The 72,089-nt window shown below is 35.8% G+C and overlaps 3 protein-coding genes across 6 annotated transcripts in view; 1 reads left to right on the forward strand and 2 right to left on the reverse strand.

Annotated features, from left to right (window-relative positions):
- Nucleotides 1-5,643: 5,643 nt before the first annotated feature.
- On the reverse strand, nucleotides 5,644-9,037 carry LOC18447015 (U-box domain-containing protein 45). Its single transcript, XM_011629772.3, has 2 exons — nucleotides 8,209-9,037; nucleotides 5,644-6,933 (listed from the first exon to the last, which is right to left on the reverse strand). Exons 1-2 carry the CDS (start codon nucleotides 8,739-8,741, stop codon nucleotides 6,057-6,059), a joined length of 1,410 nt encoding a protein of 469 aa, XP_011628074.2. The 5' UTR covers nucleotides 8,742-9,037; the 3' UTR covers nucleotides 5,644-6,056.
- A 10,536-nt stretch (nucleotides 9,038-19,573) lies between these two features.
- CLPB4 (casein lytic proteinase B4) lies at nucleotides 19,574-38,442 on the reverse strand. Its single transcript, XM_006857118.4, has 10 exons — nucleotides 37,936-38,442; nucleotides 28,611-28,829; nucleotides 28,057-28,294; nucleotides 26,347-26,542; nucleotides 26,039-26,093; nucleotides 25,151-25,301; nucleotides 23,066-23,374; nucleotides 22,216-22,481; nucleotides 20,668-21,597; nucleotides 19,574-20,283 (listed from the first exon to the last, which is right to left on the reverse strand). The coding sequence occupies exons 1-10, from the start codon at nucleotides 38,221-38,223 to the stop codon at nucleotides 20,002-20,004; spliced, it is 2,934 nt and encodes a 977-aa protein (XP_006857180.1). The 5' UTR covers nucleotides 38,224-38,442; the 3' UTR covers nucleotides 19,574-20,001.
- Nucleotides 38,443-68,446: 30,004 nt separating this feature from the next.
- The window catches only part of LOC18447019 (RTF2 RING-finger protein), a 6,860-nt gene continuing 3,217 nt past the window's right edge, over nucleotides 68,447-72,089 (forward strand). For all 4 annotated transcript variants that reach the window (XM_020675258.2, XM_006857121.4, XM_020675257.2 and 1 more), the window contains exon 1: nucleotides 68,447-69,799. In XM_020675258.2, the coding sequence (XP_020530917.1) occupies nucleotides 68,620-69,786 (1,167 nt within the window). In that variant the 5' untranslated portion in view covers nucleotides 68,447-68,619 and the 3' untranslated portion in view covers nucleotides 69,787-69,799. The remainder of the gene's footprint in view (nucleotides 69,800-72,089) is intronic.

Genomic DNA, 72,089 nt, shown 5'->3' on the forward strand with positions numbered 1-72,089 from the left:
ACTACTATTTGAAACCTATTTCAAATGTTTAGTCACCACGCCCTCAACAATGGTGGGCTAAGGACCATATGCTTCTTCTCTCTAGCCGTCTCCTCTCTCTCTCTCTCTTCATTGCACTTTAGCCCTCTCTCTCTCTTCATTGCTCTTTAGCTCTCTGTCCTCTCTCTCTCTTCATTTCTCTCTCTCCATTGTGTCTCCAACCCCAACTACTACTCGAAAAGAGTTAACATGGGTTGGGCCCATGCATGTCTCCACTAGGTTCTTGAACATGGGAATCTATCTCACCCAAAACCCTGAAAAGTCCATCTCCAACCCAAAAGCTTAGATGGAATCTGTTCTTTTTTTTTTTTTTATTGTGTATATCTTTTCTTGGTTTGGAGAAGGAATTGGAATGACAAAAACAACGGGTCCACTGTCATTTAATTTCAGCAAACTTGGGATGGGCTCAAGGCTAAGTGGTCAAGGTAATGGGTCACCACGTCATGGCGCATTGGGTTCCATTCCTGCCAAAAGGACCCGATCCCTTCTGAGCTGCCCAATAAAGGGCAAAAGGGCTTATTAGGAGGATTTTCGTTGAACCCCACTTCTAGTTACTTGAATTACAGGATGAATACTTTTAAAAAACAACATTTGAATTTTAAGTTTGTAAACACCTAAATCCAACCATCCGAAATTTAGATATTGCTTTTTTTTTTCATACACATTAGAGACCTATATAGAATTTTAGGGGAGTGACCGAGGGGAGAATATGATAATGAGCATATAATCTTCCTGAAAAGTTTACGACATGACCTCTCTCTCACTACGTAGAATATGCATTTCGGTATCTAGTTCCAATTTCCAACCAAGAGATATGCAACGCATAGAAGAAATTACAAATTAGAATGACCCAAGCAATAAGTAATTAGAGTGGTGGCTACCACAACATGATATTTTCAGTTTTTTTTCTATAATGAGTAACACATTCCATGACCTACTTTGGAGGGTTTTTACGATCCGAAATTTCGGTAATCACTTTAGAGTCACTAGATGATAATTTTAAAAAAAGAAGTTCTATTCCTACCATGAGTAACACACCCCATGACCTATTTGGGAGGAGGATTTTTACTATCCGAAATTTCGATAATCACCTTAGAGTCACTAGATGATAATTCTAAAAAAAATGGTTTGAAATTTGAGTTTTCTCAGGCTTAGATGTGAACCCTCTAAAAATTAGATGGTTTCTATTCAGATATTTTTTTAACTGCTTAGAGGGATGCAATTAAGAATGTTTTTTTATTGAGTTAATCTATTTGTTAAAAATGCTATATCTCCTAATTTTGATGTCCTAAGGCTAATCTGAGGTGGGATTTTACACGAGGAAGTAGATAGCACATTTGGTTGGCATGAAAGTATTTTCTAGAGAACATTTTCATATGAAAAAATTCTCTTATGCTGTCAAGTGTGAGAATACTTTCACATCAATTAGTTGCCAATTGGCATAAAAAGGTTAGCTATAATGTTATCCAATTCACTTTTTTCGGCCGAAGAGGTCAAAGCCTTAAGATTTTAAAAATAAACTGAAGCAAAGCGAAGCCTGGTGCTGCTGCTTCGGGCAGATTCGGTCTTCTTCGAGTCTTCTTTGGCTAGCAAAAAAATAGTAATATAAAAAGTACTTTTTTTATTGTTCATTTTTTTTCATTATTTTATATATTTTATATATAAATACCAAATTTATTTATATTAAATTTTAAAAAAAGTTCGACGTCTTTCCCCGGATTTGCTGAAGCACTGAATTGCTTCATTTTTCTAACCTAACCGAAGAAGATTCCGAAGTGAATTTGACAACTTTATTTCACTAAGACTTATTGGTATGAAAATATTCCTACACTTAACGGCGAAAATTTTTCATAGAAAACAATTTCACACGAACTAAATGTTGGATTTAGTGCTATCCAAAATCACCACCACCAACATAGTGAAATCCCATATTTTATGAGATTGATTAAGATTGATCCATATTATGTGGGATTGAGATATTCCTATATTTTTTGGGATTGAGATTGATGTTGATAAGTTTCCTAAGAGAAATAGAAATCCAAAAGGATTAGGACTCCTGGATATATCTCTTAATCTTTTGTGATATACGTAAGATCTATACAAAGTTTCCAATTTAGTATGAATTCTTAACTTTATATATATATATATATATATATATATATATATATATATATAATATAAGTGTAGAGAATTTGTGTGCTCTATTTGGATTACCATATGGGAATGATGGTTCCTCTAGAGAGAGGGAGATAGAGCCTCTTGTGCATAAGATACAATTTTCTTTTAGAGAGAATGGAACTTCCTATGAATGTGTATAAGATGCAATTTCTTTTTAAAGAGAATATAGCTTCATATGAAGAGAAACATTGATGATGCCTCCTGAAAACTCCTTCAGAGTGAGAAGTTGGTTCTTTATAGAGAGATTTTGAGTTATTTCTCCTTTAGTACGATAAAGTCTCATTTGTTCTTAAAGTTGTTTTCTTTCGAGACAGTGGTCTAGTTATAGAATAGAGATGAAAGAATAGGCATGGTGCCGCCGTTTGGGAGAGCAAATTTAATTCCTAGACAGTGGTCTAGTTATGGAATAGAGATGAGAGAATAGGCATGGTGCCATTTGGGAGAGCAGATTTAATTCCTAGACAGTGATCTAGTTATGGAATAGAGATGAGAGAATAGATATGATACCATTTGGGAGAGCACGTTTAAAAAGGATTTGCTCGATTGTGTTTTTATCGAGGTTTAGAGATGTAACTCTATCTTCCAAAATCTTTGATGTAACTTTCATTAGTATAGTGGATTTCTGTTTTTCGTGCCTATGAATGTAGCCCATGAACCATGAAAATATATGTGTTCTTGTGATGTGTATTCAATGTTTGAACCACGTAAATATATGTGTTCTTGTGATGTGTATTCCATGTTTTATTTCTCATGCTTCATTTGCCAAAAATCTCAACCCATCGAATTCAGAGCTTCCACGCACAACACCAAACATGCCGATATATTCCCGATGAAGTAGAATGTATTTTGGGATTAGAGAATAAGAGAAGGCGTATATGGAGATATAGAAAGAGAAAGGGGGAGTATTGGATTTTCCCTTATTTGGAAAAAGAAAAAAAGCTGAGAGAAAAGTAAAAGTATCCATGTTGATAATTGAGTTGCAGATGCAGCACATGCATAGAGAAAATGGTCAGCTTGTCCTTACAATGATTGACTATCATGTTCCTCCCTCTTTATTCAGACCACTACTTTCCTCCCCCTCTCTTTACACATATCCCCTAACATTCTTCCCCTCTATTTCCCTCTCTCTCCTGTCTATTTCCTTTCTTTCCTATATGTGTATATGCATCTTGTCATTCTTACAGTTAATATATACCTACTCTCTGCGTTTCTCAATTTACTTTTCTAATAAATATGACACACACTCTCTGCATTTCTCAATTTACTTTTCTGATAAATATGACACTGCTCAACCTCATTAATGGACTTATTTACAAGTTTGGGGAATTTATCCTATTGGCAGATTTAAAAAAGGACAATGTTTTGGTGAGTCCCCTGCCTCACCTATTTACATGTGTCCTCTTTCTAAAATCCAATTTAGAGATAGATTTTGGATTTAAAAGTTTAAAGGTTAACAATGTCCATGGTGGTTAATATGAATGAACATAAAAAAAAAAAAAAAAACTAATCTTTAAAATAGAAAATAAATTTTTTTGACATGTTTTTATCATCATCTATTTCAAATCTGGGTGGGACCATTATTAGATTTGGTGCTATCCAAAATCACCAAGAAATCTCATATTTTGTGGAATTTAAGATATTTATGGGATTGAGATATTCCCATATTTTGTGGGATTGAGATAATCTCATATTCTGTGGGATCGATTAAGATTGATCGATATTATGTAGAATTGAGATATTCTTATAATTTGTGGGATCAATATTGATATTGATAAAGTTCTTAAAAGAAATAGAAATTCAAAAAGATTAAGACTGTTTGATGGATATATATCTTGGTCTTTCGAGATATATGTTATATCAATAGAAAGTTTTCTATTTTGTGTGGATTCTTAATTATATATATGAGATGAAAGTGCAGAGAATTTGTATGTCCAATTTGGGTCACCATTGAAAATGGTGGTTCCTCTAAAGAGAGAGGGAGGTAAAGCCTTTTGTGCATAAGATGCGATTTCATTTTAGATAAAAGAGCTTCTTTGGGACAGAAACATTGTGATGATGTCTTTTTTGGATTCCCGAAGATAGAGAGGCTTATTTCTTATAGAGAAGTAGTCCCATTGAGATTTTGGATGGTTTCCATTTAGTGAGATAAAGTCTTGTTTGCTCTCAAGGTTGTTCTCTTCCTAGACAATGGTCTAGTTATGGAATAGAGATAAGAGATCGACAGTGCTCTCGTTTGGAAGAGCAGGTTTAAAAGAGTTTGTTCGACTTGGTTATTTTTATCGATGTTTGTTTTAAAATCTTTGATGTAACTTTTATTGGTATAGTGGATTTCTGTTTGTCGTGCTCATGAATGTAGTCATTTTGAATGAACCACGTAAATCTTTGTGTTCTTGTTGTATATGTTTTATGTTTTATTTCTCATATTTTATTTACCAAATATTAACCCATCGGATTTAAAGCTTACACGCATAACACATATCTTATATGTTGGATGCATCTGGGACTGTAGAATTGTGATACCCCGGCATATCCTACAATTTTCCATTAAACGATGTTCTCAATATGTTATATTTTATGTCGGAGTGTGGTTTGTATAAGGTTGCAACCTTATACGAACAAATTAAAGTGCACTTCTAAATTTTGTGGTGATTTTCCATTAAAAGATGTTCTCAATATGTTATATTATGTTGGGGTGTGGTTCTACTGTCAAATTAAAGTGCACTACTAAACTTTGTGAGGATATGCAATTTTGGTGTGATGCGAGAATCTATTGTTTTTTAATTATAAAATTTTAAAATTAAAAAATGGTTCAAATCAAGTAGGATCGTATGAAAATCTTAAAAATAGACAGTCTAAATAATATGTTGCAAGATACAATATTTTAGAACTTAAAATATCTTTTTTGGTCTATTTATGTACATCTCAATGTCTAGATGATCAATCAGATCTTTCCCCAACATCAAAGAACCCTTTTTGAAGGATTTAATGTGCGTCCTAATTCTATGTTTTAAGGTCTCAACCTCATATGAACTTTTTTTTTTAAGACAGTTTTTTGTTGTCGTTTTTCTTTTTTTCTTTTTTTTAAGAATACCTCAAAGGTCTCAACTTTTTGTTTTTTAAGAATGCCTCGAGGTCTCAACTGATTTAATTCACGAGTAAATATGGCAACCGGCCCGGCTTGAGCTGGCCCATCCTTGGGGCTGCACTTATCACTATAGGGCTAGGGCTAGGGCCGGGCCGAAATGGGCCAGCACTAGCCCTAGAGACCTGTCGTGGATCCGTGGGATGGTGGACAATCCACCCGGTGGATCTAGGTTTGAAACATTAGTTCGGATCCAAAAAGGAAAATTTCGGAAGGACATCGATGGAAAAATGAGAATAGAAAGCTGGATACAGCTAAGGTATTCAGAGCCGAGAAGAGAAATATGACAACTCAAAAAATCGGCAGATAAATTATTGCAGAAAAACCGGTGATTCCCCTTCCCACCCATTATTTCACTACTTATCTCCTGTACATAGAAGAAAAAAAATTAAAGAAAAGCAGCGAACGCACAAAACCAGTGAAAGCAACTCCATGTCTGCAACAATCCCACCCCCAGCACTCTCTCTCTCTCTGCTCCATTAAATTTAACTCTCTCTTTACTCGATTAAATAAAACAAAAAAAACCACTCACTTCAACCTCTTATCCACTCTCTTCACCCTCCATTAAATTTTTATAAAGGACCCAAAAGCACTCACCTCTCTCTTTCTCTCTCTGCAAACCAGGAGAACCCTTCCTCTTCAACCTCCATTGAAGTTCAATAAAGAAGACAAAAGAAAGCCCACCATCCTGAACCCGTCAGAAGGGCAAGCTCTTGGACGAAGAAGTCGCAGTCACAGTCTTGAAGTGCTCAGAGGGAGCAAACTCCTGAGGCAAATTCGCCCTCATAACAATCCTCCTCATATTGCTCTGCAAACTCAACTGAACCATCTCCTTCACCGCCATTCTCTCCTCACTCATATCCCCACCTCCCCATCCCTCTCCCCCACCTCCACATATCGGGGCAGACACTGGGGCCACAGCCGAGCCCCCGGCCTCTATTTGCTTCCCCTTCTCAACTCTCAAAAACTCGAGAATTCTAGATGCACGTTTCTGCGCAAGAACGCTCCCAATCAGAGTGAGCTCAAGCAATGCTGACACTGCACCAGCGCTCACAAGTGCTTGCCTGTCGGCCCAGCTCTTGTGCGCGAGCATCATGATAATGTAGCACGCACTCTCTTGGCAATTAGGAGAATCAGCCCAAGTTAACGCATCTACAAGCAACGTGAACGCGTTTGGGCCTTTTGAGATGGCACGACGACCATCCGGTGTGGAACTGAGGTTAGCGAGGATTGCTAATGAGCGCTCGCTCGTGGCCATGTCCCCCAATAGGCTTAGAAGTGTGGGTACGAGGGGGGTCTCGAGGAGGGGGGCAGCATTGGAAGCGCAGATGGAGAGGTTGTAGAGGGCACGGAGAGCATCTTGCTCTGCTTGCAGGGTTGTGTTCGGGTTCACGAGAACGGAGACCAGGAAGGGTACAGCACCTGAGGAGCCAATGATGGCCTTATTCGAGTCGAGAGCGGTGAGGCCAAGGAAATTGGCCACCATTGCGTCGGAAACTGCTTGGCTCGTCAGCGTTTTTAAGAGGGCGAGCATCTTATGCACTGCTCCAGTCTTTACAATTGCTGCTTTGTTGCTGTGTACCATAGCAAGGATGGTATTGCATCAATAACAAGGCCGGAGGCAAAATGAGAAGAAAAATATCACACATTTAAAAAAAAAAAATAGATTTTTTTGGGGGAAAAAATAGGGTTCGACTTAAATGTATAATTTTTTAAAAAATTAAAATTAAAATTAAAATAAATAATAGAAACAATTCAAAGTCTATTAAAGTCCAAAAAAAATAAAGAAATGAATTATGGAAAACTTTAATTTATATCCTAAAATATTTTAGAAAAATTAAAAAAAGAAAAAGGAGAACGCAATAATAAAAATTCCCAAATCATCAAAGAAATCTTGTACTTCTAAATAATACATGAAATTTTATACAAAAAAAATAATGACTTTTTGAAAGAAATTCAACAAGGAGTTGTACCGTGGAACTCGGCTGGGACCGAGTTACTCAGCCGAGTCCATTAACAGTATGCCATGTGCTTCGATTTTACGTAGGAATGGGTCTTCTCAGTTTTCTATTGTTGAAAAGAGAAAACACTGTTCTTTTTGAGGAAAAAGAGAGAACACTGTTAGTATGCTGTGCACTAGTAAAACGCCTAATTGAGATAGAAAAACAGTGAAGTTAGAAAGAAAGAAGAGTAAAGATGAATAAATGGAAAATGCTTTCAGAGTAGTATGAGAGACGGACGCGTAATGTTGTGAAGAAAGAGAGAGAGCAAATGTGGATTGCAGTATGCAAACTAAATGCTTTAGCTTCAGTACTTCAGATCTGAGCTAGAAAATCCAATGGAAAATGCTTTCAGAGCAGTATAAGATTAAGCTAGAATGATCTGTTAGCCAAAGTAAAGATTTTAGACAGAGAAATGGTTACTGGAACAAAGCAGAGGATATCAGATATCTGCGGAGGAATGCAGCTGGAATCTGAAAATTGGTCGAGAATGCGAGAGAAGGAAATTGAATAGAAAGGGGATTGGGGATCAGAGATCAACGAGGCAATGGAGGCCAAATCAGAAGCTTGAACTCATTGCAGAATACAATGCAATGCAGACACATTGCACAGATCCAGTGAGAGAGAAAGACAGAAGCAATTCACATAAACATCCCTGCTAGAGAGTCTCAGAGGGAAGCAATACAAAAACATATCCACTACCGTATGAGAGTGAGTGAGAGAGAGAGGGAATGGCCATGTATTTACAAATCCCCTGTTATATAATGAGAGAGAGAGAGAAACAATTCACATACATATCTACTGCTCTGTAATGAGAGAAAGGGGTAACTCTGGAGCAGAGAAACTTACACATCATTCCCAATGGCGAGATTCAACAAAGCATAGAGGGAAGCCACGTGAAACTCCTCATCTTCACAATCGATCATCGAAACCAGAGGAGGAATGGCTCCAAGCATAGCGAGCGCAACCCTAGCCTCTGCATCCTCTTTGGCCAATCTCCTCACATCAATGGCGGCCTCCTTCTTGGCCTTCCCCTCTCCGAACTGCAAAACCTTAACCACTCTCTGAAACGCACTGAAAACTTCCATTTTCTTCTTCACCTCTCCATCAACATCACCAAGCGATTCTACTTCCCATTTCAAGAGCTCTGATAACCTCTCTGATCCCTCATTCCTCTTCTTTAAATCGCTCATTTCCTTCTTTTCTTTCTTTTTCTTCGATCTCTGCAACTGCTCTTGTGAAGAGACGACCGATGTCCGGCCACATCGCATTGTGTCAATGAGCCTCAGACCAATGCAAGAGCTGCGGAGAGCAGGCCAAAGGCGAGAACCATGGCGGTTGAGGACGACCGATCCGCCAACACCTCTTTGTACCTTCGCCATTTTACTCTGTAAAAGCGAAGGTTGATAGCCCTACATTGTGAAGAGAGAAAGTAGAAGAAGAAGAAGATGAAGTTCCAGAGATTGAAGAAAATGCAGGTTAAAAGAAGGTGTCATAGTTGGAGAAGCAGACAAGGATGAGAACAGAGTGGATTAGTGTAGAGAGAGAAGGATTGCAAGATCTGTACAAAGTGGAAGGATTCAAGGATTTCAGAAAACACAAGTTTAAGAAGATGGGAGGACTCAGATTTTAGAGAGAGAAAGAGGATTGTTAAGGAAGTAGAAGTAGAGAGAGGGTTTGCAGAATGAAAGAATTTAGCGATTTAAATAAACAGAAGTTAGAGAGAGAAAGATGAGAGAGTTCCAAACCAGAAGAAACAACAGACAGGACTTTTTCAAAAAGTTAGGTTATACAAGAGAGAGTAGTGCATGTAGTAGAGAGAAAGAGAGAGAGAAAGAAGGAAGAGAGAAAGCTTGGAGAAAGGGAAACGAATGGAAGGTTGGCGGGGCCGGGGCCGGGGCCGGGGCCGGGGCGGAGCAGCAGAATAGAAGCAATGGGTCCAGCTGCTGCTATTTATATAGAAATCGCGAAACCCGAGGCAGATCATTGGAGACACTGCCCATACTCCCGCCCTTTCCTCTCTCTCTCTCTCTACTTTCTCTCTCTTACGCTCCGCTGTCTACAACTTTACATAGAGAGGGACGGGAGTGATATGCGGGCTTCTCTATGCCCCGACGACACGCGAACTAAATATCACTTACCCAAAATGTACCCCTGTTTATAAAACAATTGCGGTCTTGCTCCTACATTGAAATCTTACCCATCCTGCCCCTGCGCACGTGCGGCGGTTCGTACGGCTACAAGGAATGGTGGGCTAATGCGCCAACACTGAGGGCAAAGAAAGTCTTATTGTATGTGATCGAGGAAAAAGTTTATATAGAGCCTAAGCTCTGAACCGGTGTTTTAAAAATGGGCGAAGAAATCGGTACAGCCCGTGCCCATTTCATCATAAAATCGGAAATCGTTCGGTTTTAGAAAGAATTGTCGATTTATTTCATCATAAAATCGGAAATCGTTCGGTTTTAGAAAGAATCGTCGATTTTTATCTGGTTCACGCATGTGCTTTCGTTCGTCCGTGCGCGTTCACACGTGTAAGGTTGCCGATTTCATCATAAAATCGAAAATCGTTCGGTTTTAGAAATAATCGTCGATTTTTATCTGGTTCACGCACGTGCTTTCGTTCGTCCGTGCGCGTTCACACGTGCAAGGTTGCCGATTCACTGTATAGTATCGGATGGTGACGTCATGTCTCGGCATGTATGATGTTTTCAAAGGTAATTGGGATATTTACCTTAAAAATGAAGGTAATTTTTGATATTGTTGGATGGCAGTACCACATTCATATATAACCATGTGTTACCCCATGTACCGTTCGCTCGCACGCTGTTGAAGAGCTCATCCTCACATCTTTTATAAACTTGGAAGTCGCTTGATATTTCCGATGTGGGACAATTCCCACTTGCCTTCAACAGCGTGCAAGCCATCGTCACCCAAGCCATTAACTATTGCAAGCCATTATCCATATGTGTAGCGTTTTAATTTAGCGTGTCAAATTAATAGCACTAATAAACGGCTATATAAAATTAAAAAATAAATTAATAGCACTCATTAATTTAGTGTGTCAAATTAAAAAATAGCCATATAAATTTTTTTGATGTTTATTAGTAAAATAGTTTTTTCGATGGGTTTTATTACAATATTTTATTTTATTTTTTTATTTTTTTGTAGCTATTGTGCATATTGCCGATAGGATTTTTTTTTGAATTTTAGCATCTTTATTTTTCATTTTTTTGGGTAAAGTTATTTTGAATCTTTTAATATAATTACATTAGAATTTATTGGTGGTTTTATTTTTAATTTTAGTCATATGATATGGAAGCCTCTTCTAATAATTTTTTAATCACTTTTCAATTAGATAATATTCTAAAATATTTTTAATTTGTTATTATTTTTCTAATAAAATAATTATAAAATATAAACTAATAATTATAATTTCAGTATATAATATTATAATTAGTTAAGTTGTAATAATTTTGGATTATAGTTAGTTAGGTTGTAATAATTTAGGTTTTTATTAGGGTTTTTCGGCAAAACAAGATTTTAATGGCCATTCTTTCATTGATTAGTCTACACTTTATAATAGTCCATGTATAATTATATATTTTATCTATGATAATTCTATGATTTTTTTTTATGTGATGCAAATTTAATATTTAATTTAAGTTTATACTGGGAAAGAGCATCTCAATATATACAAATTGATGAGAAAAATGAAAGTTAATAATATAGTACCCTCATTTCTTATTGGATTCCTAAAAAACAACATTTATAATGAATTTTAATCATTTTTTCGGATTTTTTGGAAGCTTTAATCCGACCGATCCAGTCGATTCCCGATCCGGATCACCGATTCGTCGATCCGGATCGGTTTTTGAGATGCCCGATCCGGGTCACCGATCCGCTTTTTAAACCATTGCTCTGAACAATCAAATTACACGTTATTTTGACGCTCAAATATCGTCAAATTGATTAAATTGGCGTCACAGTTAAATTTTAAGTTTTAAAAATAGTACATCTTGTAATGTATTTTGAGACCATTAATTTTTCAAGTTTTCATAGATCTACTCGATCTATATTATATTTGAAGCTTTAAATTTTATAATTAGATATAAAAATATTTTTCAAGGCTATCACAAAAATTCAGCTTTATACAAATTGCACCCATTTATTTTAGTATGAATTTATATATAAGGTCTAGGCTTTATGAAAACAAAATAAAGCCTCACCTCAAACCCTCACCCGAATAGCACTTTTGGCAACAAAATTTTTCCTGATGGCTCTGAAATCAATTCCATCATCGACAATAAAATTTGAAACTCAAAATTATATGTAAATGCTTGTTTTTAGTGCGAAATGAATTATCTAAATAATTTGTTACAATATACATTATTTTGAGAGTTGAAATCCTTTTTTTTTCTCAATCATAATGTTCAAGTTGAGATGATCAATGTGATGGTTTCCCAATGTTTATATTACAATTTTGGATGAGTTGTCAGGTGAGACTCCACTTATTACAATTTTGGATGAGTTGTCAGGTGAGGCTTGACTTATTTTGATAGGGTTGCGGCCCTATCCAACTATTTTGAAAGTTTATTAAAATACAAGATAGGCTGCAACACTACTTGTATGTTTTGATTTAATTTCAAAATACTAATGAAAAGACATATGGTTATGAGTTAGAATAGGGGCATATGATAAAATTTTCAAAAATAAAAACTGCTAAAAAAAGAAAAATACTAAAAAATATATGAAAATTTGGCTCCTTAGCATTTCGATTATTTTTGATGCATTTAAGTCATTTTTATATGGAATAACTATCTTAATTATTTTCTAGAGGGGTTTACCAAAATACCTGTTTATTAATGGTGTTTAGGCCCAACTTTTTTGGCCTTTGATAAGCTCACAAAGTTTGTATTTGGATAAGAAACATTAAATTCAAACAAATTTTTAGCTAAAAACTGGTGTCTTAAAACCCTAATCGTGTGTATTTGGATAAGAAACACTAAATTCAAGCAATTTTTTAGCTAAAACTAGCGTTTTAAAACCCTAATCGGTTGTCGGGCTGCTTACTAGTTGGACTAATCTAGATAAGCGATCTGGGTTGGATGGGACCGATTCCCTAGTGTGAGAATTAATCCCAAAAGAAATTTGAATATGTTTTTTGAGTTGTTTTAATAATTAAACACAATAATAAATGGAATTTGTGGAATTGAGAAAGTCAGCCCATCCGAATTGCCAAATTTCCAAACGGCATCGGCATCGGCATCGGCATCGCTTGGTTGTCTAACGCAACAAGGTGAGTAAGTATAGATAGATCAATTCCCGATTTCGTTAGAAAACAAGATCGATTCTCAATCCAAATGACTGACGACTTCAAGAGGATATTGTTGACATTTTCACTTGATCTGGTATAAACTTGGAAAAGGTAATATATAATAATCTTACAGTAAATACCAAACATAAAGAAAAAGATATCGTCCAAAACTCGAAACCATTTCACCTGCTACATCACCGTCTATCAATCGATTGCACCGTGCATAGACACTAATACGAGCATGCAATATTTTTGATCCTGTTATGTTAAAAATCATCCCATCACAGGGTACTTAAACCTTAAAAATGGGACAGGAAAAACGTTTGAGAAATGGACGACTCGAATGGGGAAAACGTGGGTAATATTTTTATTCCATCCCCTGCCCTCATAATGAGGGAAGGAATGAATTGAGATGCAGGTGAAGCTGTCCTCACCACGTCATTTTCCCTCACTTTCAAGCACCACCGACAAATGCTATATTTTTGTGCTTCCCACTCATCCTCCTCAACATTTGAACAGCTGGTTTGGATAGAAGACGACCTATGTAACCCTTGGACTTCTATAAAGCCATATGTTCCTAAAAAATGGATGGCTCTTCATTTTTTTATGGAAGGCTTGGATGTATATATATGTCGCATTCTACAGCAACAAAATCGGTCCCTAAATTTTCGAGATCGACGTGTACGGTTAGGGCAAGGCATATCATTTATGATAAAAAAAAGGGAGTAAATGTTTCTATACTTCCCTTATATAATAGAAGATATATGCTTCTCCGACCATCCAGCCACCCAATTTTGTTCAAGTGAGTCACTCACCGTTTGATCTTAGATCCGAAACATCATGGTATTTTATTTTAAAGTTTTCTTATACAAATTATATAAATATAAAATTTAGTATGTGCCTTCTTCTCATTGGGGTGAACTTACAAAAAATATTAAAAATAATTTTTTGATTAAATAAAATGACCAAAATACCTATTGAAACCTTCAAAGGTATTTTGATCATTTTATTTTATAGTGAATTTTTCTATATATTTTTTACACGTGCAAGCTTAGTAGAGGATTGGATGCCAAAAATTTTGGGTAAAAGTATTTAATAGAAAAAATTTAAAAAAAAAAATAGAGATGTGATATTGTGATTGGGGCCATCTTAGCCCTCCATTCAGAATGGAGAGATTTGGATAAGGAGAAGTATATAAGTTTTATGTTGCAGAGAAAGCATAGAAAACTTCCCCAAAAAAAGGGGTCATCTCAAAACCTCACCAAAAAATGTAGTTGAGCAATAGAAATCCCTAATGGTTTGAAATGGATTCTCGTCCTGATTACGAAATTTGCAGATCTGGTAGATGTATAATACTTGAAAATGACCAACCAAAATAATATAAGATGCACTATTTTATGACTTGAAATTTATTTTTCTCGCCTCCAGTTACATAATTGTTAAGATCAAGATGCTTAATTTGAAAGTTTTTAATGAATAACTGCATTTTCTAGTGAGATTTAAAATGCGGCTTTACTTTCAATGACAAAGCCTCAAGTTTTACATTGTCTTTTTATGTTTTTCCCAATTTTGTATTCTTTCTTTTTCCTCCTGGGGCATCGCTATCATGATCATCTACACCTTTCATTTTCTCAATAAAATTATGTTAATGTTTTAAAAAAAATTAAAAAAAAAACTGTAAATTTTACGCTACCTTGTACATGACCCTTTAAGTATTTAAGAGTTAAGATTGAGCATATTACCCACATTAAATAAAGAGAAAATTTCATATAAAACCTTAATTTCTCATATTATTTTATGGTAGACGCTCGTTCCGTTTTTTTTCAAACGGCATAAAGAAACCCCTAAAGATTTTACCATACCCCCTCATCTCTTATCTCCCTCTTTTTTATTGACTTTTGATCATAAAAATTAACCCCAAAAAATCTTTTTATACCATTTCAACCCAAAAACGTTTTTAATGGGTGGAAAGGGGAAAATAGGGTTAAAAACGTTTTTAGGTTGAAATGGTATAAAAAAATTTTGTTGGAGCGAATTTTTATGTTCAAAAGTTAATAAAAGATGGAGATAAGAGATGAGGGGGTGCGGTGAAATTTTTAAAGGTTTTTTTATGCCGCTTGAAACAAAAACGAATTGAGGGTCTACCATGAAATAACATGAGGAATTAAGGTTCTATATGAAATTTTCCCTTACATGAAAGCTATTGTGATATACTCATGTCATAATTTGGGTTTTTTCTATTTACTTGGGGATATAAATTTCCTATTGTGAAAGAATTTTCTTTCCTTTTTTTTTTAAACATTACGTGCTATTAAGATAATGAAAGGTGCCGCAAAGAAAAACAAGAAAAGAAGAAGAAACAACAAAAAAAAAAGAGCTAAGGCGTCGTGGCTTGCGTAGCTATTGTGAAAGAATTTATACGAACTGGTAGAGAATTTCTTATTTGATTTCTCATAGAAAAGGTTTTCTTCTTGAATTGTGATTCTAGATGCGTATGCTCCAATGAATTGTTTTCCAAATTTAAATTAGTGATTGTATATATAATAAGTATAATTCTCTTACTTACCCAAAAATAAAAAATTATAATCCACTTAATAAGTCTGTTACTCTTAGTGGGATTTAATAATAAGTACAGTGCTCTTCATGGGATTTAATAAATACAATACTCTTCATAGATCGTAGGAGAATGAAGGTGGAATCATTTTGAAGAAAACAGCAAATGCTATGTGTTTGCCCTTGGAATTTGATAATGCTCCCCTACATTCTTAATAATCTACCCAGCCATGATGCTCTCTCTCTCTCTCTCTCTCTCTCTCTCTCTCTCTCAAAATAAACAATAAGAACTTGTGCTAACAAATGCATTTGCTAAATGAGTGTTTTAATAATAAAAGTAATTGAATTTTGAGGTTTTTTTTTTTTTGGTAGTTTAGTGAAAAAGGGCCCGCTATGTATAGTAGGAATGGAACCCAATGTGTCATATTGTGGGGACCCGCTGCTCTGACCACAAGCGTTGAAGCTATTCTTGATATTAAGATCTTACCATCTGAAAAATTGGATGATTTGGGTGAATATCTGGACCCATTTTTTGGGGACACATATATAGGTGTATTAATTTAGTTATTTATCTATTGGATATTGACCGTTGAGGAAGCCATGTTAAAATTGCTAAAGTGTATTTTCTAAAAATCATATTAGTTTTATGTTATTTTATTTTGAGTGATGTAGTTAGGTTGTATTTGTAAGTTTGTGTAGCAAAAAGTCATGAAACTACTAGGTGGTTAGTAGTTCTTGAAAGTGGGTAGTTTTTATAGGAAATATGGTCGTAAAAAACCTCTATTTCAAGAGAGACGTGTGGTGAAAAAAATGGATTACATGTATTAAGGTTAATATTGGGTGTACATATTGTAATGCCTTTGTGTACCATATTTTTCATCTTTGAATGAAAGGTTTTCTTCCACCTCATGTTAATTGTTCTTTTTCGTCTCTTTGGTTATGAGTCTTGGGCTAGTGTGACATTGTTGCACTAATTGAGAAGCAGAATGTTGTAGTATTATGACATCCGTCTTTCTCTACAAGTCATAACCATAATTATTAAAACCGGACTGGATCACCCAGTTTGATCGGTCACATTGTATCTAAAGCAAAAACCTTGATTGGTTGAAAAACATACAAAACTAGTATTTGGTGAGTTTGATTTTGCCTGGTTGGATAAGTTGAGCAAACTTTAGAAATATTTTAAACTATTTTTTTTATTTTTTTACTTTTTAAAATCTACTCCAACATGTTAAATTAGTTATTGAATAAGTTTTAATTGGATCAGACGTCTCAACGATTTAGAGGCTAGTCCGATGACAATCACAATCACGATTTGAATTGGGATCTTAAAAATAGCTCAGATTAGGTTTTCAAGCGAGTGAATAGACATGCTTCCTAGGAGCATATAATCCTTTGCCAAGTTTAAACAATAATCCAAGCTTTATCAAGGTCATTTTCCTTGTAAAACCTCTAGATTGGCCGATGCTCTTCTCTACCCCTAGGTGAAATGTTTATAAACAATGACACCAATTATAATATAGAAGTATTTTTCGAATGACAAATTTGGGATTGTACAAAATGGGACCATTGATTTTCAATACAAATAAGTTACAATTACTTTGGGTTATCGAATATGAAATGTAATAGATAAAAGTGAATCACAACATTTGAAGAATTTTATTTTAGACATTGTGTCCAAACAACGACACATCTTCCACCCGATTTCAAATCTAGATAAAAAATGATGGTTGTGACGTCTTTGTATAAAAAATAAATAACCTCTATGCATTTCTAACAAAAATATAGTCTCTCTTTATAATATGCTATCCGTGACATAAATATGGCCTATCTCTCTCTAGCAAATGCCATTATTAATAATGACACCAACATAACATAGTGGTGGTGTGAGCCCCAACGTCTCTTAAAATACCAAAAACAAAATCCAACCACTCAAAATGCTCCTTATCTTCCAAAAAGTTGGATCATTAAACCCCCCATATGGCTGGGATATCATTCTCCTCTCTCCATAAATGGCAGGTGCCAAGTTCTTGACGATTATATTCTCTCGCTCTCTGTAACTCTTTCTCTCTCTAGAGCCATACAAAACCTTGTACAGAGGGCAATATTGCGAGGTGGGTGGAGCCACAAGTATAATTATGGAAGAGGATTTGGTATCTCCATCTGAAGTCTTGATTCTTGGAGTTTTAAATGGGAGGTGAGAGTTAGAGAGAGAATTGCAAAGAGCCCAAGTACCTGGACTGTGCATAGGGACTGCAAAAACTCATTAATGCACCATGCCTTTCTTCACCCTAAAAAATCTTACTCCCATCCCTATAACCAATAAATGCTACATGCATTGTGCCGGATACCTTGCAAAATACAAAATTCAAGTTCTCTCTCTCTTTTTTTCACGTAAATAGTGATGGCAGGACGATTAGTGAGAGAGATGGAAGAAATCATGTCTGGGCAAGGATGTTGTGGATTCGAAGTAATTTGTGCTTTTTGGTGCCCACTTTTAATAGGACATGAATGATTTTTCGGTGCAATCATTCACGCATCCAATAGCTTAAATGACATTAACAATAACAGAGAAATCTGGAGAATAGAGAAAGCATGCAATGAGATTGTTCATACGGAATATCAATGGTCTTTTAGTGGCACATGCAATTAGGTGGTTAGGGATATGCCATTGATCATGTGGGAGGTTTGTAATTTTGGTTTTGAATTTGGTGAGATGCTCTTAGCTACCTAATGGTTAGGGCTGATTGTGACCTGTTATTAAAATCAAACTAGTCTAACTGGTTGGATTGCCAACTGGTGTCATTATTAATCTGGTCCAAAACTCAAACCTGGGTGTGGCCACAAAATGGTTAAAATGAATGTTTGATCAAATCTGGCCTCTTCGACCAACTTATTTTGAGCTCTATTAGACAAATCAAAAACAAGATTTAACAACTTTTTTAAAAATATGATTTCATATTTTTAGATTATTTTTATATTTTTTATTTTTTTAAAATATGGTGTAATTGTTCAACCAGTGGTCAAATCAATTTTGACTGGATTAAACCATACACCAAACTAATTTGGGAGGCGGTCTCGTTCTCATATAGATGATAATACCAATATTGTTCTTCTTGTACCAAAATTTATATTACCCGATCTTGAAAAACAAAGGAAAAAAAAAAAAAAAAATAAGGGTAAAGAGCGCTTATGAAGAGAACCTCAAAAACAAGGGAAGCAAGAAATGAGTTGGGGGCGTTGAGCTGCTCTCAAGGCATATAAGATTTATGATTGAGGGCATATAGTGTGCTCTTGCCATATCACGTTGTATACTTGCTTCCTTGGACAAAAAAGATGTTTGGGTAGATGTATTCGTAAAATTTTGGGATCTATTTTGGAATCACTAAAATACTTTTAGAACGAGTTTGGATTTTTAGTTCCAAAACACTTTGATCTATTTTTTCAAAGTACGAATGGTCTCCGATTTCTTAAGTGTTTATTCTTTTTCAAGCACACTTAGTATGATTATTATTATTATTTAGATTGGTCACAAGGTTTAAGTTACATGCCCAAAAACTCCGGTCCTAAAAGTTGTACTGAATAAAGGTTCTACCCCTTTTGTCACTTGAATTTTAGGTTACTTGCCCAAAAGAGAGTAATATATTTATATATGCTTATGTGTTTCCTGAAGGGTGGTAAGGATTAGTCATCCCAGAAATGCCATAGGGGCATCACATGGCCAGGACAGAGGTAAGTTTAAATTTTACTGCTACTACAAAGAAAACACTCAAATCAAAACATGTTTTAGAGAATCTAAACATCACAAGTTTCATAACTTTTTGTTATTATAAAGAAAGATAATTTCTACCCTACGTTGAGGTTAGATCAATGTGCATTACTCTAGGGAGCATCAAAAGAGAGAGAGGGGCCGCATAGTGTTTCTCTCTCTTTCTTTTAGAAAAATAAAAATGGTAATAGAAGATAAAAATTATCTTGGACCCTACACCTTTTAGAAAGGCACTCGAAAGATGCGCCGATGTGGATACGCATTGACTTGCACAAACGGCAAATCTGCAACGACATAAGACGACCAGTCCTGCAACTTTAGGCAGTGGTCAACCTTTTGTGTTCACATGATAATAATAATAAAGCCCGGAAATTCTTAGCAGCAGCCTTAGAAAGAGCGAGAGGGGCATCGGTTTTAGAGAGAGAGACCATCGATTTTAGAGGAAGACAGGCATAGATTTTTGGGTTCTTGGACGGTGGTTAGGGTGTAACGGCTGCATCACAGGGTTCAAATCCCCACCTGCCCATAAAGAGATGAGCATTCAAGCACATGCAAGGAAAGAGAGAGAGCGAGAGGCCTTTATACACATTTCACAACAATGGATATAGAGAGAGAGGCATTTACACACATTTCACATCAATCCATTGTTCAATGGTATTAGACTCCATTCTAAACAAATGGTTGGGGCCCAAATCTCCACTAACTAATTCGTTAGCGTTTAACGACTTGCAAGGCTACGTCTTAGGCTCAATTCTTTAACGACTTGCAAGGCTACGTCCTAAGCTCAATTCTTACCAAAGGTAAATGTCCTCTCCCTACTGACTCACTTAAAAAATATTAAAAACAAGTCGTCAAAACTCTACTTTCCCTTTTAACTTGTGCATACAAAAATTTACATGCGGAAATCCAGAAACCAAATCTCAAACTAGAGAGAGGAATCAGTCATATGCAACCAATGGCTCCTTCATGTAAATCCAAAAACCAAATCTCAAAGTAGAGAGAGGAATCAGTAATTTGCAACCAATGGCTCCTTAAAGGCAACGTCCTCTGCTTTCTTGATAAGCAGGCGGCCATCACGAGCATCAACCATTACAATGTCCTCTTCCTTGAAATCCCCTCTCAGAAGTGTGAGAGCAATCTCATTCTCAACCATTTGTTGTATCACTCGCTTCACTGGTCTCGCCCCATAGTTGGGGTCAAACCCTAATTTCCCGAGCAGTTCAACAGCTTCTCTTGTGAACTGAAGATCAATCTTCTTCTGGTTAAGCCGGTGCTTCAGTCGGTTAAGCTGCATGACAGACCCAATTCGTGTCAAAATGAAAGAGAGATAGATACACACTCACACGCATAACCTGCTACTTAGAGAGAGGCATTCATGCCCCCACTAATACATTGCACTCATGCACAACCTCTGACGTTTGATGAGATAGAGAAGCCTTCCTATCATGTCCCAATAATGCAGTGCATGTGTGCTCGTGGGTGAACACACGTGCATGCATGTATGTACGCACGTGCATGTGTGAGAGAGAGAGAGAGGGAGAGGCACTCAAGCACAACCCCCTGATGTTTGATGAGAGAAGCATTAATATGATGCCCCCACTAATACAGTGAATGTCCATGTTAGCGTGCATGCATGTGTGTGTGAGAGAGAGAGGGAGAGAGAGAGAGTTACCTGTATCTCAACGATCCGGTTGATCTCCTTGGAATCCAACGGCTGGAACACAATATACTCATCTATCCTGTTCATGAACTCTGGCATGAACGTCTGTCTAGCCAACTCTACGACCTGCTTCTTCATCAACTCATACACTATCTCCTTTGTATCATGCGTATTCCTCAATGTCTCCAATATGAAATGAGACCCAATATTTGAAGTCATTATAACCACACAGTTTGTAAAGCTCACTGTTCTCCCCTGAGCATCAGTAATTCTCCCATCATCCAAAACTTGTAACAAAATGTTAAACACATCATGATGAGCCTTTTCTATCTCATCAAAGAGAACAACAGAATAAGGCCTTCTTCGAACAGCTTCAGTTAATTGCCCTCCCTCTTCAAACCCAACATAACCAGGTGGAGCCCCCACTAACCTTGAAACTGAATGCTTCTCCATATACTCGGTCATATCTATTCTCACAAGGGCATTTTCAGTGTTAAAAAGGTAAGCTGCTAAGGCTTTTGCTAACTCGGTTTTTCCAACTCCTGTGGGCCCCATGAACAAGAAGCTCGAGATTGGTCGGTTGGGGTCAGAGAGGCCCGCTCTCGATCGTCGAATTGCATTAGCCACCGATTTAACAGCAATCTCTTGGCCCACGACCCTCTCGTGGAGGACATCTTCCAAATGGATAAGTTTGTCCCTCTCGGATTGTTGGAGGTTGGAGAGGGGTATTCCTGTCCATTTGCTCACTATTTCAGCGATGTCAAGATCAGTGACCTCCTCCCTAAGCATTGATTTTCCAGATTTTCGGAACTCAGAGAGTTCGCGTTCAGCCTCTTCAAGCTGCCTTTGAAGGGTCATGAGGGTCCCGTATTTCAGCTCGGCTGCTCGGTTTAGATTGTATTCGCGCTCAGCTGCCTCCATCTCTAAATTGACTCTATCAAGCTATAAAATATAATGACAGGAATTAGGCCCCTCCTTTTCTCTTCCCATAGATGAAAATAAACCACTTAAAAAAATATTAATGACAAATAGGTGGAAGAGTAGAAAATAATTTAAATGGTTTGTTGAAGCTTTGTCCCTTTTTGTAATCCTCCATACTTTTTCGTAGAAAATATTCTCAAAAGTGTAGACTCAAGTTTGAGAGAGATGCAAGGATGAAAGTTAAAAAGAAACTTCATATAAAAAATATGGAATATTGAGTTGTTCTAATTTTTCCAATGTTCTCTTTTTAAGTGAACTTTTTTTTTCCCTTCAAAACTTCCTAAGAATTTCCCCAGGAAACCAAAAATTCAAAATTATTGAAAGAAACAACAAAATTTCTCAAAATTTTGATTTGTATTCTTGTCTAAGCAGTTAGGCACAAAAACAAAAAACAAAAAAACAAAAAAAATCAAACTGATGCCATTCAAAGTATATTTGAGTTGATAAAAAGAGCAACTCGTAATTTCAGTATTCCTCTAAGAATCAATGAATATGTGATTCCTAAATTAGCCTTCAACTTCCAAACTGGCTGATTGGAAGCCTAATATGGTTATGATTCCAGGTTATAAAGCAACCGACCTCCTCTTTGATTGATCGAATTTGAGTCATGAGACCCTTCTCATATTCCCACTGCTCAGTCAACTCCTTTTGCTTTTGTTTGAGAGCTTCGAGGTCTGCTTCTAGCTTCATTAGCCGAACTTTGGATGCTTTGTCAGTGTCATTTTTCAGGGACAATTTCTCCATCTCTAACTTTAGCACCGCTCTGTCTACCTCATCTAACTCGATTGGCTTGGATGTGATTTCCATCTTTAATTTAGCAGCTGCCTCATCAACGAGATCAATAGCTGCAACAGGTTCAGGTGTAAACCTTATGTCATATGGCGTCAACAACCAACACTAGTCAGCATAGGTAAAAATATTGGCAACAATTTCGGGCTACTTCATCACCGTAAATAAAACCTTCCACTACAAAGCCAAGACTAGTAGTCTAGGGTTTGCTAGTTACAATGGAAATAAACACCCAGGACTTTGGGTGATTGCATTTGTATAATATTGAAAAAAAGAACAGAAAAAAAGACGTCAGGAAAAAGAGAATTTCAGAAAGAATTTTAAAATTTATACACGATGCTGCTTAGTTCAAAGTTGACATTTTTCCCATCTTGCTAAATATTGAGAGAACTAAGAAAAGATTTCAGCCATAAAACAATTTGAAACAAGATATATCTGTCCCCAGCCCAGACAAACTGTAGAAAGAACCAAAATTTTGCAATTTGGTGTGTACCTATAAATAATAAAGATCCCTAACATTTGCAAACGTGTACTGTCATCTGTGAAATTTGCAATAAAAATTACTTTTGTGCATTTTCAATTAAGTGTACCTTTGAAAAACAAGAGGATGAAAATGGGGAACATTAGGTTAGTTACTCACCTTTGTCTGGGAGAAATCTCTCTGTGATGTATCTATCAGCAAGAACTGCAGCAGCAACCAGGGCACTGTCTGAAATCCGAACTCCATGATGTAACTCATAGCGTTCACGAAGCCCACGAACAATAGAAATTGTGTCTTCAACCGATGGTTGGCCACAGTACACCTGCTGAAATCTACGCTCCAGAGCGGCATCCTTCTCAATATACTTCCTATATTCGTCTAAAGTTGTGGCCCCAATACAACGAAGCTCTCCTCGACCAAGCATTGGCTTCAGTAAATTGCCCGCATCCATGGCACCACTTGTAGCGCCTATACACACATCAAATTAAACATTCCAGAGAGTTCAGTCAAAAATAGAAAAGAGATAATATAGAAAAACCCAGCAGTATGGCATATGGTCTTCAATGGGCATCTACGGTCAATTCCTGACAATGGATGGAGATGGATGGAGATTAAGAAGAGAAGGTCCACCAGGAAATTCATCAAGGTGCAGGAAATCTTCTTGACAGTCATCAGGAACAGAGGGTGGATGCACCTTGGGATTATTGTGGAACATACTCCACCATTGGTTTACAGCAAATTTTTTCATTAACAAGTATGAGTCAGACAGGATAGGTGCATGAGCAACATCAGGCATGTGCATAGAAATTCAAGCATGAGGCAAGACATACAAGGCTACACAGTCCATAAACTACTCCTAGGAGCATTTGTCATCAGCACTTCCTTGGAGTGTCAAATCATAAGCCATACCTTGCAGCACATATAATCGTGTAATGCTAAACGACAATTATATACCATTTGAACAACATGCATCATACCAAACAAAATAGTTAATTATATAAGTTTGACTATAATCATGAATCATTTTAGTTTGATTATTATCTTTGGGGATATAATTTAAAATACATTTCTGACCAACAGATGGGAGTTATAACAGAAAAATAGCAATCTATGTTTGCTGGGGTCATTATGCCATAGTCAATTCTCCCGACCGGGTCAGGGCAATCTGGCCACATATATATTGGCTTTTATAAATAGCTTCCTACTTAACACACTGAAATTCAGAAACAACCAAAAACTTCTGATGGTTCACTGAAAAGCTTACTAGTCCACCCAAATAGCTCTTCATTGTCTCAACCACGGGGGAGTTAAGTTGCAACTCATAAGTTATAACATCAAGTGAATATTCCACAATGGAAGAACCCATCCCTCGCCTACTCATTCATCATTGGCCCACAACATGTAGTGAAGTAGGACCCATTAACCCTGCAACCATCCTTAAGATTTTAAGGAACCTTCCCTTAGTAAATGGTACACATCAAAAAAGCTTCTCCTTCAGCCCCTTTGCCTTGTAGTCTTAGACTTCAGAATAGGCTTGACTCGCCTGACTACCTTTTCCATATTATCACTTTCTTAAGAAAGAAAATAAATGATAAGAGTTCCTTGCCTTAATTGAGTTGGATCAAGCTTCATATAATATATATATATATATATATATATATATATATATATATATATGGTAAATGATCCTGTGAGCCAATGGGCTCACAAGAAAAAATGAGCCCAACGGCTCAAATTGAATGTGGGCCGATCTGACGATCACGGATACTCGATAGTGTTTGAATTTTAATTTTTTTTTACGAATCCAAATCGCTTGAAATTTTAAGCGTGCGTTCATAAAAAATAGGTGAATCTTCAAAAAATATAAAAAAAATATTTTACACAAAACAAATTGACCAAAATACCCCCGTAAAGTTTCGGGGGTATTTTGGTCAATTGTTTTTTGTGGATTTTTCTTTTTTTTAAGGTGTGACTTGAGACGAACACACGCCTAAAATTTCAAGTGATTTGGATTTGTAAAAAAAAATTAAAATTCAAACATTACCGAACTTCCGTGATCGTCATATCGGCCCAAATTCAATCCAGGCCATAGGGCTCATTTTTTCTTGTAAGCCCACTGGCTTACAGGATCATTTTCCTCTATATATATATATATATATATATATATATATATATATATATATATATAAAATGTTAACATGAGAAGCTCAAAACCAAAAGAACAAAGCAAAACAAGCAACCCACCTGCACCAACAACTGTATGGATCTCATCAATAAAAAGTATTATTTGCCCATTTGATGCCTTGACTTCTTTTAGAACAGCTTTAAGCCTTTCCTCAAAATCTCCACGAAATTTAGCACCAGCAAGTAAAGAGCCCATATCAAGAGAAATCAACTGCAAGCATGAACAACAAATATCATACAACCAAGTAAACACAGGATAAAGAAGCAGGTTGGTTGCACTTTTATCATCTAACACATTGAGTGCACGTCCTTTATAGCAACATCAGAGAAAATGGAACCCACAACACACCCCATACCACATGTGTGATACTGCATGTAGTCTTTGGTTTCCATTCTCAACAGCAGGCAGTTGATATGAACCATTCTTCAACTTGAGCTAAGAATGGTGGCTTCACAGGTATGTACAAACTACTACAGCGCATGTAGTATGGTATACTTTGACAAATGCATTCCATGTCACTCTTACAAGTTCACAATCAAGAAGCTCTCCCTTTATTGAAACAAAGCCAAAGCCACACATGCAAAGACACAAAAAGACGGAAGGATTCCTAATTTGGGGTAACAGTAACAAGCAGGGAGAGATGATTTGCTAGCCAGCAACGTGCATTCCTTTCCACCCAATCATTCGGCAAATAAATTCAAGTAAACATCTGCATTTTCATAAAGACTTCAGACATATTCAAATGATTATTCACTTTGAGGGTAACCCGTTTCTGTGTGTCAAACTCTTTTTCAATAATGAATTCGCCAGATCAGTTATGAAAATTTACTGCAAACAACTAGGACTAAAATTCAGACAAAAAAAGAGCAGGATAATTAACCTTTTCTTCAAAAAACAAACGGGCATAAGATTCAAATTCAAAATGCCATCTCGGAAAAGCTTCCAACCTTCCTGTTCATGAGAGGCTCAGGAACATCCCCACGCACAATCCGTTGAGCTAATCTGGAGAAAGAAATTTAAAATTTTAAGCATTATCCAAGAAAAAGGAAAGATAACTCTGGTGGAAAAAGAAAACAAACAATAGCCCTATTAAAAGGACATCCATGAGGACCATGCCGAAAGAAAAAAAAGTCAATAGCCAAAAAAAATAAACCACAAAAGCCAATTCCTTCAGATATATAACCACAATGTTTATTTTTTTACTGTTTGTAACTGCAATAACTAGAGAAGAAATTTGAAGTCATGAACCACCTACCCTTCAGCAATTGCAGTTTTTCCAACACCGGGCTCTCCAATAATAACAGGATTATTTTTTGTTCTCCGACACAGTATCTGTATACACCGTCGAATTTCATCATCACGACCTATAACAGGATCAAGCTTCCCACGCCTTGCAAGCTCGGTCAAATCATTCCCATACTTCTCAAGTGCTTCATACTTTCCTTCAGGATCTGCAGCAAGATCAAAAGCATAGATCAGATGCAATTAACATCACAATTGATCAATGGAAAGAATTGTTCTTGACATCCAATGAAATGATCAACAATGATGGAGAGAAAGTAGGGCCTACCAAAATGGCACATGACCCCGATGGGTTCTTCAAGATAAGACTCGACCACAAGATAATTTTTGAACTTCAATTAGTTTGGTTTAGGAAGAAACAGGTTCCAAACTAATACCCAATCAGAAAGGCTTTTCTTTTCTTTTTTCTTTTTTTTTTGTTGGGGGGGAAGCATATCTATTTGCTGCAAGTGGCCAACAAGTCCTATTTCAAATTTTTAATAACCAACGGCATGTTTGTTAATTGTGAAATTTATTTCATACAACCTGTTTGACATAAATAGATTTCCAGCAAACAGGAATTTTTTTCGTATATCATATAAGTATGAAAAGATATCCCACAGAACACTACTAATTTGTATTCAGCGCTTTCAGGGGCTCTATTCTTGGAAATTGGATAGAGCTGCTTTCGTACACAAACATGGGAAAGCGAATAGTTCGATGAAAATCTCCTTCTGATAAAACAAAGGTACCCCAAAGAAGTACTCATGTCCAATAAAGCAAATGTAACCTACATAAGTATTCATGTAAAGTTGCCTGAAGACTGTCAATACATTTGTAGACCAAGTCAAACTGAGATTTTAGCTCCAATAAATAAAAACAGAATATATAGAATGCAAGTTTAGTAATAATAGGGGTTGAAATGGGAAGTAGTTAAGATTGGTGGTCTAGAAATACCTAAAGATATTGTTTCTGATATCGATGGTCGATAATCCAGACCCCATATCATTGGGATAAGGCTTGGATGATGACGATGATGATGAAGATTTTAAATGCCAACTTATTTTCGTAAGTCTTTTTTCTTAGATGCTAAATTCATATTTGGATATAGGATATGTGGAGATATTCATATAAGGTAAAAGAAAGTACATAAGAAACTCCTACTAAAAAAAACTTGGAGATAAGAAATCCATAAAACCAATGTGCAAAAACTCAGCCCGGTCCCAGAATTGGGCCCTTGCCTAAGCTAAGTACCTAAAAAATTACAAAAAAAATTGTTAAAAAAGCAAGCTATGCTATAAACAGCATTAAAAGCCCAAAAAAAGAGACAAAATATATAAAATACAAAATTTGGAAAAAAGTTGTTTAGAAACAATTCAAAAAATTTCCAAAAAGGGGAAAATAGAAAATAGAGCATATAATTAGAAAAACTCACAAATCATCACCAAAAAATAAATATATATGAAAATATTTATACATTGATTAAGTAAAAAAATAAATTTTTATAATATTCATTTATTTTTATATGTTGGAGTTTGTTACCAAGACTCGGCTCACAAAGGTGTGGAGTCCGAGGTACTCGGCCTCGTCCCAGTCGACTCTGTAGAGTTTTAAAACCTTGTTTAAGAGTCATAGAAAGAACAATTAAAAGATTGCAAGAGATAAAATCAGAATAGGTCCATACTTTGATCAGTTACTCTCTGATTGCCCCTCACAGCTGAGATGGCATCTTTCAATTCTTTCTCCCCAAGTTGAAGGTTCTTGAATAACTGCTGCCCAAATCTCTTATCAAAATTGAATGCCAATACTAAATGCTCCACTGACAAGAACTCATCACCCATCTCCTTCTTGTACTTTCTGGCCTTGTCTAAGAGGGCCATTAGATTAGGACCCACTCTTGGGCCACCAGTATCACCTGTTACCTGACAAACAAGGAATATGGGCAAAACAACATTTGTTATGATAAACTGTAGCATAATTTGGTTTTCCATAGGATAAACTATTAGCAGCGGAGAAGTATGCTAAAATCAATGGTCCATCAGGGTCATCACCATCCAATTACGAGAACGAGAGAGAGAGAGAGAGAGAGAGAGAGAGAGAGAGAGAGAGAGATCAAAACAGGAATGAGCCCATGGTAGTTCCACTCTCAACGCCGTCACTATCCATCGTTTTATTGGATGGTAAGGACCCAATGGACACTGGTTTCTTGTGGTATACTTTTCCTTGATAGTATCACACCTTCGGTTGCTGGTAAATAAACTGATCTGTAGCTTGCAACACCGATGTATTATCGATGCCAGCTTTAGTAAATATTCTTCTGGCCAAGCCATCCTTTTGCTCCAAAATAGCCTTCATCAAATGCTCAGATTCCACAATTTGTTGCTTGTTCTGGCGTGCTGCCTCTACTGCATCAATAAGCCCTTCCCAAGCCATCTCAGTGAACTCTGATTGGTTTATCTGATAACAACAAAGTCAATCCTAAAACCACGCACCAAGAATGACAAAAATTATGCATCTTCCATGCTGAGGCTGGCGCAAAATATGCAATCTTATCCACTAAGGAGAATATACTTCTACAAAGCAATCACTCATACGAAACAAACGCCTAATTTTTCAAACAAATGATAAGTTCTTCCAAGTATTCAAGATCATGTTTGGGTAGTGGACAAGCATAACAATAACGTAACAGCTTAACAACACCAATGAAATACGAAAACACATATAAAGTGTGGCATATTTGTTGTATTTCACCATGGAAAATACTAGAAATTATTTCAAAATAATATCTTTTTTGAACTAAAGACTATTTTGGTCTTGTTTGTAGAGAGATGCAGTAGGTTATTTGTCCCACATTGGAGAATGGGGTAAGGAAAGTAATCTTTAAATATGAGTTTATCCTCTTCACTAGTGTTCTAAGAAGCAAAGGGAGAGACAGCCCATGCTGCTACGTGGAACACGCAAAGCGTGCAATGCACATGCTGACATGCGAATGTGCACATGACTGGTCAAGCTCGAGGTTCGATACCTTTTTACCGCTATGAGCATTGTCAGCTGTAAGGCAAAGGCAGTTGCGGTAATTTGGTGCCAGTAATTTGTTGCCACCATTGAAAGGCATGATTATACAACTATTTGCCCCCTACGGCCACCGACAGTGTTTATAGTGTGTTACTTAGAACATGACGACGGGTTTTTTAACCCAAAGACACACCATGAGCCATGTGATTGTTGGCTATCTGATTGCATGTCAGCTGCAATTGGTGGATCGTTTTAATGATAGTGATCAAGGATCAAAGAGTTACAACTTCTCATCTATCAGGTGCATCACACTCTCTCTATAAACAAGAACCCATTTTGTAACTTGTATACTATCATTTTTACGACTTGTGTGACTTTTCTTTAGAAAAGAGGCAACTTGATGCTTTAGATCTTGCATTACTTGTGCATTTGTACGGGCAAGATAGTTTCATTAACCCTTTATTCTTTGTATCCCGAGAACAAATTTGCCTGGTAAAACATATACACACATTAATTTATATCAATAATTCGTGCATGGAAACAGTAAGATTGTAATTCCTACCTTGGGTTCTCAAGAAATTTTTTTAATGTAAGTCTCATTTTATCCCAACATTAAAAGACAATATTTCAGGTGAGAAATGGAGTAACGTGATGAACATCGATTGCTTTGATGGTCGAACTTCAGAAGGCGGCAACAAAAGCTCTTATTTTTTGTCGACCACGCTTAAGGTGGCCTCTATTCGCACTGATGCTATGCCTGATGTGCCACAACTAGCTTAAGGAGAGAGCGAGGAAAAAATTTATCTTCGAAACGAGAAGTCAATTCAGCCAAAGTGGATGGCGGATGACTTCATATGCAAAGGACACATCCTCAAAAGTTTTAACAATATATCATATGGCATTTATGTTTCATTATCAAGGGTGAAAGAAGCATGGAACAAATTGGAGAACAAATAGAACAATAAGGAGTCACGTAACCAAAGGTTTTTGATTTCCAATTATCTTGACTTTAAATTCATTAACAATAAGCCTATACTCAGTCAAGTGTATGAGTTGCAGCTCATCATAAGTAATCCTAAAAGCCTAAGTGAACCTAGTTGGATGAAGCGTTTCAAGTATATTCAGTCAAGCAGATGAGCTATAGCTATCGAACCTAAGGTAGCGGAATTGAGTTGAATGAAGCTTTGCAAGTGGGAGCTATAATTTATAAGTTACCCCTAGAATAGAGTACCAAAAAACGATGAAACATACGAAGGTTGACATTAACCTTGTTCAACTTCAACGTTCTCTTCAAATTAAAGAAGTGCAAAGGCTTTGTTAAATGAAAGATGTAGCCATGGAAACTCAGTTGGCAAGGAAATTTCAGTCTAAGACAAACCTCGTATACTACAAGTCTAGGGACAAGGCTTAAGGCAAGAAGTCCTTCTTTCCCAAGCTGCAAAAAGATATCTCTAATGATAAGAAGCCTAAAAAGAAAGGCAATCGCTACATTTGTGGCCAACCAGGACACTACTTTAAAGAATATCGACTCTGGAAGAGAGTTCGATGTAGCCATGGAAACTCAGTTGGCAAGGAAATTTCAGTCTAAGACAAACCTTGTATACTACAAGTCTAGGGACAAGGCTTAAGGCAAGAAGTCCTTCTTTCCCAAGCTGCAAAAGATATCTCTAATGATAAGAAGCCTAAAAAGAAAGGCAATCGCTACATTTGTGGCCAACCCGGACACTACTTTAAAGAATATCGACACTGGAAGAGAGTTCAAAAGCCCCAAAAACCAAGCAAACTTAACCAGCAAAAAACAAATGTTTGTGGCTATGATCATGTGGTCAATTAAATTGAAAATGAGTCTGGTTGGTACATAGACATAGATGCTACGGTACATGTTTGTAACAGACAAGACTATTTGAGGATCTGTGAACCGGTACAGGATGAAAACTAGTCCAATTGGGAACCCAAGCCTTGGCCAAGATGTTTGGTGAAGGCACGGAGGACCTGAAATTTAGTTCGGGTAAAGTTCACACTTCAGAGAATGTGATTTATACGTTGGATATGAGGAGAAGACTAGTGTCAAGCTACTTGTTGAATAAACGGGGTTTCAGGGGTGTAATTTGGTCATTTTGACCAAAAGAGGTGTGTTTGTTGGCAAAAGGTTCTCTTGTAATCAGATGTTTAAACTTGATTTGAATAATAAAATAAAGAATTCTTCCACATATCTCATGAATATGTGCGATTTATGAGAATATGTGCGATTTATGGCATGATTAGGACACTTGAATTTTTCTTCTATCAAAACCATGTTTAAATTAGGCCCAATCCATGAATGTGGTGATATATTTGATGGAAAATATAAAGCATGTGTACAAGATTTTTTCTTTTTATTAAAAGAGTTAACTGCTTCCAAATTAACAAGAACACCTTGTCATTCAGTGGAAAGGAATCCCGAATTATTAGGGCTTGTCCATAGCAATATTAGGAATTTAAATAATGTCTTCAATAGAGGAAAGAGGTACTTGTCTTACAAGAGAAAAAGAACCAGATATTGGTAAAGATGGTCAATGCCATGATCATCAATCCCAGATTGTATTTGTCTTTGTGGGGTGAGGTTTTACTTTCTCTGTGTTTCATACGAAATCGTATACCCTATATAAGGAAGTGAAAAGACACCTTACAAGTTGCAATTCAATAGGAAACTAAATGTGAGTTCAAAGAATTTCTTGGGAATCCTACAAATCAAAGAGTGGGGTTGTTTATCATACGTAAGATTTCCAGATTTAAAACAAAATAAATTGAGACCCCAAACCTTTGGATGTGCTTTTATTGGTTATGCACAAAATAGTATGGCATACCAATTTCTAGAACAAAGTTTCTAAGGTGATAACCAAATCAAGAGAAGCATAATTCTTTGAGAATTTAACTAGCAAAAGTGAAATAGACAATGTTAGTCCCCTTCTAAGAAGAGATGAACAAGAATTTGTAGTGAATCTATTGAAGAGGTTGTATAACTGAGGAAAAGTAAGAGAGCGGGAAAGATCCCTGATTTTTATATCCATTTAGTGGAGACCAGCCATAATAAGGTGTTTAGTGCAATACTAATGGCATAGATAGTGGAGGAAGACCTTTCCTCATTAAGTAAAGCATTAGCATCCCATGATGTTGTATTTGGGGAAAGGCCGTAAATAGTGAGATGGACTCCGTTCTTGCTAAGAAAACTTGAAAGTTAATAAACTTGCCCCAGTTCTAAATCTATTGGAGGTAAATGCATTTTTAAAAGGAAATATGCTAAGAGGTCCATTAACAAGTATAAGGCCAAGCTAGTTGCCAAAGGTTTTAAACAAAAGGAAGGTATAAACTATTTTGACACATATGCTACTGTAGCAATGATATCTACTATACAAATATTACTTGCTCTTGCTGCGGTAAACCATCCAATCATATATCAAATGGATGTGAAAATTGCTTTCTTAAGGAGTGAACCATATGCTAATATTTGATGGTAACTTGGAATAGTGGAGGAAACCAAAAGGATCCTTGGATCTAACTTTGATATGAGAGACCCGAGAGTGGATATGAGAAATTAGGTATTAAAATAGTGAGAAAGGATGATGTTTTGGTTTTCACCCCTTCTCACCATATCGAAAAGATGCTCTATAAGTTTGATTATGGTGCTTGTAAACCAACACTCACACTAACGGATCCTCATATAGAGTTAATAAAAAATTAAGGGAGATGTATTTCTCAAATTAAGTATTCAAAAGTAATTGGTAATTTGATGTATGCAGAAAGCTAGGGGCCGTCACTTGGTGTGACGGGAAAAGGTTCAGGTAGCCAGCGCAAGAGCGCGGGTTCGAGTCCTGAGAGCGGCCACTTTGTGCATAAGTCAAAGGTTAGGACCGTTTCCAGCCCACCCCTCCCGGGACCTTGCTTAGGCAGTACCAGCGCCGGGTTATGGCCCTCTATGTTTGCAGCAAGCTATACAAGACCAAATATTGCATAGGCAATGGGTAAACTTAGTAGATTTACTAGTTGCCCATGTAGAGAGCATTAGGATGTAATCTCTTAAAGTTTTTAAGAACTCTCAAAGGAAATATTAATCTCTTAAAGATTTTAAGAACTCTCAAAGGAAATATTAATCTCTTAAAGTTTTTAAGAACTCTCAAAGGAAATATTAATTTTGGCATCCAGAGTGTTGGAAGGATATAGTGATGCCCATTAGAGCACAAAACTCAAAGATTCACTATCCACATCCTGATATGTTTTCACCTTCTCAAGTCGAGCGGTATCATGTGGTTCAGAGAAGCAAACATGCATTTCTCGTTTAACTATGGAGTCAGAATTTATTGCATTAGATTATACTTGTAAAGAAGATAAATGGTTGAGAAACTTGCCTCATGATATCCCAATTTGACCCAAACCAATACAGGCAATCACAATTGTGACGATCATGCTAAAATTGCTCGAGCACGTAATGATATTTATAGTGACAAGTTTAGAAACATTGCATGCACACATGGCTTCATACCAAAGTTTAAAAAAACAGATGGGCGACTCGGGTTGGCCACCCCAAAAATCGTGTCGGATCAGTGGATCGGCGATCCTAATTAGAGAATCGGCCGAATCGAGGGTTTTGACCTAAAACAATTTCAAAAAATCACTATAATTTCTTAAAACTCTAGTTTCTTAGATTTTTTTCAAAAAAAATAGTTGTAATTGCATCATGGTTTTTCATCATTGTATAAACAAATATAAAAATACTGAGAACATGCTTCATTACATCATGGTTTTTCATTGTTTGTATGAAAAATATAGAAATACTGAGAACATGTTTCATTATTCTATATAATAACTTGATACAATTTAAAATTATATTAAAATTTTATTTCTACGTAAAATAAGTCATTATAATAATAACAAATTAACAATAAGTTATATGTTAATATTTGTAAAAGTTATACATACATTAATTAAAATTACAATCTATACTAAATATGAAAATAACATAACCCATTTAACAATGATTTATTAAATAACGTAGAAATTCAATATACTAAATTATGTGATGTTTTAATGTATTTTAGAACAATAAAAAATTCAATTTAGCAATAACAATTTTAACATAATTATAGAAAATAAGTTAACAATTTTTACATAATTATACTCATTCAACGTAATAAGATTAATGTCATTTTAATGTGATCCTATTCACATAATTATACTAATATAAGTTTAACATAATTATATTAAGTTATTAACATAAATAAACAACCACAACTTCATATAATCATATCAATTCTTGTAAGTTTATTATATGTAATTTTTTGGTTATATGTAAGTCAAACTTACTTATATGCACTTTATTCCTTGTAAATTATAAAAAAGAAAAATGACTATAATTAATCTAACAAAAATTATTTTGTAGACCATTTATTTTAGGAAAAAGTTTATATAAGAGCACGGCTCTAAACAATCAATTTAGGGTGCACCTCAAAAATTCACAAAAAGAGGTTGTTTTGAAGCCCAAAAATCCTCAAATTCATCATCTCGACCTCAAGATGTATGGACATGAGAAAAAAAAGATTTCAAGTCTTAAAAATAGTGCATCTTGTAATGCATTTTTGGACAGTCAATTTTCAAGGTTTTCGAGCATTCATAGATCTGCGCAATACTACTTTTAAAGTTTTAAATTTTATAATTAGATATTAAAATAAATTTTCAGGCCATCAAAAAGATTTCCTGGATTGAAACAACATCTTTCGACAGTATTTGAAGGTGTACCTTACTTTGATTGTTTAGCGCCTCGGCCTTATACAAACCACACCCTTTATTTTATAGATGATACTTTCCTTGTATAAGAGAGAGAGAGAGAGAGAGAGAGAGAGAGAGAGAGAGAGAGAGAGAGAAAGAGATTAATGTAAACGTCTCCTTGTATAAGCGCAAGAGAGAGAGAGAGAGAGAAAGATTCTAGTTGTCTATTGCCACTGCAAAAAGAGATATCCCGCATCGATAGATAGTGGGATGAAACCAAAGTATAAAAGTTTAGAACCGCATAGTACAACTCAATTGAAGTGCTCATGCAGGAGGTGAACTTTGGCCATGTACATGGGCCCGCATGTATACATTTGTCTGCATATTTCAGGTGCAAAATAGTGTTGTATGGTACCACGTGACGTGTTTTTTAAAGGAATAAATTCTTGAAAAAAAAAGAAAATAAATTCTCGAAAAGAAAAAACAAAAAACTGGTATAGACTCCGATTCTATATGGACCGGCCTGAACATGCCGATTTAGGAGGGACATAGCCGGATCTCAATATAGTACGGGATCCAGTTCGCCCAAAACGATTTCCAATCCGGATCGAGCGATTCCGATCCTAATTGTCGAATTTTAAAACCTTGCTTGATACAAATATTAATAAATGACGGAGTGATAAGTCTAGAATGTGTGAATAGAAGAATCTGGCTTATCCTTTGACAAAAGGCCTCACAAGGGAATACATCAATAAGATGTCAAGTAGAAATGCATGCTTCAAGGCACGTAGAATAAAGTGGCAACTAACATGTGTAAACACATTGCAGCAAAATAGAGTTACCGAGAGGAATGAGGTTAGAGTCCATATAGTAATCCTCAATGATGAGAATCCATCTAGTCTTTTGTTACCTTAAGAGCTCTAATTCAGTATGCTAATCACAAGTCGTTCTTGTGGTTAGTTGAATCACTAGACATGATTAAATATGTCATCTGCACCCATTATAGAGAGATCCATCTAGTCGATAAGTTCAGTAATGACCTGTGTCAAAGAAAGTTCAGCTATGCTCTTAATGATGGCTATAATTATATCAATCAGGGTACGTTATATATAGGGGCACCCTTGATAGAATTACTTATATAAGTGTGGAAGTGAGGCCGCTTCTTATGACATTGGACTTGTCTCTGGAGTGCTTATGAAATCGAGATATAAGCTCAAGGCTGATAATGAGCTGGCAGTAAAAGATATTTGAGTTTTCTATCATTTGTGTGTTGTGCCATAGGTATGTGGTGTAAGATCCTTGGTTTAAAGCTATATGCTACTAGTGAGCTTGATGTACTTTGGGTGCTTACACTAAGTGAATGTTCAAATCCAAAGATACCTTCATGGTATGCAAATGTCATATTGTTACCTAATGTTTTCATATTATTTTGAAATAAATGGAGGAAATTATTGCCTTTTTCTATGAGAAATACCAGAAGTTATTTCAAAATAATATCTTTTTTAACCTTTGGTACTTTGGGAAGTGTTTTTTTGTTTTCTTCCTAGAGAGAGATGTATTGGGTTATTTATCCCACATTGGAGAATAGGGTCAATCATCCTTAAATATGAGTATATCCTATTCACTTGTGTTCTAACACGTGAAGCATGTAACACACATGAGTATGGGTCGGGCCTGAGGCTCGATACCTTTTCACTGCTATGGGCATTGCCAATGGTAAGGAAAGGGATAGTTGCATAGTCTAGTGCCGATAATTTGGTACCACTGCTGAAAAGACATAATTATATATACCATACAATATTGCCTCTTCCATCACTACGGAGAGGAATAGATATTACTGTTTTATCCCTGTCCCAACTGGTGGTGTTTATGGCATGTTAGTTTGAATATAATGCCGGGTCTTTGGAACCTGAAGTGATACCATGAATCCATATTTGCATACCAGTTGCAATAGATGAATTGCTTTAATGGTCGACCAAAGAGGTACAACTGACAACTCTACATCTATCAGGTGCATTGAAAAGTCACATTAGGTGGAGATGAAAAGACAATTTGTCTCTCTATATAAATAAGAACCCATTATATGACTTTGTATATTAATGTTTTTACAACTCGTGTGACTTTCTCTCTCTAGGAAAGGGGTTAATCTTGTGCTTTAGATATTGCAATACTTAGTGCATTTGTATCAGCCATGATAGTTTCATAAGTATCCCAAGACAAATTTACCTGGTAAAACTTAGATGCACATTGTTTATCAATAGGAGGCAAATATTGTCTTGTGAAAGTGATCTATTCGTGGCCAGAAACAGTAAGATTGTAATTTAATTCACTAATTCCTACGTTGGTTCTGAAGAATTCTTCTTTTCTTACTTTTTATTTTTTTTTTTATTTTTTTCACTCTCATTTTATTGCCCCGTCTCACCCACCAATCCCAACAATGTTAACCCAAACAAAATAAGTATCCTCAACGAGATTATATGTCACGACTTATGGATGGCTTCACCATTGTATACTATTCAGATAATAATGATAACAATTAAATCAATTGACCAGCTTCTAGCTCGAGAAGTGAATTTGCCACCATAATGCATTTTGAACCCAATTCAAATATACCTAACTTTTGCAAGGCATCTCCAATTTAAACCACGCAAACCATCGAACACATTTCAGCTACGACAGAAATGCAACCATTTGAATTGGTTCATCAGGATGATGATTATTCAGATTGAATCCACAAAAAAGTAAAGTTAAGAAACAGAAAGTTTTTGACATTGAGAAAATAACAGATATTTAGAGAGAGAAAAACCTGAGAGGCGCTCTCTGCCATGTAATGAGGACTTGAGGAATGAAACTGCCTATACCCAAACCCCATCATCTTTCCGCCTAAAAAAGGCCGGAATCCGGCGACCTCCGCCAGTGAGTAACCATTTTCCGGCAACACCCAAACCTCTCGATTGATTAACAAGCCCTGTGATGATGAAACGCTTCTAACCCATGTTTCAGAGCCCCTGAGTCTGAAAGTCGCAGGAGAATTCCCCAGCAATTTTCCCGCGCCATAGACGGCCCTACCGAGCTTCGCCGCCCTTACAATCATGGCTTTCTCTTCCTTTCGTTCCAGTAATTGTGATCACTCCACTAGTTCCTTTGTTCGAGTGAGGAAGTGTTTCTTGAAGAAGGGACACACACCAACTCTCTCTCTCTCTCTCTCTCTCTGATGTTTTTGCACTCTCCGGCTCTCTTGACGCTAATTCTCCCTCTCAAGATTAGAGGTTTCTGGCTTTCCCATTGGCTCTCCACTTCGTCAGTTGCGGTTTGAACTTTGAACTTTGAACTTTGAACTTGAAGAAGAAGAGTCTGGAAAAGTGGTAGAGGCCGCGTGGAAGGCTCTGGAATATCGCCGAACCAAATTTTCCTTTCGCGATCCAAGTTGTGACACATTTTTTATTAAAATTTGTCGCCAGTATCCCTCGTAAATTACCTTATCAGAAACTGTCATATTTGCGTGTGGTTTCTACAAGGTTTTAGTTTTTTTTTTTTCCACGAATACTAAATATTATTAAATAAACAAGAAAAATTTACGTAGAAGTTCGTTATGTTTTGTATTATTAGAGTTACATCAAATAGTTTTCATTATTGTAAAAGTGTCCATTTTTTTATCTTTTATAATACTATTTTTTAAAAAGACAAGTTTGCCTCTTTTCGAATATTCAACATCCGAATTTCTAAAATAGATATAGCTCCAACAGTGTATTTTCCTATTTTCGGATATACAACATTCGAATTTTTTGGATTTTCGGATGTTGAACATCCAAAATTTTTCGCGCCAAGTTTTCCCGCTTGCTGGAGAAAAGTTATTTATTTTCTTTTTATAAAGTTGGAAAAAACGCATCATACACTCTCTTTACTGTCCCCTAATAATGTCCCCTAATACAGTAATCCACAAACTTGAAGAAATTGACTCACTATTTGAACGTGATTGGTATCGTTCTTACTCTTGCCTTATACTGTTGATTAATATATGTTTATTATCGGTTATTTTATAAGATACTCCATTTTGTTATTCATATTTGTTCTGTATTTTTCATTAATAAATGAAATTTGTCTTATATTGACGAAGTTGTTTGTTTTATATAATTATTTATTGTTTGTATAATGTTGATACATTGTATTATTTGTTTTGCCTAAATGATTGTTAAACTTGTTTGTCTGTACTAAAATTTGTTGTTTATTTTGTGTTTATGTGAGTATTTATTGTTTTCTTTTGTTTAATGTTTATTAGTCACAATTTTAGTAGTCACTATTTCAATCTATTATGTAATACTCAGATTTTATGAACCCTAAAGTAGTTAGAAATATCCCAATTTTTTGTAATTTTTTTGTATTGATTTTTTGTAACACAAATTTTGCTATTTATTTAATATAGTAGTACTGACAATGGCTACTGAGGGAGTACAACTGGTATTCCCATATGGGAGGTCATTTGAGACGAATGCAGTTGACGGATGTGTTATTTATAAATGAGGAAAATTGAAGTCACCAAGTATAATGGGAATAGTTCCTTGGAGGAACTAAAATGTCATTTTGGAAATTTAACCAAGTGTGATCCAAGCCAATTAACGATTATGTACCACAACACAAGTCTATCTAGTGGACTTGATTTGATTGATGTAAGTGATGATATAGATGTATCTTTTATGTTGGGAGGGGAATCTTCGAGAATTATAATATATATTGCCGCTACAATGGAGCCACAATAGGAATCTGTTGTTAAGGACCCATCTTCAAAGAATGGGTAGATCTATAATTTATTTTTTTATCTGTAAATTGCTTTATTTTAATCTTATATGTGCAGAAATTGTTGCTTCATCTTACACTCTATCTTTTGTCAACAGTCGGCGTAACGTTTTACCTTAATAAGATCAAAACATTCAAGTGACGCCCAACCCTGAGCTCGTACCAGAGCATGATATGGAGGATATTGAACCACTAGAGAGTCCACGTAGAGGAGTTGGTAACGAGGTTCAATTGAGTGTTAGGTAATTTTTTGAAAAAGTTAATGAATGCCGGCGTCATCTAGTTGATTTTGCAATCCACAGCAATTTTGTTCTAAAGTTTGACAAAAGTGAATTAAGATGGGTGTGGGAAAGTTGCAAGGCAAAAGGATGCACATAGCAAGTGCTGTGCTTACGAGTTGGCAGTACCACATACTTTAAAGTGAATTCTATGGTTAAAGAGCACACATGTAGTGGTCCAATAGGGAGGGTCCATCAGCCACTAGTTCATAGTGATTGGTTGGCAAAAAGGATTATATGCCGCTTTCTTGACCAACCAAAAATTAAAGCAAAACATATTCTAAAGGATGTTCAACATGATCACGGGGTCAGGCTTTCCTACATGCAAGCTTGACGGGGAAAACAAGTTACTACAGAGATGATAGATGGATCACATGAACAACAATACCATGACCTCCCCCTATATATTGAGAAGATCCGTAGATGCAAATAATAGGCTCCTCTCATTGACATTTACAGTGGTTGAGAAAGAGAACTACTAGAGTTGATATTGGTTCTTAAGTATATTGAGTGAACTATTGACTGTGTATCATAATCTGTCTGCCTTAACCATTATATCAGATTGACAAAAAAGCATGTCAGAAGCAATAGAAAAATACTTTCCTACATGTTTTCCATCATTCTGCATGCAACATATGGGAGAGAACTTCAAGGGCTTTATGAAGAAGTTAGCAAATGCTGAAGTATTGCTGATGTTGTTTACCCGTAAAGCGACCATTGGTGGGTTTGAAAAAATAATGTTTGATATACAGTGTGCCGACCAGAAGTATATGAGTGGATTAAGAAATAAGGGTATAGTTGCCGACCTAAAGTAGATACAGTCATCTTACCTCAAATATGGCCGAGTCTTTCAATGCTTGGATTTTATCTGCTTGAGAAAAGCCGATCATTACAATGTGTGAAGAAAAAAGGGTATAGTTGATGACCAGGTTTGAATAAAAAATAGAGTTAGGTAATACTTGGAGCGGCATGCTAGTACCGAAGGCTCAAGAATTACTTGACCTGCAAAAGAAGAAGCTCGATTTTTTCACACAATTATATCCGCCATGAACACGCAGTTTGAGATCCATTATCTTAATAAGAAGTACGAAGTCGATTTAACGCATTGGACATACAGTTGTAGAAAATGGCAACTCAGTGGCATTCCGTGTGCCCATGCCATTGTGGCCATTAACCACATACATTTGGATCTTACTCTGTACTGCCTTAGGTATTTCAAAGTGGAATACTTTAAAAGGGCATTTGAAACTCCTTTTGCACATGTCCCGGATGATATTTAGTTGATAGATATTTACAACCTGACAGTGTTGCCACCAAGGATAACACGCCTTCCCTATAGGCCAAAAAACCAATGAAGAATATTTGAGACGAAACATCCGATCACCAGGCCTTTGAAGTGCAAACGATGCATCGCAGTGAGTCATAATAGGAGGACATGAGAACCGATAGAGTGAATTACTTGATGTTAATATTTTTAATATTGTGTTGCTGCACTTGTTGTACTTTTGTGTTGTCATAAATCTTGAAATGGAGACTTTGTAGCCCCTATTAAAAGCTATTTTTTATTTCAAATAGGCTATGTTAATTTGTAAAAGCTTCATTCAAAAATAAAATAGTTGCATATAGATGAGAAATGCGGAACATTCATAGCAACACGACTACTGGAATTGCAATTGTGCGTCAGCTTCATCATTTCACAATTTGAGTTAATAGCATAATTGATTGATATTAATAACATAATTGATAGTTCATATGCTACTAATAAGTTGATAAAGCAATGACATATATGTGGTCAAAAGCAGTGAGATAAAGAAAATTGTTTCGGATGCTACTAAAAGTAGCGAACATCCAAGGACTGTCATTTTCGAATATTGAACATCTCAAAATATCAAGTGTTAGGATGTTGTACATCCGAAAATAATTTTGGATGTCCAACATCCGAAATTGTGACATTTTTAGACGTACAACATCTGAAATTGTGATTGTGACCCTGGATGTTCACAGTGATAATTTTCAATGTACAACATCCGGAAATATCAAGTTTCGGATGTTGTACATCCAAAGATAATTTCAGATGTCCAACATCCAAAATTGTGATATTTTCGGATATAAACATCCGAAAATATCAACTTTTCGAATGTTGTACATCCGAAAATAATTTCGGATGTCCAACATCAGAAATTGTGACACAAGTTTTCGGATGTTGTACATTCAAAAATGTCACTGATCACTTATACATGTGAAGGACCAGTTGGTCTCAATGGTCATTATGAAGTTTTGGTCTCAATGTCACTGGTCACTAATACATGTGAAGTATCAGCTGGTCTCACTGGTCACTTAAACATACCTTTTTAAATCGACTCGAGAAAGTAGCAAAGAGATTAATTTAGCAGCAAATTTTAGTGAGAACTAGGGAGGACCATCACTAGGATGGCTATTAATTTTGAACTAATACGCAAATTAGTAACTCAACCAATAGCCACTAAATAATATTTTACAACTCCGTCACGTTAAACATTGTTATTGTTTCTATCTTTACACATTATTATAACATCGGCACCTCATATAAGATCATTTGAACATCGCAAGTAAGAAAGTAGAAAGACTTAACCAAATTGTACTTAACAACATTCATTAAACAAATTAGGTGGGTCAAAATGACCAATACATTACATCACTCAAAATAAACAAATTAAATGTTCCAATACGTTCAAAATGAACAAAATTACAAGGGTCAATACCCCATTACACTGATCGTCTTCTCTTAGGCTGATACTGTTTCTTTCGTGTGTTATATCTTCTGTGTTCCTCAACTGCTAGTTGTGTGGATGAAACTAGGTCTTCTACCGCCCGACTACTTTCACCCACTCCATCATGTCCGACTTCATCAAGTACACCTTTGTCATGATATTCACGTTGTGAATTTTTCATCCTGGCTTCTATGTCATCCATATCTACACGCACAAACTTAGACAATGTTTCAAACGCGTTGTTAACACGATTATACACTTCAAGATTCCACTTTTGTCTAAGTATAAGTGCCTATGTTAACATGATTGTAGATGCCTGAACTGCACTAACCTACACAAACAAGATTACCTAATTAATATATTTAAACAATTTCATGAAACTAATAGGTAAGTACAAGACTATAAGAATTTGTAGGTTAATATAAACGTACAAACTGGTCTTCTTAACCTCGAGGTCTCATTATATATTGTGGTTCAAGAGCATGAACCACATATTCTTCTTCCTAGTTATGAGGTTGCAATATGTCTTTGAGTGGGTTAGCGTCATTATGTACTAGAGGATGGGACACTAGGTTTTACCAGGCTTTGTACTCCTCTAAGGGCAACACATTGTTATCTTCTTCAATTTCAGGCATCATGCGGTCATGGCGAGTTTCCCAATGTTGGATTTTGTCTACATTCATTGTTCACCAATCTCGCTGTCACCTTGTTTGTTAGCGCTCTTACCAACAACCAAGGGATTTTTAGGACTGTCCTGTTTTGCTCCAAATTGCCAACGTACTCGATCTAGCATGTATGGCTGGACAATATCGTCAAATATGAGCGTTGTTATGCACATTGCAGTTTCATGTGCATGCTGCCTATCATCTGAAATGACCTAATCAGACTTGAAATAGGGATTCCATATTACTTATTATATGATATGCAATCAGTCAATAAAAATAATTACAAATACTTAAATACATTTGAATGTAATCAATATCAAATTATACACTAACCTCATTAGGTTGGAGGTTCTCAAATTCTTGTCTGATGGGAGGCATTAGGTTATGTGGATTGCCATTATAATTTTTCGGTGGCTCCCATCTTTTGGCCCTAGGCATATTTAGAGAGATATTATGCGGTATGGGCCTCATATGCATCATATGCTCATACGACCAGCACTGTAATAAATTAAGATATGAGAAATATTAAATATTTTAGGAAAGCAGTCTAACTATTACGCTTATGTCATATACCCAAAAAAAAGATTACCTGCATGAGAGTGGTTGAACCACTAAAATGTCTTTGCTTGAAAGTACAAGCTTTTCCAAGTGAGCGATAGAGGAATGCAAGGGCTACAACACCCTAAGCATATCTGCTGGCCCCCTCAATATCTTAAAAAAACTGCAAGTACCTTATTGGCACTATTAAAATTGATGCATCAGCGAATATGGTGACACTAATGAGGAAGAGTATATATGCTCAAGTATATCTATAAACGTGAGCAGGGGTTGCATCTGGTGGCAATTCCCTAAAATTCACCTTCAACCATGTATGTATCACGATTGTCATATTGTCATCAAGGACTATACCGGAATTGTCTTCTATATACTGTCGCAGGTCACTGATAGGACGATATGTAACTGGCTATTCATCCACATCCAGTCCTAATATCTCATGTACATCAAAAAGCGTTGGTGTCTTCTCACCAATATGAATGTTGTAATGAAATGTATGGGTCTCAGAACGCCACCTCTTTACATTGGTTGAGACAAAAGGATGATCAATTCGGCTTGGCCGAATAATAGATAGTGCACCCAACCCAGACGTGTTTACTAATTGAACTTGCTCTTCTGTTAGATGTCATTCATTTAATTGATAAGTCTTCTAAAAATTCTAATTTCTTTTTTCTCCTATAATACAACAAATATACAACATATTAGTCCCAATACATAGATATGTACTTCTCATAAGATGTTTGAACCTAACTACAATTTATTGAGAATGGGTAGATGAGTATATGCATATGCATGTCCTTCTTATATGAAATATGATGCATGTTCTGGATGAAGTTGCAGCAAACTAGGGTCTTGAGGACCTCCTGGATACCCTCCATCGGGATGTAGACGATTCATATTCACTAAAATCTCATAAGGTCACCATGTTAATCATAAGGTTACATATGCAAAACTTAACAAGATAACAAAAAAACAATAATGACATGCTACTGATGAAGAAGAACAATCCATTGATGAAAAAAGAACAGTGCTAAAATGAAAATGCTATGCTAGTCTAACTCAAGTTCATATACTTAAAAATAGAAATCAATCAGTGAACATGGTGGCCAAAAAAAGAATTGATTCTTTGAGACAAACAAGTAACTAAGAAGAATTCAAGGAGTTCTTCAAAAACCACTAAACAACTTCCATAATTAGCTAAAGCGAAAAAGCAGTCTCCTATCCAATTCTTAAATCCAATTTAATATCTCTACTTGAAGAACTAGTACACAGACCCCATAATTAACCAGATCTACACAATCCTCATCCGCTTCTTTTATCATTAACAAATTCAAAACCACATGAAACATTACACTGAGTCCAATTCAATGGACCTCAACTAAACAATAACCAAACCCTAGATGGATAAACAAATAAAAACACAGTCGTTCCCTTCCAAGTAACCATCAACGTCTAGAAACTAAAGAATTCAACTTTAATGAGTAACTAAATCATTTCAATAGAATTCGACATTGATAAGCAACTAATCATTTCATTGTAAAGACAAGAATCCAACTATCATAAGCAACTAAATCATCCCATCAAAAACAAAGAAATCATGTTAGCTCAATAACCAAACCATTAAAAAACCAAGCAGTTCAATAAAAAACTGAATAATTCGATTTATAGATAGACGAACGACTCCATCAAAAAATAAAAAATTCAATTTAACTTCAAGCAACAACAAAGACCAATGCTACTTATAATACAAGCAACATATTAAATCCAATGATATGGTCACCTATCATGTTGCTTATAAACAGGAGCAAAACCCCCAAATTATAACAGAAAACTCAAACAAAACCACAATCTGCAAGAAACGCACCCAATAAGCATAGACCCAATTATTTTGTGCTATTAAGAGTATAAACCCTCAAATTAAAAAAATATTTACAGTTCTACAGAGACCACAAAATTTCAAGTTGGCAAAACCTACAAATTTTAAAAATCTAATTCAATCACAATGGAGCCACAAATTAATTCAATCTATACTAAATTCACAAGAAATAACTATTATGCTTGAGTATAAACCCTAACAAAAAATCAAGTGGCAATTTAAATATAAAAAATCAACCCACATACCTTCACTCAGTGAAATGGCTTCAAAATCCAAGAAATGATGTTTGTCAAAGATGTACACTGTTGAAAATCAAAATCTATGAACTATTTACTAATATTTACCAATGAGATATCAAATAGGCGCACAAAAGAACTCACAGATCAAGAACACTGAACCAATGTTCAAATACACAGAAAATAACCTGACCGAACTTAAAATTTACAGTCGCATGATTTTCGGATGTTCAACATCCGAAAATCCTAAAATTTCGGATGTTGAACATCCAAAAATAGGGAAAAACACTGTTCCAGTTGCGGTTAATTTCAGATGTTCAACATCCGAAAATCTCAAAAATTCAGATGTTAAACATCCAAAAAAGGGCAAACTTGTTTTTTTTTTAAAATGGCATTATGGAAGATAAAAAACGGACACTTCTGTAATAACGAAAACTATTTAGTGTAACCATAATAAGGTAAACTTGTTTACGATGAAAATCTGACAGATCTTTCGATGAAGATCTCTCGAATTTTAACACCTTAAACTAATTAAAAAGATGTAAATAAAGTGGTAGAGAAAGTGGGATAGATCGAATTCAGATCTGAGGTCAGATATGCCCGAAAACGAGCAAATCTACTCTCAGATCTGGAGCAGAGCCAGCATGATCCAAAACATTAAAATATAGTTTTCAAAATAAGTTAACAGATCAAAAATAAATAAAGAAGCAAAACAGTAAAAAGAAGAAGAAAGGGAGAGGAAGAAATAATACAAAACCGGCTAGATGGCCCAGGATTGCCGAGCCTTCGAGGGCTCGCCCATACTAGAACAGGTCCTCTTTGCCTCTTTGATTCGGATATTGACCAACAGATCTCTGGTGTAAAGGGTTGGATATAGGGTTGTTGTGCTCTAATTCTAGTTTTGATCTAAGGGTTTTGTGCCTTACGTCTAAGTTTTCTCAGTCTTGGGGGTTAGGATTTCAGGAGGCTAGAGTTTTTATCTTCTCTAGGGTTTTCAATCTAGAGATTTTTTCTAAAATTGTCGGTCTCTCTCGAGGTCTGAAGGAGAGTGTCTTTAGTTTTCTAAGGGTTTTGTGATCTCCAGATGTTGAATATGAATTATGAGATTTTCTCTAATTTTTTTGGGATTTTTGGGGATTTTTCCTAAATTTTTAGGAATTTTCTAAGGGTTTTCCTATTTCTTGTATTTTTTGGTAATTTTCTTAATTTCGAGAATTTCTAAAGTTTTTTTGGTCTATTTTTCTCTCGTTTTGGGTTAGGAAGAGAGGGTATTTATAAGATTCAATTGATGATTTTTCCTATTGATGATTTTTCCTAAATTTTTTAAAGTTTTTTCGGAATTTGTTGGATTTATCTTGAAGTTTTGGCCTATCTAATTAACGAAAATGTGTTTACTACATCATCGAATATGTTGATTGCATCATCAGCCCTGTCGGGCCTGCTACAACTCAGCCCACAGCCCTACAGTTTTCTCTTACAGGGATTAAATTGTCATTTATTATATCTTTTTATCCGTATGTCCGATTCAGGTGATTCTTAGACCGTTGAAAAGCTCTTTGGCTCTATTTCAAATTGGGATAGGATTTGGGTAATTTTGGGATAATTAAATTGGGTCTACTAGGATAATGTTGTCCTATGGGTTTAGAAAACTATAGAATTTGCCATATTAAAATGGGTTGTCTACAGTTGCCCTTCTTTGGCACTCTCTATCATTTAACGGACAGGTGAGTGACAAAGAAGTAGACACTTTGGTGTTCTATGTCCTTCGAAGGGCAGGAGAATGTCAAAGATAAAGCAGATATTTTTAATTTCTTCCTGAGGTCACGTGGTTAAGGGCACACCAAGTATCCCTCCAAGTCATTGTGCTCACCAAGCTCATCCACCTAGGGTATTTTTCCTCCTAGGGTTTTCGGCGTGAGATGTCAGTGAGTTATACAAGCGTAAAAGTTGAGTTGGATTTTCTAGTCATGCCACTTAACTTTAGGTTTTTTATAGTTTGAATTTTTAACCCTAGCATTTCTTTAATCTCCTTATTCCTAAGGCTGTTTATAGGAAAAGGATTTCTATATGAAGAGACTTGTCTCGCCGAATCGAAAGTGAGAGACGAGGCAGCAACGCGGCAATTGCGGTAATGCGGTAATCATCATATATGCGTGTTCAAGCTCCTTCGTTTTTTTAAGACTTTTTTAGAACTTTTGAAAGTAGGGGGAGATTTAAAATAGAACCTCGAGCAACAGGTTACGATTTTAACAAAAAAATTAAAGTTTTTGGAAAACACAAGGCATATAGTGAAAATTTTGAAAAGGGAAAGATATTTCAAAAACAAGGTTGGTTAGCAGTTTTAACTCCTGCAACCATAGAGCCCTTTAAGCAGTCTAGTGTCATGCAGCGATGGACCATACATCCGACCCTTTACGTCAATACGAGGATAGACGAAATCCATCGAACAAGGTGGTTGTGTCCTAGATACACCCGAGCTTTTTGCATCACACGGGGCTAGACGGTACCTGCCTCTGCTCTTTTATGCCGCACGAGTTTGGTGTTTTTCTATCGAACAAGGTGGTTGTGCCCTGAATACACCCGACTTTTCACGTCATACGAGGATAGACGGTACCTGCCTCGGCTCTTTTACGTTGCACGAGTTTGAAGTTTTTCCTGTGAAATAGGGTGGTTGTGCACTGGATACACCCGAATTTTCAAGTCATACGGGGCTAGACGATACCTGTCTCCGCTCTTTTACGTCGCACGAGTTTGACATTTTTCCATTGAATAGGGTGGTTGTGCCCTGGATACACCTGACCTTTCACGTCATACAGGGCTGGACAGTCCTTATCTCGGCTCTTTTACATTACACGAGTTTGATGTTTTCCATCGAACAAGGTGGTTGTGCCATGGATACACCCGACTTTTTACGTCATACGGGGCTGAACGATCCCTGTCTCAGCTCTTTTACGTCACACGAGTTTGACGTTTTTCCTGTCTCGGCTCTTTAACGTCGCACAAATTTGACATTTTTCATGTCTCAAAGTTTTACTTTACACAAGTTTGACGTTTATCATGTCTCAGCTCTTTAACGTTGCACGAGTTTGGCACTTATTCTGTCTCGGCTCTTTTACGTCGCACGAGTTTGACGTTTATCCTGTCTCGAGTCTTTTACATCGCACGTGTTTGATGTTTTCCAAATTAGACTTTGGGACATCGTACACACGCACGAGGATGAGCTTGCCTCATTTCGCCTCAGGGGATGCAGTTGAGAGAAAAACACTCCCAGACTAGCCGATATCGTCATTGGTGAGGTTCACCCATCTCGTATATGTGGTAGTTGGTAGTTATACTTATACAACCATGGAGTGCTTGGCTAGTTTCAAACCTTCATAACAGGTGTAGGAAGTTGGCTTCGAGAACGAGGCAAGATTGACTAACAGTTTAACCTCTTGTAGTGATAGAGGAAGTCCTTTCTAAAAGGGTTTTGAAAATGGAGGGTTTTAACACTCAAATTGGAAAAACGCTATTAAAAGGGACGGACCCTATAGGTTTGCCACATGTGGCCCCTTTGCTGGTTTTCTTTTTTATATTTTACCCAAAGATGATGAAATGATTTCCTTGTAGGATCGTGAGAACTCAGAAGTCTCGAAATTGTCTTTTTACCTTTTGAGCTTTCATCCTGTGCTTCGCAGGTCTATGAAGAGTTATCTAGATTCTTGTTGAGCTTCCATCTTGGAGAGGTCCCAATGTTTGTCCAGGAGTCATCGAAGTCACTTCGATTTTCCATTCATATCATGTTCCCGCATCTTTCTGAGTTGGTTTTGTTGGGAACCTGCAGGGTTTAGGAGGAGTCTTCATCCTCAGGGTCTGCTTGTACAGTATTGTTAGAACTTGCAAGTACTTGTTTGTACTTGAGTGTTTTTAATCATAAGCTCCTTCTTGGAGATTTTTTTTTTCTTTTTTTTATGCCTTTTTAGGTTTTCACCACTCTTTTGAGCCCGTTACGGGTAGTATTTTCTGAGATGCATCACATTGATGGGGTCGTTGAGATCGCATCCCTCTTAATTCTTAATCTTGTAAGAATTGCCTGCGTACACTAGGGTGACCACAAATGACCCCTCCCAATTAGGTTTGAACTTGCCTAAAGGGTGCGGGTTTGCAGGAATGTGGAAGATTTTCTTGAGTATCATGTCCCTTTCCTTGAATTGTCAAGGAACAATTTTACTTTGGTATGCCCTCTCGATTCTACGCTGGTAAGCAACAATATTTTGTGTTACTCGTAGTCATCTTTCATCCAAATTAACGAGGGCAGTGATTCATGCTTCAATTTTTGTTCCTCATCCGAATCTTTATGAATAACCACTCAGAGAGACGGTATCTCCACTTCAATGGGTAACATTGCTTCCATACCGTACACCAATGAGTATAGGGTCATGCCAGTAGGAGTCTTCTCAGTTGTCCAATAGGCCTATAGCGCATTATTTAGCTTTCGTGCCAATCTTTGCCACCTTCTATTATTCTGTCTATAATTTGAGAAGTCCTTTGTTTGTTGCCTCTGCTTGTCCATTTCCTTGAGGGTGATAGTAAGGTGTGGAGAATTTATGCGTTATCCCAAACTTTTTGCACACCTTAGAGACCTTTTCATTTTTGAGATTAGATCCATTGCCAATAATGATTAAATTAGGAACACCGAACCTGTATACAATATTGTTCTTTATGAAACAGACAACATATTGTCCCTCAATTTTAACAAATAATGCGGCCTCTACCCATTTGGTGAAGTACCATGTAGCCGTTAATATAAAATGGTGGTCGTTTGAGGCTTTCGATGAGATCAATCATAGAGGCGGCGTTTAGGGTTTAGGAGAAAATCTTTGAAGGGCTTCTTTATCCTTTTTGGTAGCTCTTTCAAGGTATAACCCATCTTTCAGCAATGACAAAATATCGTGGAACCATGGTTTTGCCTTAACTAAGGCATCTGAAGCCACGAGAGACACTTTCTCATTGCTTTCATTTTCTTGCTTTAATTCTTCTTCGATCCTTGGTGGGAAAGGATCATGTTTGTTCTTGATATGGAATGGCAGCATAGTGATTTTTGGAGGAATATCAACCATTGAAGTAAAGGTCGTAAGGGCGTAGGCGAACCGATTATTTTCCCTAGTTACATACTGAAAGGCGATTTTCTTTAAATATGGGATCATCTTTTCCACCTTTTCTTATTAGGGCTTGAGTTTTTCTTCTTTTACCTTCCAAATCCCTTTACCTTGGTTTATAACGAGTAAGGAGTCACCAATCACTCGTATTTGTTAGATTTTCATTGTCATGGCGTTCTCAAGCCCGGCTATCAAGGCTTCATATTCAGCAACATTATTTGTACATGGGAAATTCAATCTGATTGTTGTTGGCATTAAAATATTCTCGGGTGAGCATAGTATGACTCTTATACCTGACTCGTATTCATTCCTTGCGCCATCGAAGTATAGCTCCCAAATTGATTCATCAATTATGAAGAGGGTCTCATCAGGAAGATCCGTGTTGACGGGAGTGTTATCTGGTAGTGTGTGTTCAGCTAAGTGATCAGCAATGGCTTGTCCTTTGATCGATTTTTTAGTAACATATTCGATCTCGAACTCGCTCAATAGCATTTTTCACTTCGTCAAACGGCCGTTTAGGAATGGTCTTTCCAATATGTACTTGAGTGGGTCTATTTTTGAGATGAGCTTGACTGAATGAGATATGACATAGTGTCTTAACTTCTGCATGGCCCACACAAGCGTCAAGCAATGCTTCTCCACATCTGTGTATGTTGTCTCATAGTCTACCATAGTCTTGCTGATGTAGTATATCATTTGTTCTTTTTCATGGTCATCGTATTGCCTTAACATTATCCCCATGGTCTTATCTCTCATTAACATGTATAGGAACATGGGTTTATCTGAACTTGGAAGGCTAATGATGGGAGGTTTAGTGAGGTACTCCTTGATTTGATCAAACACTTCTTAACACTCATTATCCCATATGAATGGGGTATCTTTCTTGAGTAGTCTATTAAACGGGGCACACTTGTCTACTAGTTGTGAGATGAAACACCTTATGGCCTATATGCGACCTTGCAGCCCACGAATTTCTCTGATGGTTCGGGGAGAGGGCATTTTTGTGATGGCTCGTATTTTGGACAGGTCCACTTCAATGCCTCTTTAGCTTACTATAAAGCCTAGCAATTTGCCGGATTCAACCCCAAAGGCACATTTTTGCGGATTGAGTTTGAGATGATGTTTTCGGAGCCTTTCGAAAATGGTTCTCAGGTTGGTGAGATGATCAGGCCTCTAGAATATCGTCGACATAGTCTTCCATGATGGTATGCATTAAGTCGTGGAAGATGCTAGTCATTGTCCGCTTATAAGTTGGCCCTGCATTTTTTAGGTCGAAGGGCATGACTCTGTAGCAGTAAGTTTCCCATTACGTTATGAAGGAAGTCTTGGTCTGGTCTTCTTCTGCCACGAAGATCTGATTGTAACCTAAGAAACCGTCCATGAATTACAACATCTAGTGCCCCGCAGTATTGTCAACCAAGGCATCTATGTTTGGTAATGGAAAATTGTCCTTTGGGCATGCCTTGTTGAGGTATTTATAGTCTACACACACTCGGATCCTCCTGTCTTTCTTCGGTACGACCACTATGTTGGCCAACCATTCTGAGTAATCGACGGGGGTGATGAACTTCGCTTTGAGCAACTTGTCGATTTCTTCTTTAATTTTGAGCTCAAGGTGGGTCTTCTAACGTCGGAGTTTCTGCCTTACAGGCTTGGCCCCTTCATTGAATATTAGGTGATGTTGCACCAATATGGGATCTAGCTCTAGCATATCATGGTATGACCAGGTGAAGACATCGCGATATCCCTTGAGAAAGGAAATCATATTTTCCCACTCCTTAGGAGACAGGGAGGTTCCAATCTTGGTTAACCTTGGGTCCTTCTTAGTTCTTAGGTTTATATCAACCGTCTCTTTGATGATAGTCGTTGAGTCACCATCAAACCTCTTCTTAAATTGCTCAACATGAGAAGTGAATTCCTCAGGTTGAGAAAAAAAAATTTCAGACTCTTGGCTCTATTGATCTTTGTCTTGGTCATCAAATTCGTCATCTTGGGTATTGTGCACCATTTTTTTGCTATCTTGAGTGTTTGCCATTTTTGAAAATTCTTTTTCATTATTATCAGTTTTATCATGTTTTGATTTTTCAACGGTTTTTGAAATAACATAAGAGGTGTCCCTTAGGAAACTCGCGAGAGAAATGTTGGGGACTGGACGCTCAGGGTGATTAAATGGCCACCCTACGCCTATTTGTTTTTTGGCACCAGGACTTGAAGGTACTGCTGGTATGCTTCCAACGATTCTCGAGATAGGGGAGTGATTGACCAATTCCATTATTGGGTTTGAATTGGTGGATGAGCACACTTGGCTTCGTGAGAGCCGATTGTGCATACCTTCAAATCCAGGTTAACAAAAAGGTCTTTAATTCCTAGTTCTTGTGTGTGCTAAGATGCGAAAGAAGAGGTATTCCCCATTGGGAATTCAAGGATCACATTAGACCATTTTGAAGGACGGGCATCGCTAGGATCGAGGCTTTGAATGCCTCCAGATACAAAGCCTGGATAGCTTGAAGGCTTCATCCGGCTTTACAATAAGGTGAAAGAACACCCGAGACCTCTACGATATCCGTTTTCAGTTTTAGCTTTGAATGATTCAGAAATTGAATCTGTTACGCCTTGCCTTTGACTACCCAAGCCTTGGCCTGGTTGGAAACCTTGGGAGAAGAGCATGTACTAAGCTTTGAGGGACCCGAAACAATATCGATGTTGACATTGGATAATATCATCCATCAATGCAGAAGTTTGCAAAATTTGAGGAATAGTGTCGCCGGCCTCTAGGCATAAGGTGGCACAATCGTCTTGCTCGAAGGAAGCGAGCATGATTTCTCTGAGTGCGACTCCTACAACTAGCTTCTTATTATGTATACTAGGATTGATAAAAGCAGGGGGTTCAGCACATACCTTTGTGACACCGTTTTTAGTTGGAAATTTGAGGTGTTGATGGAGTATAGAGGCGACCACGAGGTTCTCATGCAACCATGGTTTTCCTAACAGCATGTTGAAAAAAGGTTTTATGTCTAAGACATAAAGACGGTAAGGCCAATCTTGAGTGTGAGAGGCAGTATGCCTTCAGCTTGTCTTTTGGTTCCATTGTATGCAGCGATAGTTAGTTGACACGGCTCGAAGTTATCTGGGCTTTTGCCTATCTGCTTAGGGCATATATTTAAGGATGCCCCATTATCAACAAGCACTCTTTGTATCTCATAGCCTTGCATGAAGACGGTGATGTGCAAAGGTTGGACATGAAATCGGTTGAAGATGGCTAGGATGTCATCGGCTATGAATACGATTGGTGTTGGTGTCATCAGCTGGTTGATCATTCCGCACCACTCATCCGGCTGTGTGTTGCTCGGGATGTGTGTCTTGGCAATGACCTTCTTGATTTGGGTTCTATGTGCTGGTGAATTGATGAGTAGCACCAAGATGGAGATTTGAGCCTAGATCTTCCCGAGATGAGCTGGTAGATCGTAGGTGGTTGCAGATCTTTGAATTTCCTTGTTCGGCTCCCCCGCTGGTTGTTTGGTTTTGTAGGTATTTCTCATTCTTTCATCGTGCGTATCGGCCATCAATTGAATGGGTTTGAACACTCGACTTCTTTGGGTTAAGGAGTCGACCTCGTTAGCTTGAAGCTCGATAGGGTCAGCCCTAGCAAGAGTAATGGGAAACTTTGGGGTATAATCTCTAGTCTATCATCTTCGTAATATCAGTCCCATTTGGGAAGGTTATTGAGGTTTGGAGATGAAGTAACTTCCATTGCAAGTTAGCCAAGGTTATCAATAATAGTTGATGCATGTTGATCGGCATTCACATGGTTTTCCTCGAGGTCCCCTCACATCAATTATATATCCAACTCTTGTTATCCTTTCTTCTTTGGTTGGCATCTACCTCGCGACATGTTTGCTGCAGGTTGTACTGCCCATCATTAATTGACAGGAGAAAAGGACCATTACCTCAGCCATTGCACAAATGGAGCAGCTGTTCATCTCCAATGTTCATCATCGAGGTGGGTGGTGGAGATTACATGTAATAGAAAAACAGGGTACTACCCTTGTGATTACATACAATATACGGGAAGTATAATACATGGGCATGGTATTATCCGATCCCTTAATTCATCTTTGCTGGTTGTTATTTATGTTTTGCATATCTAAATTGTTGTTCGCTGCTTGATGCTACGGGTTGCGATCTTTGGTGGCTTGAACTCCTGGTAAAAGGAAAATGAGGTGTTTTTTAAATTGAATTTGGCTCCTATTTTTGGGCTCTAATATCAGGCACTGGGGAATAGAGATCGCAGAAATTGTTCCATTCGTTTGGTTCAATGAGAATGTCAAAAAAAATTTGCTGTCTTATAAACGTACTGGTATCTTATTGATCAATAATGTGGAGAAAGAGTGATGCTTACATAAAGGAATTTTTTAGTCCACTCCCTGAAATTTTCTTCGGATGTAAAGAGGCAGTAGGGTATCTCTCCTATGAGGTTGCTCTTTAACCTGCCGTGATCGTCTTCTCAATAGGGTTCTCATTTGTAAATTTCCGTGCAAAGATCATTAAGGACATGTTTGGTTGGTCTGAAAATATTTTCCAAGAAATATTATTTTGGTTTGACAAAGAAAAGAAAGCATATGAAAATAAAACTCAGGGTAAAGTATTTTACCATAAAATAGTCCACTTTTTATGAAAACCAAGCCACACCTCAACTCATGGGAAGTATTTGTTGGATTTTATTTTCCCATGCAAACGCACTATTCACTATTTACTATCAAGAATAAAAAATTGTACAACTTGAAGTCGCTTTTTACTTGAAATCTTGAATATTTGAAGTTAGGTCTTCACATACAAAGTCAAATGTGACAAATATAACTTTTGGATCTACATAATTAAAAAAGAGAAATTTCTACTCATCCCATAATTTTCCATTGTATAAAAAATTCCCCCAAACTGTTTTATACTATGGCAGCATTCAAATTTTTTATTTTTTGTTTTCTCCAAATGCTTCAAGATCTAAGGTTATGTAATGAATTCAGATCAATCCAATATTTTTTTCTTAAATTGTGATTTATATGAAGTCATTTCTTGGTTTCGGATCCCTTTAATTTTTTGGATACTAACAAATTACCTCTCTCCATTTATTCACATAATCATACTCTTTTCTTTTTTTCCATTTTTTCCTTTTTTTTTTTTGTTAATGATGTATTTGCTCTTGTTACGGATCTATTACATCTGTAGTGTTAATCTAGCTTATCTGCAATGCCAAAAGAACTATGTATTAGATCTGTGGCACTTTTTAGTGCCATGGACCTATCGCACTTGTTGCCCTACGAAGCACTACAGATCTAATAGATTCTTGCGCTTTGTTACGTCCTTTTAGATCCCCATGTGTGCTGGTGTGGATTTTGGATTGTCACCCGGTTTTAAGAGGCAAGCCTAAAGAACCAATAGATTGAAAGAGTGCTACATCAGATCTAATATGTCCATGGTGTTATGGTTATATTAGATTTTTTTTTTTTTTAAGATCAAAAACATTTCATTCCATTCAAACAATTATTACATCAAAGTCAAACCTGAAAAACTCAGGAATATAGCCAACTACAAAAGATGGAACAAAGAAAAAAGAAACAAAAAAAAGGAAAAACACCTTCAAACAACAATTAACTCTTCTACGGAAACACCAGCCTTTGCTAAACTATCAGCCTCCATATTGTATTCTCTAAAGGGAAAAGTTTCTATAGAGCTGAGGCTCTAAACATCAAATTTAAGCTTACCTCAAAAATTTCATTAGAATAGGTTGTTTTGATGCTCAAATATCTTCAAATTGATCATCTCGAAATCAAGATGCATAGAGATGAGAAAAAAATGGAAAGTTTTGAAAATAGTGTATTTTGTAATACATTTTTGACCGTCAATTTTCAAGATTTTCAAGTTTTCATAGATCCATCGATCTACACTATTTTTATAGTATTTTAAGGTTATCACAAAGATTTCTAGTATTGAAACGATATTGTTTGACATTATTTGAAGGTAGGCTCTAGTTTGATTGTTTAGAGCTTAGGCTCGAAACAAACCGCACCCTTCTCTAAAACCATGGACAAAATTTCCATCCAACTGTACACAACAATCCATAATTTTACACACCAATCCATGAAAGACACACGATACATTATTAATCCACTTAATTATATTCATTGAATCTCCCTCCACCATAACAGGTTTTGACAAACTTCTAACCAGTTTCACACCTTGTAATAGGGCTCTAAGCTCTGCTTCGTTTGCAGTAATCACACCTGCTGACCCATAATATTTAAGCAACACCCACCCCTTCTAATCACGAATCAACCCTCTAATCCCTATTGGTCCAGGGTTACCCAATAAACTTCCATCAAAATTTAGCTTGATCCAACTTTCATCAGGCATTCATTCCTATCATTTTCTCTTTCAAAGACCTTTCTTCTATAAGAATATGTAGGTTATACATTAGATCCACACGAGACACTTTCTCTTGTACCTCTCCTGCCTTTTTCGATCTGTCTTCACAACCCCTTAGGTTTCGCTCTTTCCAAACTTCCCAAACGATCATTGCCTTAGCCACTTTTCATATAATTATTCATTTCTTTCCAAATCTATTTGTTAACCAGTTATTAAAAAATTTCCCATGTTCCATGCCCATATAACTAATTATGGATATATTTGATCTGTGGCACTGTATAATACCATGGATGTAATAGAACCATAACGAGAATAAAGACGCTATCAACAAAAATAAAAGGAGGCATAAATGGATTCGAGTGTAAATTAATGGAGACAAATAGAAATTTGGATTTTGAGAATATCTAAAAATTAAACGGGCATTATTGATAATTTCTTAAAAAATGTACTTTAGATTCTGATATCTGACGTCATAATATAAATAACGGTTTAGATGTTGAAGGTTCAAGAATCGTTTTTTTAAAAAAAATATTATGAATGTAAAATTTAAGATTTTTGGGAAACTTTTTAATGATGTAGAGTGAGGAAGAGATCACTCTAAGTTTCCCTAAAATAAAAAAGGTTAGTGATTTCATGTCACTGTTGTATCATAGTATAAAGCAACAATTTTCGAAAACCGTGCTAGGGCTATTTATTTGATCCAAATTTTAGAATATACACTCTTTTCATTTTAATGAACAACCACGAAAAAAAAATTGAAAACACAACGTATAAAGTATTTATTTAGCCTAATTAACATAGACCGTCCATTTTGATAAGATACTTAGATCTAGGCCTTAGAAGGATATTTTCTTTTCCAATTTTTTTAGACAACTTTATTAGTATTAGATGAATAATGTTAAAAAGAGAAAAAAATAATTTTGATTTTATAAAGGCTAAGATCTTGAAATTCACCAAATGCATTGTCTATAGATTTATTGTTGGAGGGAACTCATTTTGACTATATCTAGGGTTCAAATTGGATTTTTTTTTTGGGATTCATTATTGAGATAATGAGAATGTGTGTGTGCAAAATTTTGGGTCTTACAAATTCCACAAACATGGTTTTCTATAAGTGTGGATGCATTATACTATGATACAACCGTTGCATTAGATCACTGCCCAATAAAAGAATGTAGTGATTTCATGCAACGGTTGTACCATAATATAATGCATCAATATTAAAAAAACAATATTAGGGCTATTTGTTTGATCTAAATTTTAGCTTTTCATTCTAATGAAGGACCAAAAAACAGAAAAATTTGAAAATACAATCTAGAAAGTATTTTTTGAGCCCAATTAACATAGGCCGTTCATTTTGATAAGATGCTTAGATCTAGGCCTTAGAAGGATATTTTCTTTTCCAATTTTTTTAGACGACTTTATTATCATTAGATGAACAATGTTAAATAATAAAAATAATAATTTTGAGTTTATAATGCTAAGATCTTGAAATTCACCAAATGAATTGTCTATAGATTTGTTGTTGGAGGGGGCTCATTCTGATCATAAATGAAGCATTTCGTATTTAAAAAAAAAAAATTAGGTCCATACCTAAATCAGCTCAAATTTGAAGAAACCTCTTAATGGTAATTAGTTTATCATCATTAAGATTAGTCTACACATTTTCTCTTAGGGGCCATTTGGATCCTTGGATTTTTCAATCCTAGGAAAAGTCAATCCTGGGATTGAGATTTGCTAGAATTGACATTTCTTGTTGTATGGTATTTGGATTGCATCCGGTAGAAATCAAGAAAATGCAAATTTTTTGTTTGGATTGCCTAGAATATATTTTTTTTGGAAATGCAAATCCTTTCTCTCTCTCTCTCTCTCTAAAAATTTTGAGATAGTTTCTCTCTAAAATTTCTCTAATATTTTTAATACAATCTCTTTCAAAAACTTAAAATTTGAAATAGTCACTCTCTCTAAAAATTTTGAAATAGTTTCTCTCTCTAAAAAATATATATACTTTCTCTCTCTAAAATTTGATAGAGTTTCTCTCTCTAAAATTTTGAGATACTTTCTCTCTCTAAAACTTAAAATTTGATATAGCTTTTCTCTATAAAAATTTTGAGATAGTTTCTCTTTCTAAACAATTTCAGGTGGTTTCTTTCTCTAAAATATGATATAATTTCGCTCTCTAAAATTTTAAGGTACGATCTCTATCCAAAACTCAAAATTCCAGATAGTTTCTTTCTAAAAATTTTAAGATAGTTTCTCTCTCTATTAAGATAGTTTCTCACTCTAAGAAATTTTAAGTACTTTCTCATTCTAAAATTTGATAAAGTTACTCTCTCTAAAATTTAAAGATGTTTTCTCTCTCTAAAACTTAATTTTTGAGATAGTTTCTCTCTCTAAAATTTTCATGTAGTTTTTCTCTCTAAAATTTTAATATATTTTATCTCTCTAAAACTTAAAATGTAAGATAGTTTTTGTATTTAAATTTTTCTAAATAGTTTATCTCTCTAAAAATTTCAGGTACTTTCTCTATCTAAATTTGATATAGTTTCTCTCAATAAAGTTTTAAGATATTTTCTTTCTCTAAAACTTAAAAATTGAGATAATTTCTCTCTCTAAAATTTTCATATAGTTTCATTCTCTCGAATTTTAAGATACTCTGTCTCTAAAACTTAAATTTGAGACAGTAACTCTATTTAAAAAATTTTAAATAATTTCTATCTCTAAAAATTTCATGTACTTTCTCTATCTAAAATTTGATATAGTTTCTCTCTCTAAAAAATTTCAACTTGTTTTCTTATCTAAAATTTTATATAGTTTCTAGTATCTACAATTTTAATATTCTCTCTCTCTCTAGAACTTAAAATTTGAGATAATTTCTCTATTTAAATGTTTTGAGATATTTCTCTCTAAAAAATTTTAAGTAGATCCTCTTTAAAATTTAATGTAGTTTTTTTCTCTAAAATTTTAATATACTTTCTCTCTCTAAAACTTAAGATTTGAGATAGTATCTCTCTCTAAAACTTAAGATTTGAGATAATTTCTCTCTCTAAAATTTTAATATGGTGACTCTAAAATTTAAATTTGAGATAATTTCTCTAAAAATTGGACTTTTAAGTAAAATTTTGAATTTGAAAAGTATAATAGAACTGTTTTGATTTTATTGCATAATTACAATTTCATGCTATTTTTAAATTTTAATTATTATATAAAATAATAAATAAATTTGAAAATTACCATTAAAAATACATTATTTAAAATAAAGATAAGGATAAATTTTTTTATAGGTTCCCCTTAAAACCCACCTTACAAGTCCAATCACTATTTTAATTATATCTAAATATTCTAATTGTCCGATAAAGATTTATCCATCCGCTAAATTGAGTTTTGAAATACCATAAAAAACTGAAAAAACCATAAATTGTTTTGAGTGCATTGTTTAATGGGTGCGGTTTGTATAGAGATGAGCTAAACAGTCAAATTAGAGCCCACTTTTAAACTGTGTTGAGAAGAGCGGTTTCAATACTTAAAATCTTTGTGATAGCCTTAAAATATATTATTAATTTTAATTATAACATTTAAAGCGTAAAAACTAATGCAGTTTGAGAAAATCTATGAAAACTTGAAAAACTTGAAAATTGCCCACTTTTAAATAGTGTCGAGAAAAGTGGTTTCAATGCTGAAAATCTTTGTGATAGCCTTAAAATATATTATTAACTTTAATTATAAAATTTAAAGCTTAAAAAATAGTGTAGATTGAGAAGATCTATGAAAACTTGAAAAACTTGAAAATTGATAGTCGAAAATTGGCTTACAAGATGTAGTATTTCCTAAACTTGAAATCTATTTTTTTCTCAAGTCCATGCATGTTGACGTTGAGATTAATTTAATGATATTTGAGCACCAAAACAACTTCTTCTAGTGAAATTTTTAAGTTGGACTCCAATTTGATTGGTTAGAGCGTCCGCTGTATATAAACTTTTCCCATTAATAAACCTTTCCAGCAGTGGGTCTATAAAAATGGTTTAGGTCTGAGGGGGCTTAGAGACGATGATATGTAATATTAAGAGCATCTACTTATCATTGTTTGACTAGTATATTTTTTTTTGAAAAATGATCCTATTATAAATATACCATGCTGGTGTGTATGGTAATTTTAAGCCATCCCAAACAATAAAGATATTCGAGCCTACTAAGTTGGGAGCAATTCTTAGTCCTTTTAAAGGGGACAACTTTTACTATTTTGCCTATACTCTCCTCTCCCGTGAAACCTCCCATGTTCTTTCTTTTCCCAGTTTCTAGCCAGGCCCGCTCTCCACCCCGAGCAGGCCCGCTCTTCACCAACGACATACATGCAGTAATGCAAAACCCACGGGTAAGGGGCTGGGGTTATGGTAGTAGCATCTCACATCTTAATCACCACACTGTGGTTTTCATTCGACCACCAACACCGCCTTATTAATATTTTCGTTTTCATTCGACCACCAACACCGCCTTATTAATATTTTCAAAAAGCTAAATCCTAACCTATTTGGAAACAAGTAGGAGCACGTCTTTCCTACTGAATTGTCCAAAAAAAACCCCGAGAAAAGGGTAGGGCCGGTCTTCCTAGCTAAATTACCCAATAATAATAATAATAATAATGCAAAGTCCCACAAATCCCCTTCTCTCTCTTCTCCCTTTCTAGCCACAAACAAAGAATACAAATCAGCAGTAATGAAAACTCACCCCTTATTAGCCACAAAGAGAGCATACAAACCAGCAATGAAAAACCCACAAAGAAACCAGAAAACGGCAAATCAGGCAGTAATGAAAACCCACCCCTTATTATGGTGTCTTCAACTCACTTTGGGAAAGAGAATGTGGAGCCGAGAAGGGGGTGTTGTTACTGCTTGACGATTGAAAGGAAATCCATTGCGCCAGTGATAAAATATGTGGTTCTTTTTGTGGAAGGAGGAGAAAGAAGGAGCTTGTGTTTCTAAAATTTTAAGGAAATAAAATAGAGCGGATTGGATTTTGAGAGTGCCATTTTTGTGGATGAATGGATTAGCATTTTCTGCGCACTTCTTTCTATTTGCTATTTTCTCTGAACCTCTTTTTCTCTCTCTAAATATCTATCAAGGAATGGACATGAGGGTTGAGTACATCTTTTCTCATCTCTCTCTATATTTCAGTCCACCAGATGGATCAAGAGATGGCCAGAAGCAGAGAACCCATTATCCAGATTTTCAGGTGACCATATTCTAACCCTTAATTCAGGTACAAGCAGTGAAAATAGCAAAGCTAGCAAAGCATCACCATTACTGCTGCACCATCTCTTTATTCTTTTAATTGAGATGTTATGATTTTGAGGGCTGGATCTCGCCACCATTGATGAAAAGCCTTGGGTGTTCATCCTTGAAAGGTGCAAGAGAGAGAAAATAGGAAGGGTGGAGAGAGAGCAACGGTAGTACGTGTGCGCCGAAGCTCTAAACTCAATGGGATGATTTTTGAAAAATAAAGTACTTGATAAGTTGATTTTTGGCAAATAAAATACGAAAAAAAAGAATCGACAAAAAACAAGCAACAATCAATAAAAATAAAACATGAAATAAATAACAAAAAAAAAATATCATGATTAACGTGATTTGTCACATACGTGACTACATCCACAGGATCACATATGTGACTACATCCACAAGCGAATACTATTGATGTTTTTTGCTAAATCGAAGAAAGAAAATTACAAGGCAGACCTCAAAAATTTCCCTCTATTTTTCTTGATCTTTTTCTCTTTAAATAACCCATTATATAGAAAAGGTAAACCCCAAAGTATGACTTATCCACAAACATAGATCATAAATAATAAGCTCTATCCAAATAAATAGTAAACCTAAATTAAAGGAAATCAATCCCTTAAAATTTCATAAATAATAGGCTCTATCCAAATAAATAGTAAACGAAATCAATCCCTAAAAATTAGGGATTAAAAAATTCAAGATAAATATCAACAAATCTCCATATTAAGCAGTAGTACAAACGTTTTGATATATTCATGATTAGACACACGTATGTGAGAAGTAAGTATTTAAGAAATGTATTGATAGTTTGTTCGTCTATTTATTGCTTTATGTAGATGATATGCTTTTTGCTGCAAATAATTCTTTAAAAATTAGTAAATTGAATTGCGACAGAATTTGAAATGAGATATTTTAGGTTCATCAAATAAAATTTTAGGCATGTAGATACGTAGAAATTGAAAGTTGGGTAAATTGTGGCTATCTCCGAATGAGTACATTAATAAAGTCCTCACTAGATTCGGGATCAAAAATTTAACGCCCACCGGTACTCCTCTTGCTGCACATTTCACATTGTCGACAACATTATCTCCAAGTTCATATGCTGAAAAAAAATAATGTCACGTGTACATGTCATGTGTTCCCTATGCGAGTGTAGTTGGAAGTCTCATGTATGCAATGGTTTGCACTCGATCAGATATTTCTCATGCCGTTAGTATTGTTAGCAAGTACATAGCTAATCCAAGAACCATGTGGTAAAATGGATTCTTTGTTACCTAAGGGGTACATCAGATGTGGGTCTGATGTTTGATAGAGATAGCAAGCTTGGTGTCAAGGTTGTTGGTTATGTTGATGTTGACTTTGTAGGTGATATAGATTGTAGGAGATCAACTACAAGTTATGTGTTTACACTTGCAGGAGCTCCAATCAGTTGGAGGTCGATGATACACATTGTAGTTGCCTTGTCTACGATTGAAGCAGAATACATGGTTGTTACCGAGGCAGTGATAAAAGTCATTTAACTTAGAGGGCTTGTAAGCGATTTGGGCTTACGACAGGATGTGACTGTTATTTATTGTGATAGATAGAGTGAAATACATTTGGTGAAGAACTGGTTGTATCATGCAAGAACGAAACATATTGATGTCAGATACCATTTTTTTCGTGAGATCATAGTTGAAAGTGATATCTTGTTACTGAAGATTGACATTAAGAAGAATGTTGCATATATGTTGACAAAGCCGATTCTATTATAGAAGTTCAAGCTGTGTTTAGATTTAACTAATGTGTTGCCCACGTGAGGGCCTATGGAAGCGCGTGTGGACGATGAGAATATCTTTTGGAATTCAAACTAAGCTAGAAATTTGTTGATATTTATCTTAAATCCCTAATTTTAAGGGATTTAAGAATTCAAGATAAATATCAACCGTAGGTTGGAATGAGAGTCTCGGATTTTTGCACTTCTTGATCCCATATTCCTACCAAAAGTTGAAGATAAATATTCAAGAATTCATTATAGTCCACTACTTGATCCCTTCCCATGAGTCTTGGATTTTTGCACTTTCTTATTATTGCCTTTTCCTGGTTTCAACGACAGCTTATTGTTGACCCATATCATTTTAAGAATGGACTTGGTGCTACTTCGACAAGATGAAATGAAGTGCTCAATCTTTCTCATGAATTGTGTACCTTCCAAAAATTTGCCCTCACTCATGAGGATGAAGCCCAATGCATAGGCAGATTCTGGATGACCCATTTTTATTGCTTTCCTCATATATATAGCTCACCCTCATCATTTATCTTGGAACTAAAAATCTTCCACTACACAACAAACACACAAATATATATTTCTTTTAGCTTTGAAGCAATATTTAAAAAATATATTTAGAATAAACACATACAATTCATAAAGATAAATATGAAGTTTTGTTAGATGAGTTCAACCAGTAAACTTATTAGTCCAATGTCCATTACTCAAAGGTAAAAACTACAAATGCCTTAAAGGCCAACTTGCAATTTCATTGTAGGACAACAATAGTGTAATTCCATCTTCATTTTAATTCAACAATCTTGTATTCATACCGTTGTAAAGGTAATTCACCGATAATTCCATCTTCATTTTAATTCAACAATCTTGTACTCATATTATTATAAAAGTAATTCACCGAAAAAGAACTCTATATTGTTATAAAAGTAATTCACCAAAAAAAAAAATCTAGTTATAATTGGTTATTGGATCACCTGCATTCAATTATCGGACGGGTAAGAGAGAGTGACCCATCAATAAGACAACCCTTATGGTGGATCACATCCTGTCTCTACTATGAAGGTTCTGATGTATACCATTGACCATGAATTTCCTAAGTCATAAGGACTATGGTCGAACTTCAATCCTCAAGACTGTTGAATCCTCATAGTGCCGAGGACTTTATTTTCTCCATTCATGGGGCAAAGTCGGGACTCGTTACTGTTGTTTAACTTGCCAGAGTCAAGCATGTATATGCATTTCAGCATGTAACCGAGTTACTTGGCTCTTGAGCACTTGGATACAACTCGGGCATATTTAAAAAAATAAATAGATAAATGTATAATTTGTAGGGATAAATGTAAAACGATTATATTCAATTTGGATGTTTTTCTTAAGGAAAAAGTTTATACCAAGTCACAACCTTAAATATAGAATTGATATGCACCATAAAATTTTCATTGAAAAAGCTTGTTTTGATGTTGGAAAATTCTCGAATTGATCTTCATGTCATCGAGGTATATAAATATGAAACAAAAAAGATTATGAGACCTAGAAATTGTGCATCTCACAACAAATTATGTAGATTGTCCATTTTCAAGATTTTCATGTGTTTATAGATCTACTTCATTTGAACTATTTTTGAGGTTTAAATAGATGAAAATGGATTATTAGGCCATCCAAAGATTTTTGACACCAAAATATATTTGACGTTAAAATTTGGAGGTGCACCTTATTTTGATTGTTTATATTTTCTTTTCTTTTTTGGATTTTTTGTAATGTCTCCATCAGTTAACTTTTTTTTTCTAAATATGTAATTTTATATTTTTTATTATTATTTAATTTTGGATTATCTTTTTTGGTTTTATTTTACTTCTAAAACTTTTATTTTATTTCTAATCTTTTTCTTTTTAAAAAAATTTGTTTTTATCCTTGTAGATTTCGCGAGGCCGGGTTACTCATGCTCACACCAAGGTTAAGTTCGAGGCCTAAGGCAGAGTTTAAAAACAAGTATGCATGACAATCAGAAAGATTGATGCACGTCAACTCATCTGCACCTTCATTGATTAGAAGGGATGGTGGATATAACCTATACATCCCGAACGTAAATAATGCTATTTCTCAAGGCAAACCTACGAGCTCGGTTCCTAGCGAAAAAACTTACGCACGAGGAGAAAGAGAGGATTTATCCAAAACACACAAAAACAGATAGGATTCACCAGGAGAGACAGAGAGGTGACGAATTTGTGACCTTGGGTTTATATTGTACTATGGAACCTTTATTTTTTTAATTGAAAAAAAATTTCTTTTTTTGGATAAATATAAAAAAAAAAAAAAAAGCTAAACATAGAGTCATGGAAATAACTGCAGTTAACTAGTATTGTTTCATGTGAAATCCAGCAGAGATATAAAACCAAACCAACAACCTCAAAATATACCAAAAAGTATGAAATAAACCATGACACTCAAACCAAAACAAGAGGAACAATGAATACAAACCAAGAACCATGAAAAAACCAAATGAAGATCAACCATGAAAAAACTAAATATAACTAGACCATGACACTATGCCGAACCGTGAAATAAACTATGAAACCTCACACTAAAGCATAAATCTAAACCAAAAACTTGTTTATGTGAAATTTAGAAAGAGATATTACCATTGTCATGACGTATTGAGCTTCAGCACATCGTTTGATGTAAGATGTGGGATTTTTTCTCGTTTTTATGCCATAAACTTTCCGCAACTACCTAAGATCTTGTGTGCCTCTTACATCTAAAAACAAGAATAAAAAACATACATTTATCAAAAGAATTTAGAGTAGCAATTCTCTCGTCCCGATCATCGTTTTTATCCCGTCTTTCTTATATCAATAATTGCTTTTTATTTTAAGATGGTCTTTTATTTAGATAATATATTGATCCAAACGATAAACATTGATCCTCAAAAATCTTTCTTCATGCTCAAGTCTCAAGTCTCAACAAAGAGTTTAGTAAGAGTCGCTTTCTATGGGACCCTAATAAATATTTTCCTCCTCAAGGATAAGATTCTCTTTTATTACAAAATAAAAAAAAAATATGATACTCTCTTTTTGAATTTTTAACTTCCAATTTTAAAATAAATAATGTAAAAATAAGGAAATAAAACTTATCGATTGAAATAAAGCTTTATGCAAATACAAACTAACAAAAAGATATTTAATTTTTATTTTATATGGCATTTAAATATTTATATCATGAATTCCATTTTTGAAAATTTCAAAAGTTATTTTAAGAATAATTTACAATGCACAGTGGTTTTTAATTTTAATTATTCATTAGAGACTTTTGTTATTTAAAATCATTTCGTTTAAATTTTAATAGTGATTTGGAAATTTTCTTACCGAGTCCTAATAGTAATAGATATGGTTTCCATTCATATATAGATGAAGATAAATTTAATTTTTTTAATTTTTTTTTAATTATTTTTTGGATTACGAGTCGAATAAATATTAACTGCGGTTATAATGAGGATGAGTTTGTTGTACAACTAAGATTAGGAAATCCAAAGCTCTATATAAACAGATAATCGGAACAACAGTCAGAACGAAAGAGTTTGCAGAGAGAGAAAGAGCGTGCTTCCTGCCTGTGTCCCCTCCCCTCAAATCAGGTCCCCTCCCACCAAGAAAAGCCAGAGTTTGCAGAGAGAGAGAGCGTTCTTCCTGCCTGAGTACCATCCCCTCAAATCAGGTCCCCTCCCACCAAGAAAAGCCCTAAACATGGCGACTCAGAATTTCCAAATTTTTATCCACGCTCCTGAACTGCAAGTCCCCATTTATTCTCTAACGGTAAGCCCTAATCAAACCCTTGGCAACCTCAAATCCTCTCTCTTTTCTTCTTTTTCCGTTGGTACCAAAACCCTAGATTCGTTCTTCTTCGCTCTCAATGGGAAACCCCTTTCTGATTCATGTAAATTATCAGACTGTGGGGTTTCTCCTTTCTCAACTTTAATTTCTAGGGCTAGAGTTTTGGGTGGAGGTGGCGATGGAGGAGCTACAGGCGCGGAATCAAGAGACTGTTATCTCAACATGTATGCCTCCAAGAAACCAGACAAGGTTGACCCCAATGAAACTCGCCTTTCGAAGTGGTCCACCTGTGCTCTATCTTATGAGCCTCTGAAACCTCCGTGTGTTATTGATAAACTTGGGAACATATTTAATAAAGAGACTCTTGTTGAAGCTTTGTTAGGGAAGAAGATTCCTAAACAATTTGGTCATATTAAGGGTTTAAAAGATATGATCACTATTCATCTCTCTTCAATTCCTGGAATTGAAATGGATGACATTAGTTTTGGTACAAAATTTCAGTGCCCCATTACTGGCTTGGAGTTTAATGGCAAGTATAAGTTTTTTGCGTTGCGTTCTTGTGGCCATGTTCTGAGTGCAAAGGCGTTGAAAGAGGTTCAATCAGATGCTTGCCTTGTTTGTCATTCTGAGTTTTCTGAATCCGAGAAGATTGTGATTAACGGGAGTGAGGATGAAGTTGCAAATCTGAGAGAGAAATTAGAGGCAGGGAGGGCAAAAGGTAGAGAGAAGAAGGAAAAGAAGAGACAAAATGGGGATTGTGTTTTTCGGGTGGTTGATTCTGGTTTGCAATCACAAGAACAAGGAAATGTCGATTCCGTTAAATCGATTAAAGGATTAGTGGGTTCGTATAATCCTGTTTCTTCTCTTACTCTTTCTAAGAGAAAACGTGATGGTAATGAGAAGATTTCAATTAGTGATCCTAAGAAGGAACCGAAGGATTTAGTGAAAAGGTCCAAGGCAGGTGTTATTCCACCACGTCACACTACGACAGAAGTGTACGCTTCTATATTCACATCATCAAAGAAATCAGACTTCAAGGAGACCTATATGTGCAGATCTCTTCCACTTGGGAGGAATTGAATTCGATGGAATTGTAAGTAGTGAATTGTAATTCTAGTTGTTTTAAATTCTCAGCTTGGACAGTTTTATTGTTGTCAAATTCTCTTCCTTTTCTCTTTCTTGTTCTTTTCCTAGTTACGATGTTTTTCTGTTTTTAGAACTTCTTTTGTGGAAATGTTGATGTTTTTTTGTGGAATTGTTGATGTTTTTATGAAAGAAGCTACTATAACCAAGCCTCTTTTGGTTCATGCAGTTACTTCATATTTTCAAAAGTACTAAGGAATAGAATTTATGAAACATGGATTCTATAGTTTTTCTTTGTTGTGTAAGCAAGTGAGGGAAGGGGCCTCTGCCCATTTTTATTAATTTTAAACAAGTTTGAGAAATTATATACAAATAAGAGGACAACTAAAGGACCGGAAGGCATATTGAAGACAAGAAAGAATGTAGAACTTCTGGCCACATGTTCTTCATATCAACCACTAAATTTAGTACCTTTTGCATATGCATCGATTCGCTTCTCATAGACAATATGAGTGCTCCAGTCTTTTAGAAGTTGAAGGTGACGCAAACAATTTGACTTAGTGATCTAAAACAGAACGAGACCAACTATTCTCCGGAGCTCTCGTTGATCCTGGAGATCTTGAAGTGTCTTCTTCCTGTGTGATTGTTCGAGTTTCGTATACATTTAATATCTCAAAAGATTGATCTTTTACCAGCGTGTTTCTCATAAGTCTGTGGATCGACCTAAGCAAACTTTCCCATCCATAACTCTTTAGAGGATCTTAAGGGAATTCTGTTTGGAAAGAACAAACCTTGACCAACATCATTTCTAAAAAGAGTTTTGAGTACTAGGAATCCAAGAGGCAAGTACAAATTGTAAGAGGCTTTGAAGCTTTCTCTTTATGAAACTAAAAGCAATGCATATCCTGAAAATCACATGCATGGAAGGAACGTCATAGTCTTAATTCTCTAAAAGTCTTTAAGCAACTTCAAGAGAAGAGGTTGACCTATTGGATCTGACGCCCATGCCATGATGGTAGTGGAGATTGCCTGCCATGTAATACAGAGTAGACTCAGGTGTGAGGTTCACCACGGCTGAGGCTGCTCATGGCCTCTGTCCATGAGGTTGAAGTAAACCTCACCAAATCCTCTCTCTCTCTCTCACTCACCACTCTTTCTAATAATTAGTACTGTCATTGCCTCCATGTGTATGAGACCTCTGCAATTTTAAGTTGGACTCTCCCAAGTCACTTGGAACTGACATGCCATCGATTCTGGATGACTCAGCTTAGATGATTTGTTATTTGATCTGGGTGTTGATGTTGTTTGACCCGAGTCTGCAAAACATTCAGCAAATATTCTTCAAAAAACATATGTTTTTTTTAAAAAAGATGGACTCACTAAGCTGACTCGGTACTCACTTGAGTCACTCAGTCTGGGACCTGTCCAGTTCCTTGTTTTTAAGCTCCGTTCCCCACCTATCTTTCCTTTTGTTGCATGATTTTATCATGGATCCTCTAGCCTAAGCGTAAATGACACTCATCACAAAAGTATTGAGCATTAATCTCGGTTAGTAAAATTACTTTTGAACATGCAAACTTTTTGTTGATTAAATTTTTTTTTTAGCAGCCAAAGAAATTAATAGACTTAGACCTTATAATAACGTGGACTCTACATCAAAGCTGACCTGGTTGTTTACTGAAAATATTAAGAATTAGTTTTCAAAGCAGCTCAAGTGTATGAAAAATACATCAGTTAATTTCGACATGGATGACTCAATCAGTGGAGGTTGTCGTATCAGAGACCATCTGAGAGACATCTAATCTTTAATGGGGTTCAGCAAGCATTACGAAGGACATTAATGGCACTGAATGAATTACTTTTAATTATTTGAGACTCCATTGTGGTGGGAGAGGTCTCGGGTTGGTTCAAACTTCTCTGTTGCAAATGAACTTTCCATGGGCCATGGATAATGATGCCATTGAATGTATTACTTTTAGCTGCTTAAAGATAGGATTCCTAAGGAAGGAGGATTGCTTATTAAGATCAAAAAGTCTCAACACAAGGGTACACTACCGCAAAACTCGGATCTTCACTACAGAGGTTTAGAAGTGAGTTTTCTTTTGTTGAAAGGGAGGCTTTGGAGGATTAAATGTTCAACAAATATGCTAATATTCTCTTCCAATCAGGGAAAATAAAACATTCTCAGATAAGCATTCGCCAAGCAAAAAAAAGAAGAAATGCTATGGGTCGGATAGCCTTATATTATGATTGGTTTGTGCTCCTTCCCACTTGTGTTTAGAGTTCTCAGCTTTACTAGT

Source organism: Amborella trichopoda, chromosome 12, assembly GCF_054954075.1.
Source record: "Amborella trichopoda isolate Santa Cruz 75 chromosome 12, AtrichopodaSantaCruz75HAP2 v2.0, whole genome shotgun sequence".
Lineage (NCBI taxonomy): Eukaryota > Viridiplantae > Streptophyta > Magnoliopsida > Amborellales > Amborellaceae > Amborella > Amborella trichopoda.

Coding starts and splice junctions, on each gene's coding strand:
- LOC18447015 (XM_011629772.3), bottom strand. CDS start 8,741: ATGGCGAAGGTACAAAGAGGTGTTGGCGGATCGGTCGTCCTCAACCGC. Junction 6,934..8,208: donor CTCGCCATTGGGAATGATGT/GTAAGTTTCTCT, acceptor TATGGTACACAG/CAACAAAGCAGCAATTGTAA.
- CLPB4 (XM_006857118.4), bottom strand. CDS start 38,223: ATGATTGTAAGGGCGGCGAAGCTCGGTAGGGCCGTCTATGGCGCGGGA. Junction 26,094..26,346: donor AAAACTGCAATTGCTGAAGG/GTAGGTGGTTCA, acceptor TTCTTTCTCCAG/ATTAGCTCAACGGATTGTGC. Junction 25,302..26,038: donor AGCCTCTCATGAACAGGAAG/GTTGGAAGCTTT, acceptor TCATGCTTGCAG/TTGATTTCTCTTGATATGGG.